The 60948-nt window shown below is 41.6% G+C and overlaps 3 protein-coding genes across 3 annotated transcripts; all 3 read right to left on the bottom strand.

Annotated features, from left to right (window-relative positions):
- Positions 1 to 479: 479 nt before the first annotated feature.
- On the bottom strand, positions 480 to 18979 carry znf292b (zinc finger protein 292b). Its single transcript, XM_070849035.1, has 8 exons — positions 18815 to 18979; positions 12514 to 12668; positions 12204 to 12282; positions 11661 to 11796; positions 9557 to 9759; positions 9015 to 9151; positions 8482 to 8623; positions 480 to 7666 (listed from the first exon to the last, which is right to left on the bottom strand). The coding sequence occupies exons 1-8, from the start codon at positions 18977 to 18979 to the stop codon at positions 890 to 892; spliced, it is 7794 nt and encodes a 2597-aa protein (XP_070705136.1). The 3' UTR covers positions 480 to 889.
- Positions 18980 to 32880: 13901 nt separating this feature from the next.
- Positions 32881 to 34525, bottom strand: LOC139217966 (ankyrin repeat domain-containing protein 9). Its single transcript, XM_070849478.1, has 2 exons — positions 33402 to 34525; positions 32881 to 33371 (listed from the first exon to the last, which is right to left on the bottom strand). The coding sequence occupies exon 1, from the start codon at positions 34370 to 34372 to the stop codon at positions 33482 to 33484; it is 891 nt and encodes a 296-aa protein (XP_070705579.1). The 5' UTR covers positions 34373 to 34525; the 3' UTR covers positions 32881 to 33371; positions 33402 to 33481.
- Positions 34526 to 43465: 8940 nt separating this feature from the next.
- lrfn2b (leucine rich repeat and fibronectin type III domain containing 2b) lies at positions 43466 to 55041 on the bottom strand. Its single transcript, XM_070849513.1, has 2 exons — positions 53657 to 55041; positions 43466 to 44435 (listed from the first exon to the last, which is right to left on the bottom strand). The coding sequence occupies exons 1-2, from the start codon at positions 55030 to 55032 to the stop codon at positions 43466 to 43468; spliced, it is 2346 nt and encodes a 781-aa protein (XP_070705614.1). The 5' UTR covers positions 55033 to 55041.
- Positions 55042 to 60948: the final 5907 nt, after the last annotated feature.

Genomic DNA, 60948 nt, shown 5'->3' with positions numbered 1-60948 from the left:
TTTTTTTTTTTCAAGGAAGTTCAAGAGTTTAGGAAATCGTGCTTCTGACGTCTTTCCCACAATAATTGATAAAAATGTTTTACATTTTCACTGTGGATTAAGCAAATAAAAAGACAATGTGTTGATTATTAGGCTTTAAGTGTGTTGTAAGCATACAGTATGTCGGACACTTCCAGGCTTCATGCTCTTCATGCTTTATGCTAAAGCAGCAAGCAAAGCAAAGAAGCAAATGCGTCATAAACACGACGGACGGATTGGGAAAATCTTAAAATTACTTACAAAATACTGATGAGCTTTTAATACAAACGAAACCAGTTTACTAGTTCTAGATCATTTGTTTTTAATAATTCAAAAACTTCCACAAAATCATTTTCCATTCACTGTGCATGCAGCAGCTCCAAAACGTACACCAGAAAAGGAATCCTTAAACTGCAGTGTAATCTAACAAAATGGCAAAAATGAAAAACAAGTCAAACCGGTTGTAAAAAAGCTGTTTGTTTAATAGTAAGACTGCTGGTGGCAGTGACTGATTCCAAACTATATACACAATGCACAATAATCAACAGCTTCAAATCACAAACTACACACAACGATACAACCCATTTCCAAGTCCATTTGTTTGTGAAGTCCCACAGGGATAATTAAGACACCGAAAGCTGATGTCAAATTTTAAATTTTCAGCAAAATGTTCTTTTTGAAACATGCTATACACTATTCTATAAAAAAGACAAATGTACAGATAATAGTACAGTATAATTCAAAACAACTGTTTCTCAGTAACTGGATGTGTAAAAAAAACATTTAGTTGTAGGGCACACCAGTCTCCAGCAGATTTGACTCATTCTAGTCCTGAGATTCTGCTTTACAAAAACAACAAAAAAAAGACAGGTCAGTCATTTTTTTCCAGTACCACTGTGGGCCGCATGTCCTGCAGCTGTTTCAGCATGCGCTCAGTGACACCTGAAAAGGCCTTGTCTATGATTATTTTCACCTTACTAAGCGATTTCAAATTCTGACCGTTGCTGAACCTGACACAGGTGTCTTTGGTGTTCAGACTGGACGTTCCTTTCCATGTTTCCGGTACATCAACCTTCCTCATCAAGGGATGCTCACTTTTATTTGACTGTTCAAGGAATTTCAAGAAAGACATTTCGAATCCCATTGGTTTAAAAGAGGCCAGCGGAGCGCTCTGCTCAGATGTCTCCTCCTGCATTACCGCGGGGCAAGAGGAGTCCGACTCATCGTCCCTGCTGTAAACTACGTCGAGCTTGGTTGTGCGCGGAATTTTCTTGCGTTTCACAATTTTTGCAATCAGTTTTCGCGGACGTCCTCGCTTGCGTTTGAGCACCATAGAGCCGTCGGAACTCTCATCGTGAGACAACTTGCTGTCGAACAGCGCAGTCGGGATCCCTCCTGTGGTCCTTTTGCGTAGAACAGGCTTTGAATATTCGTATTCCCCTGCTTCTATGTTGGTGTCTGCAGTCAGCTCATTGTCCGACAGGTCAGAGGTGTTGTCTGATTTGGAATCATCACTCCTGATGGAGCGGCACTTCTGCCTGGGGAACTTTTTGCAGAATATGAAATGGCTCCTTTGCGTTTCCAGGTACTTTTCTGATAGTCCATGTCCCATGTAATGTTTTAATATGCTCCGCTCTGATTTCATGACCGACTCACAACCTTTTATCATACAGGGGTATTGTAGAGGAAATTTCCTTGTGCACATTGCAGATGCCTCCACTTTAGATTTCAGGGAAGGCTTTCCATATTTAGTCCAATGATTTTTTGCCTTGCTAACTCTCTTTGTAGCACTTCCCCTCTGGAGGATCTTTTTATTGTTCTCAATGTTTTCCTTCCCATTACTTGTCTTGGTAATTTGGTAATGCAAAGCCTTAGAGTTTTGTTTCATGCCTTCTTTTATCTGTTGATTCTTCAGTTTAGGCTGGTATAGGTCCTGGTGCTTTTTCATGACATGTCTGAGCAGGTTTGACTTTGTGGCATACGAACGGTCACAACCTTCAATTTCACACTTGAACGAGCCATTCAATTGTTCAGGTTTGTCAAGTTTCATATCTTTGTGTTGTTCTTTGACGTGCCCTATATACTTCCAGAAAGCAGTGAAGGACGCTGTGCATCCTTGGTGGCCGCAAGCAAACTTGCCGAGCTTGATGCTGGACAGGAGGTTGCCGACCTTATCAAGACTGAATTCGTGCAGCTGCAGATAATGCTGCAAAAGATTAGGAACTTCTTGGAAAACTCTGGAACAGTCTTTTACTTGGCATCTGAATTCAGAAATTTGGGGGATCTCGGTCTCTGGGTCCTCCTCCTCGTGGTCCATTATCTCTTCCGGTTCCTCACTCTGGTCCTGCTCCTTGTTCACCTCCAATGCTGACAAAGCAGACTGGTGAACGGCCCTATAGTGGAGGATTAAATTGTGCTGGATTGTGAAGGCGGCCACACAGCCTTGATGAACACACCGATATGGTCTGTATGGACTCATGGTGTCATCCGAGTTGGGCTTCTTCTCTTTTGCCTTCTTGGTAATCTCTATGCTTGGCTTAACTATTCCCTGTTTGTTGAGAGTAGGAGTTGTGGCAGACAGAGCCTGGGCAAGAGAAGCTGACACCTTGGGCAGATGGGCTCCAACTTGTTGACCCCTTGCGTACTGAGTAGGCAACTTGGCCAAGTTTCTTTGCTGTCCACTTGACCACTGTTCTGCTGCCATCCCTGCTTGTACTGACTGAAAGGCCGACGTGGAGGTCTGGGCCTGCGCTAGTGAAGTCATTTCTTGGTTGCACATGGGAGCTGTTTGCAAGGGATGAATGACTGAGAAGCGATTGTCATGACATTTCTGATTAGTTATGTCCATGTTAGCATGTGGTACAAATGTCTGTGATGTGCAATCACGCTTTACAGCATCTTGGACTGAATACAGATGTGCTCTGTTCTCCACTGATGAATGAGTAGCCATTGTGGTTTGAGCTGCCAGGGCCTGGTTTGTACCAACAGGCCAGTTCTTTGTGGCAGCAGATGTGGGCTTTCTGCGCTTCATATCAATTTCTGTGATTTCTTTAGCTGATAATTTGTGCACTGTCTGATAGTGAGTGCGAAGGTTTGAGTTACGAGTGAATCTTTTACTACATTTTTCACACTTAAAAGGAGCATACAGGCCATACCTTTTTTTAACCACATTCACCATCTCAACTGTGTAGCTGTGAGTTTTAGAGAGGTGTTTCCAAAGTGCTTCACCTGAAATGGTGCTAAAGGTGCAGTTCTCATTTTCACAAGCAAATGGCTTGACAAAGTTCGACAACAACGAACTGCACAAATCGACCTTAGCAGATCCTATCTGGCTGCCCATAGTATTACCATTTTGTTTCATGGAAGCCGACATCTGATCAGATATTTCTCTGACCAAGTCAAGCCTTTCAAATGCATTTTGAATTTCTGTCATCCACTGTTGCTGGCTTGCAGATAACTGAGTGGGCTCAAGATCGGCGTCATTTGCCACAACGCCTGTGGGGCTTAGTGCCTCCTGCTGCGGGGTGGGAGTCTCTCTGAAACGAGTAAAGCTCTGTGTATGCAGTAAGTGTTCGATTTCTGCAGAGATTCCTAGGTTGATGGCAGAGTTTTCTTGAATGACTTGCCCTTCACTTTCTGAGCCACTCTTTGAATCACTAGACATGTGATGGACACCAGAATTATTGGAAGGACTGCACACTGGGCCAAAAGCCATGGGATTCTTTGAATTGGCATTAGCATCAGTACTGCTTGAATGACACAAGCTGTTTCTGCGTTGAAAGTCTCCTGCCAAAATCTGCTCCCGCAGTCTCTTTTTAATATCTTGCTCAGTTGTCTTCCTTTGTAGCTCAGCCTGCTTGCCACTTGTTGCTGGACCAAGCTGACTATCAGGTAACAGTGTCTGCATCACTGGATCTGAATCAGTATCTGGTGTCTGGATGGTTGTCTCAGAGTGATAGCCTTCATTGTGGTTTTTGGAAACACTTCCAGGAACAGCAGTGGAAGGATTTTCTGTGAGAATTTGAGAAAGTAGTGGGTCAGTGAATTCGCTTTCAGCAAATGTGTCAACACTAGGCTGAGGATATTGGGCTGTACTGTACATGCTGTCCTCTTGCTTCAAGTGGGCGTTTTCTGTATGCCGTATGACTGAGCTCCCTGGTAAACGTTCACTAGATCCATAGGGAATACACAGGTTTTGGAACAATGGCTGGGATGCAGGTGTATTCACAAAAAGATCGGACATGTTGGATTCAGCCATGATTTGTTTAAGAATGTCATCATTTGAGTCACCATTCCCATATTCTGGCAGATTATCTTGTGAATAAGTAGGAGCAGGGTAATCTTTTGCAGCTGTTGAACCATTTGCTACTGACTGATGGGGCTTCTCCTGATAAAGAGGAGCGGGATTATAAGACAACTGTGGCTGAGCAGCGCTTACAGTTTGCTCTGAATTGAGAAGGTCAAGAAATGATGTTGGCAGGTCTGTGTTCAGTTCAGACTCCTCGTATGGCTTACAGATTAGACGCTTGGACAAATGACCACCAAGGGATTTGGGGCTATTAAACTGTCTAAAACACCTGCAACAAACAAACTTTCCATCCTTAAGGATAGCTGGCCATTTAGTCCTTTTGTTCTTCTTGGCTCGCTTTTCCCAATTGTTTTCATAGACAATTGGGCCATTCTGAGGTTGGTTGCTACTGTTATTTTGGCTTGCACTGTCTGGAGAGGGAAAACTGGACTGCATATTTTGCACTGATGTTGTTTTTTCTGGTGCCTTTGAACCAGTGACTAAACTGCTTTGCATCTGTGACGTATATGAAGGAAGGAGGTCTTCTGCTTGACACTCGCTTGACATGTGTTTAGCACTGTCCATGAATGAGGGCAAAACTGACTGGGACCCATTTCCCATATGTGGTCCCAGCAAACACTCCGTCGGTCTGTTCATCGTTGATCCCAGCATCGAGCATGACGGGACATCAAGTGGCAGTGAAGCACTGGTAGAATGGACTTGTGGCATTACTTGCATGTTAGACGAACAGACTTGGGAAGAGCCACCGTTTTGAATTTTTTCACTTCCAGGGGCTGAGTGCCAATTTTGGCTACCTGAAACCTGGGACGGCGCAGTTATTGGATTTGTATCAGTTTCTAGCTGAGAGAGGACAATTGGATTTAAAACATTTTCCATCAGGAGAGAAGCATTCTGGTTGTGAGCAGATGAGGAATGGGAATGTAGAGTAGTATACTTTGCGCTTGTACCCATGTTAGTATAAGGAGGTGATTGGATAACATTCTGCCTCTGAACTCCATGAACTGGTACTCCGTTGCCCTGCTGATTCTGAAGGGAGGCGGCAGAACTGAGGTGTCCAACAGACGATGTGCTCAGTGCTGGAGCATACGTTATCCTGATTTTAGTCCGAGAAACTTTCCATTGTTCATAGAAATCTGGGTGGACCGCTTTCATGTGCTTGGTAACACTTCTGTAGGAGCTGTAATGCCTCGTACATGTTTCAAGTGCGCAGTGGTATCGCTCTCTCTGTCCGGGAGGGGGGCCTGTGTTAGTTGAGGATGTCACGCAGTTCTCTGGTCTGTTCCCGATTAATGGTTGTGGGGTTACTGTTGGAGGAAGTGGTTGTGACATTGCTGGCTCAACGGAGCTCTGGAGCGGAGACACTGCTAACAGATTGCTACTACACATTGGCCCTTGCTGCCCCGTCAATGGTAAGTTGCAGTCAGAGTTGTAATTCATTGATCCGGTATTTACATGAGTGGGGAACATTTGCATTTGGCCTTGTGACACATCTATATTATAGTTATGAGACATGTTACCTAAATTATCTTCAAATGGAGGCACTGTTAGATTCTGCTGGGGTGGTCTCATGTAATCAATAGAATGACCACCTAAACTATCTCTGAGTCTATTAGTATCAGTCAAGTGCGAATTCACAGGCTGAACTACAGCATTATTTAAACCCGGTGTCTGGCTGATTGAGAAAGGTGTATTTTGTGGTTCCTCTTTGATTTGGCCGTGTCCTAAGGTATCCACGGGTACCTTCAGCAAATTCTCAATGGACGCGGGTAGTCTTTCCTGATCTGGATTAACACCACTTTCAGGGGTCCAGTTTTCCTGGAAACTCTCAGGTTGAACAGGAGTGTGATTGGAAAGCATTTGTTGAATGAGTGAAGGACCAGGCTGCATATTTTGAGATATCTGTTCAGAAGATGGGCTTTCCTCTTCTTGAGTGGCGTGTTCCTCCTGGTGCAAATCCAGCTGTTGTTGCGAATGGAATATCTTTCCACAGTCCACAACTTTACACGTGAAAGTTTTATAATGCTGTGTCTCATGGTCATAGAGTTTGAAGGCCTCATTAAAAATCTTTCCACAGTTTGGAAACATGCACCTAGCCTTAAAAACAGAATGTGTTTTCCTGTGTATAAGGAGCTCGGCGTTGGACAGGAAACTTGCCTTGCAGTTCAACTGTATACAGATGTATGGCTTCACACCACAGTGGACCTGTAAATGATCATTTAGATGGGTGACATTAACAAAGTGGCGGCGGCAGTACTGGCAAATGACCTTTTTGCTACGCATTTCGAGGAAAGTCTTAGCTTCCTCGTTGTCCCCATGAGCTTTAACGTGTGCAACCAGATTTTTGAAAAATTTGAAGCTCCTTCTGCATTTTCCAACCGGGCACACATTATCCTCGCTACTCTCAGCGTTACATACAGCCACTCTGCCCTGAAGATTGTGAATCAATCCCCCATTTTGCCCTAGGAAATCGGGACTTTCATTAAGTTCATTTTCTGTCTTTGCCTTTAACGCTGCAATAACAGGGGCAGCTGTTTTAGGATCAGACAATTTCTTGTTTGTTTTCATTGCAGTCAGCCTTTCCTTGCATGATTGTTTCACATGTGATGTTACATGAGGAATCAATGTGTCTTTTGAGGCAAAGGTTTGGGCACATATTGGGCAGCTGTATACTCCACCACTCAAGTGAGTCTGTGCATGACGTACAATCCGGTGGCCAAGAAACTCCTTATCACACAGCACGCAGTACTGCATATATGCTTGCCAGTTTCTGAATCTGGCAGATATGAAACCTTTTTCTCTTAGTTTCTTCATTTCTCTGTTTTTCTGTCTCTTGTCAGTTATATCTTTTAATTCATATGTGCCACTGACTAAGTGGTCTGGGATATTCCTTAACCCCTCCTGACTAACGAGTTCTTCCTCTTCGTCCGGGACCTCGGTATCGTTCAGCAGGTCGATGGATGACACTATAGAGGCTTCTTCACCCATTAGAGCTAGACAATGGCGCTTCAGTGTTTTCCAATCCCAGAACTCCGGGTCAAAAGGCCACTGAGTTTTAAAAACCAGCAGGAGCTCGCAGCGGAGTGAATTGGGCACAGGCATATTCTCCTCCTCTAGCTTTTGATCTGGTTCATTGTAAAGAGTCTCCACAGCATAGTATGAATCCACCGTGGGCTCCACGAGGAACTCTGTCAGCTGGCAGGCTCGCTTGACTTCCAGGTCAGTGGGAAGCAAACAGGAAATGGTTTTACACACAGTGGCCTTGGTGTTTCCATCATCTGATTCCATCCGAAGAGCTCTTATGCACATTTCGATGCACACTGGCAGTCCAACGCTGTCAATCTATGAGAAAGAGAAAGCAGAATAATTCAAAGCTGCCAAACACATTGAACACAATTGTTCTGAAACTCACCTGGAACTTTCACAATTAATAAAGCAACTTCATTCACAGGAAACACTTTTAACTAATCTCCTGTTTGACCATGAAAAGTTACCAGCAACAACAAATGGCCGCTGGTGATGTTAATTTCTCCCATCAATAATAAAGTTAATCATCACTGAATCATTAATCATAACATTATCACTTTATGCATTATACACAAAAAGCAAGACAACACATTTTGAGGACATTAAAGGAATACTCCAACCAGAATCTCTTCAGTATCAAAAGCTCAGCCACTGTAGACCTAAAAGGTGGCTTTGAAAAAAGTACACTGTATTCCTTTACAGAGCAGAACTGTTTGAGCCACCTTACACAAGTGCCAAAACACAGCTTAATACACCTCCATTTGTCTTCCATGCTTTGGGCTTTTAAGGTTTGTTGCTTACAGCTAATGCCAACCACATGATTTTGTCAAACCCTAATGATCAAACAAAAGGACAGTGAAAATTCAGTTATGCTGCAGAGAGAGGTTAAGAAAATTTTCTATTCATCTGTTGGCACTTTTTTCACTCTGAAACAAGCTTGCATACAGTTAAGCATTTGATTAAAAAAAGACATCTTAAAACTTGAAGGCAAACACAGGCTAAAATAAATGTATTGAGACACTATGTGGGAAAGCATATTACACAATAGTTGTGAGTTAAAGGGTGATGACCGCTTCCGTTTTTCAGTGGGCACACCTTAACAGGACCATGACAGCAGACTGTTTACTGACCTCTGATTGGATAACCTTGATGAGGAACAGGATGTGGTACACGGTTTTGGAAAGTAAGGACATCTGGCGGCATCTGTCGAGGAAGGCCTGCTCTGATGGCTCTAATCGTTTCAGCAGCTTGCTCCAAAACAGAGTGAGCTCCCTGATTTGAAGAAAAGAATTCATGGCCCATGAATTGTCAGTTCAGTATCTGTTCATTTTTCTATGACCACAAGCCTCTCGATACTGCTACCACAACACGCTGACACAAACACGTCCTAGAACAGCTTAGCGTTAAAAACACTACATACTGATTTTATGCAAGTGATTCATTATATGCTGCTATTTCGTTTGGACTGAACGAGCATATGCAGACAAATTCTATATTCAATTTTAACACTAGTATTTGTCGTAAACATAGCCTTACTCATTTCATTTTAAGACAGATGTAAATTCCAGGACTGACAGAATCCCCATCTGTTCTTCCCTCCATAACACACAGCTTATAAATAAAGCCTATACTGAGGACCGTCAAATCGCTTGTGTTTTCTTACCAAGCACAGTAGGCATCTCTGTGGAGAAGCTGCCGGGTCAGGAACGCTGAACATAAGCTGAAAGCTGCCCTCTCGTCTCCATCTGACTCCAGGTTGCAGATCATCTCTAATGCATCGCGGCAGTCCTCCTTTGAAAGCTGTACAGATGGATTCCAAGTATAAGGTGAGCTTCACTGGTAACCAATAAACATACACTTAAGGAAACACTTATGAGCTTCGTCAGTCAATATTTCTAGTGACAGAAGTCGTATAAGGTTGGCAGCAAGGTGCATTGAACAGAATTATTTTCTTCCTTGAGGGCAATCTCAAGACACTTTCCTAAGTCCATATATAATGTAAACAGTTAAAAATAAAAAGTAAAATGTGTAACATAATGGGGCAATATTGTACTGTAACAGTGGTCTGCTTGATTCAACTAATATAATGCTAAATTCTGCCTGGTGTGATTGAATCCTTAAAGCACCAGACACTTTACCAAACTCTTGCGTGTTCAGTCACATGCAGATGCAAGTTTGTGAACCTAACTATGTAGCCACACTTACCTCATCCATCAGCTGATCCTGTTCTGAGGTAGCACAGAGGCAGACAAGGTACATCTGTTTGAAAGGCCCTTTCCCTTGGAAGGCAGGACACCCTAAGCACGTCTTTGCCAGCAGTGCAGCTTTTCCCAGCTGACTCTCCTTCATCAGCTGCTTAACTCTCATCTCCAACAGGACCAGCCCCTCCTGTACCAGGAACTCATTGACTGAAAACCAGTGACAACATTGTTAGTGACATTTTAGTCAGATTTTATTAATTGTGTTTTACTTGTGCAACAAGAGTGCATCCTTCACACAGCAAATACGGAAAATGCTTAACTTCATCACATCTGTTATCATACATACTTAAACATAATGTCATATCACTGCAACAATCAAACAAAACAATGAAAACAGGCCCATTATTAATGACATGGTTGAAGCAGTTAATCAGCATGTATGCCATCAGACCTCCAGATTACAGTTATGTTTTTTTAATCACCTCCAGACCATCCTGTTTAATCTAAAGCTTGTTCTAAACTCCAAAAATACAAATTGTGTGTGTTTCACAAGAGTGCAAACCAGTGGTTGTACTGCAAAACACATGTTGAACATCTTGCTCAAACATTAAAAATCAAATTGGGCTCTTACACCAAAACAGAGCTCACTTCTCCTTTGAAAACAGAGGACGCATCATAAAATCCACCGTTGGATTATGGAGATCCTGTATGCTGCTGCTGTTACTACCTTAAACCACTGAAATGCACCTCATTTGGTAAGCGGCTGTGGCTCAGCGGTAAAACAATCAGAAGATTGGCAGTCAAGTGTCCCGAATGATAACTTTCCATTGGCAGGTTGCAATCAATGTGTGAATGATGTGTGAATGTGAAAGTGGTGTTAAAGTGCTTTGAGCGGTCGGAGTGAGTGGAAAGGCGCCAAGCAAGAGCAGTCCCTTTCCCATTTACTCCAATTAACTGCAATACACATACAAGCTAGTAAACCTTTTAAAAGGTTTACTAGCTTATATTTTTAACAATATTTGACTGCTGTTATTAGTATGATGGTTATTCTGAGTGACTACATTTTCTTGTCGTGATTCTCAGGACTCTTGCACAAGGCATCTTGATCTCAATGAGATTTTCTGAATTTTATTTCTAGTAACAGCTGTAAGACTAAACAGAAATCAGGTTATACCACACCATTTTCTTAGGATCAACAATTATAGAAATGTAATTATTCTTATGAAGAGCAATATAATGTAATTAATTTCATATATTTATATCAAATATGCAATAAAATAGATATCTACAATTATGACAAGCTTCTTAGGCAGATGGTGGCACAGCTTAAACCTGTTCTTGAAATTCAACAGTATTAATAAAGTAATTCTTAAAGTAATTCCTTAGTTTCTGACTCTTAAGTTTCTACTTTTCTGATGTTTTTCAAACCTTAATTCATTAGTCAGCATGTGATGTACAGTGGTTGAAGTGAAATTAATACAGGCTCCATCTGTCATCACCTATTTTGCTTCATACATTACAGTCTCTATCTTCACAAACCCGCCATGGCTTGATGATGCTGCCAACACCATGCTGCATGGTTGTTATGATGTGTTTCTTTTAAAGTGTCACACTAGACTCATGCCAATGAATACCGGAAGTTAATACTACACTGAACAAGTACAGCACAGGGTTTAGTGGTTTGAAGTTACTGAGTCTCTTCACAAGGAAATTATTGAAGAAAAAACATGCAACTTTCTACAATTTCGCTAAAATATTTATGTAAAAATAAATGACACATTAGCAAATCAAAAAAAGGGTGTTGCGAGAAAGAAATCAAGTAATGAATAATCATTATATAATTATAATGATCTAATCATAATTGTCACTGATATTGTCATGTCAGCATGATTGTTTATAATGACATTATGTTACATTACACGGACGGTTATATATGGAGGGTTACTTTAACCATTACTTTCATTACACACAACAAAATTCCAGGAATTCTCCAAAACTTACTAACTAACTCCATGACCTTTTCAGACTAGGACAACACAATTTTGAAATTCCACAGCATTGCAAGGTTTTCTGAGCACAGAACTCTGAAAAGGCTCTCAGGAACTCACCTTGTTCAGTCTGTAGGTTTTCATTTGACAGAATGCCTTGGAGGACCCTGTTGGTCCAAACGCCATCATACTGGCCCAAAGCAGACAGCAGGGACAGCTGAGTGATTCCATTCTCCTGAAGCATACTATAAGCAAACTGTACACAACAGGAAAACTCAATTATTAAAAAGCACAATGCAGAAGGTGTGTGACTGACTGTGGTTTGAACCCATTTACCAATTAGATTTTGATGGAGTCTGAATTGCAAATACTGAAATAAAGTAAATTTAGATCTTAGTCCTAATTCCTCACTTGAATTTGAAGATCTAACAGTGTTTAGCACAGGTTGTGGAAAGCTGAGATATTTCAAAACTAAATGTACAAAAGTGGAATCTTTAAATGATGTTAATCACTTACATACTGACAAACAACAAAGGAAGTTAAACAAGTTGAGGGGTGGTGGCGTTTAGTTTTGCGGCACATAACCTTAGGCTTAGTTCTGGTCTAAAAGTTTTAAAATTAAATTCAAATGTCTTTTTTTAAAATAAGAATCCTCATCTTTACCTGCACAGATGACCTAAATTGTTTCCATAAGCCATCTGGAATGTCCCTCTTCAGCGAGAGCAAAAGCTCCACAAAACTCCTGCAGAACGAATGGGCAATCAACAGAGACATATTGATAGCCGCCTGCATTTTAAACATGTTAAGCACCGTTAGCATTTAAACATTAGCATGAAACTTTGACAGAATTAACTAGAAAGCTATCATTTAACTTCTGTGACAGGGTTGCATTCAATAGAGTGCTTATCAATTATAGGGGTAAACTAAATATTATCTGCAGTTCAATCAAATCAATTAATCTAATGGTACTTACAGTGACAACCTCTCAACCACAAGAGGAACATTTTCACACTGCAGAGAGAGGTAAGTAGAGGCCTGGGCATAGCTCAACAGGGCAACTATGTACACTTCCACCAGTGGCAAAGGCTCTTCCTCTATCCTCCAACGGCCCACATACTCCAGCAGCGTCTATAGTGAGGAAACCACAGGAATTCACAAATTAAAATTTTGTACCGATAACTTCAACAGTTTGAAAATAAAAACAGAAGGTTGGGTATATAGCACGAGCAAGAACAACTATCAAGGCTGAAAAGACAGAAAAGTGAGTGCCACTGAATCAAAAGCTTCAACAGAAAAGCTCTCAGAAGACTGTACACTGTTCGACTGGCCCAAGATGTTGATAATATCTCCAGCTGACGTCTTCTGGCCAGTTGGTCGACATGCTGTTGCTGGACCAAATACACATTGACCGGAGAAGCGCTGGTGTTACCGTCATGAGGACAAATGCCTTCTTAATACATCTGTGTTCTGTGTATTTATTACGCCACAATACTGTTATTCACCACTAATGGGGGACCGCTGCTGGACTGAAGATAGTGATAGTGGAGAGAGGGCAGCTAAGAAATAAAAAATAAAATTAACATAAACATCCCAGCCATTAAGCCTGTGGTGCTGTATCCTGTGGGAACTTTAACCTGCCATGTATACTGGTGACTTGTTTAAATCTGATTGTTTGACCACTTCGGAAACAAGGGGCAATGCTACTGAAAACAAAACCCAAATTTTTATAAAAACAGGGGGAAAAAAAGCTAGGCTGTGACGTGGACCATTCCTAACCAAGAGCTATTCAGTTCTCAGATTGGTTTGACTAAGTTGAATGCATTCATAGCTTGCACAATGCATAAATATAATTGAGGCATTGTGTTGGGCTCATGGTTAAATACAAAACAAACTTAGATTTGAAAAAAATACATACATACATACATACATACATACACACACACACACACACATACATACATACATACATACATACATACATACATACATACATACATACATACATACATACATACATACATACATACATACATACATACATACATACATACATACATACATACATACATACATACATACATACATACATACATACATACATACATACACACACACACACACACACACACATACATACACACACACACACACACACATACATACATACATACACACATACATACATACACACATACATACATACATACATACATACATACATACATACATACAGCTTGTTAAAGAAAAAAATCCTCCACAGGCTTGGGATGTTTATGTTTTTCTTCAGAAATATGAATGCATAGTGGTTGAATATGCAGTCCTTCATCATGATTGATTCATCATTGACATTAATGCTGACTTGGTCAGAAAATGAAATGCAGTCTTGCCAGGCTGGATACCTGCAGGGCAGTGTAGGAAGGAGAACCAAGCCAAGTGCAAACACAGCTCCATCTACAGAGCATGTTCTTTGCTTCTCAGATGGCTCAACTTCAGCCTTCACACTAACCCTCCACCCACAGCAGCTCCCTCTGGGCTCTTGACTGTTAACATTCAAGAAAGAAAAAAAATGGAAATATTAGAACAAACTCCAATTAGATGTAAATATCTCCATCCTATAAAAACAAGCAATCTAGCAATTTAACAATCTCCTGCCCTAGTTATCATAGCCCAGTACTGTGAAGTAGAGCATCTCTGAATGCACAACACGTGGAACCTTGATGTGGAGGGCTACAGCAGCAGGAAACCACAGCACTCCTGTCCACTAAGAACAGGAATTTGAGGCTGCTGGCTCATCAAAGTTGGACAGTTGAAAACTGGAAGAAAATAAAAATCACCTTGTCTGACAAATCTTGGTTTCTGCTGCCACATATAGACAGTAGGGTCAGGATGGTGTACACAACATTATCCATGGATCCATCCTGCCATATGTCAACTGTTCGGGATGCTTGGTGGTTTAATGGGGTGGAAGATATTTTCTTGGTGCACTTTAGGTCCTCTAATACTAGAGCATGGTTTAAATAGCACAGCATACCTAAGTACTGTTCTGACCACGTGTCTGAGGGGTCTGAGATTCCATATACTATGGTGTAAGTGTCGAATTCATTGTTGGTGCACCTTAGATGATTTTCTTTTACCCTTGTGTGCCATCTTTTAAAACTATGTATAATAAACAGTGTAAAAAAAAAAAAAAAAGTCCAACAAGTCTGTCAATTTCTTGTCAAAAGATGACAAATGACAAAAACAGAGAATATCCACAAGACATTTGAATGCTGTTCAAAATCAGTAATAGATACAGTGGAAGATTTTTCATTCTTCTCCATTGAAACGCTATGTGATAAAAGATGTATCCCTTGACCAGTGTCCTGGTCAAGGTTAAAAACTGCCACCCTGCTTCTTGTGTGCACATTAGGAATGTGCATCTCCATTACTGAGGCCGAGGCGACACCCCTTGCATTCAAGATACATGTCTTACTATTGCTGGGGCTGCTTCAGAGTTTCATGAAATGTCATTAAGTTGTAATTACACGACTCTGCGATGCTGTCTGTGGCACTGAACTCAAAGGAAGAGTCGCCTGTAGTGGAACAGGACATCTATCACTTGTGAAATCATGACAACCAAGTAAACAACAGTGTGAGTTCAGCATTTTCTCCTTAGGCAGAGTCATCAAAAGGCAGAGGATAGGATTAGGTAGACTTAGCTAGTTTACCTTGAGATGGTATATATATATCTCAATGTATTCTCCATTGATATTCATGGCCAACTAATCATTATTAACACTAATAATATGTGAAATAATGTTCCAGCTAACGTTAGGTTACGTAACAAACTCAGTGAATCACAATAGGACGTTGGTAACCTGTTGTACAGTCAAGTCTCGTTTTATTTCAGCTTTTTAAATGACCTACTGGTATTCATGCTGATGCCAGCGCCCATGCATGCGCCATCCAGGTACAACACAACCCTTTCCCCCTGCTGCTAAGGAAACATTGGGGGGGATAAGGTCAGTAAATTCAAGTAAAATACACTCTTCGCTTATCCTATGCTAATGTGCTGCATGCAACACAAGGCGTAACTTCTAGGGGTAATGGTTCACATCAAGATTCATATCTCCTACAATTCTGAATTGATTCACAAATGTCAAAAATAGATTTTCTAAATGTTTGTTGAAGGAAGAAAATATGGCTGTTCTCCACAGATGGAGATTTAACATTAATAACACACTGTATGATGCTTTCAATGAATTCATTCATTAATTAATGCTGTAAACTTTTTTTAAATGAAGAAGCTGTGGATCATTGTCATAACTGCTAATTGTGTATTTCAGTGGACGAAGGAAATTGGTACATGGTTTGCCACACAGTATATTGGAGCAGGTGACTGAATAACTTTTCAATTAATTCAATCAAGAATTGAGTCAATCCAACCAGACACCTAAAAATCAGAATTGATTTCTAAATCACAGTAGGTGCCCTGGCAATTCTAGTCCCATGCAATTGGGGCTATGGTCAGTTCAGTGTGCACTTATGTTTGTGTGATTTGTTACAATACTGTTACTGAGATCTGGATTGATACTGTTGCAAGGACTGTACTACAAAGCAAGTTCTATCGAGCCAGGGTTTCTTAGCATGAGCTGCCTCAACAAAACCTTAAACTCACAACCAGAGATGATGGTCATCATGAAGGTGGCTATCAGCTGTCACTTAGCTCAGGCTTTCTGCTTCCCACTCCTCTGTGCACATTCACACAAAAGGGGTGTTTGATAAACCACTTAAGACTTCTTGCAAAAAATTCCTGAATGTTTTCTCAAATAAAAGAAGAACAGTAATTGATCGCATGCCACCTACTTCAGTAAAGAGGAATGGGTTATTATAATGGAGAAATATGAAGAATATAATAACCAGGCTTTGTTATCAATGTTTAGTGGCAGAACCACAGTCAGGTGTTGAGATTTGTTCTTTTTTATTTCTGCACTTTGGTTTGGGTGATTTGTTACTGTAATTAACTACAGATCAGTAAGATTCATATCTTTTTTCTTATAATGAATGTTTACACGGGGCCTGTTTTGCAGTGATTTGTGCTTTTTTCAGGAAAAAGTCCTTATATTCTGTATTAATAACTATACATGAGCATAATTTTGTTAGTATAACTCATACAACATGGGAACAGTCGACGTAAAAACTGTTTTACTGTGGGCAAGGCCTATGTGCTATGATGAAATTTTATGAATTGATGCATGGGAGCATTCATGCGCAACGTAAGCGTAGTGACACCATCTTAAAATACAATTCCAATGCAACGTCAATGTTGTACCATGTAATAGTCAGACCTCGACGGTTGCAGGGAAGCCAAAGCAAAAAAGTGGAGCAATGTCCTCCCAACAAACTCTCAAGTCAGAGTTAGCTAGAATAGCATGTAGTGATGTGTGTCCACAGACAATAACTCTGAGGCTGTAGTTAATGGTGGACAGGACATAATGCCTAAAAAAAGGAGGCAGACGGTGAGGAACTCTGTGAGCTACTGACCAACATTGGACTAGGATACTGCATCCCCTCCTGAGGTACAATTACTGGCTACGGCAAGAAGCAGTACAACAAAAAGAAAGACAAACTTAGGGTGCAGTTACTTTCAGGTGCTGGGGTGAGTGGCCAGCACTGGCTTCCAGCTGTCTCTCAAACTCTCACAAGAGCTTTGCAGTTTCTGAAAAAGTAGCATTCGGTCTAGCCATGACCCCCCAAAACAATATGAACAAAGATGAACAGCGTGCACTAATTTGTCAAATAATCTCATGTTGGCTCACTGTCTGCCTGATTGAAATATCCATGAACTAGTGGTTTTGTGACTTCCTGAACCAGTTGTGACGTCAGTAGGTCATAAATATGTTGTATGTAGAGTATTTTTCTGCACTCACCACTTACTCCTGACTGCACATAGATATGTTCATTTCTTACGATGTAAACCGCTCGGATTTCCTTTTATGGATCACTTTATTTAAAAAAATAATAATAATTGAGTTGGGTTTGGTCTAGCTTAGTCTGGAAATCGCACTAATTGCGCGCCATCTGACAGCGTTTTGTTTGGAGGCACCATTTGTTGGATAAGGACAGAAGGACGAGAGCCTCACTGTTTTATCATTCTCTTTAAAGAAATTGTTTTTGCTTTCGTGAATTTATGTTTCACATTAATAATGTGCTGCTTTTTTTTAAATAAAACTTGAACTGAAAAAGACATGCCTAAATGTATCTTATTCATGATTAATCTCTTACTGATTACTAACGTGGTCAACTGTTAATTGAAAGGAAAATGCATCACACTGCAGCCCTGAAGGACACATTTCATGTCACCAAGAAGTACACAACAAAAGACCCTCTCTCCTCTTATTTTTCTGCCCTGTACAGATGGCTTACTTATTGACAACGTGCGGGACTCAGGGGAGACTGGGCTGGTTTGTGTCCTACTGTTTTTTTTTAGCTTGAAACTGTGGTGCAAACGCGTCCGCTCGATTCGGCACGTACACACACACGCACGAAATTCATCGCGAAAAATATTTTTTTTTAAAAAACCCTCACAAACCGAGCCGTTCTCTTCTGAAGTCTTTTTGCTTTCACAGGTAGTTAACTTAAACTGGCCACGTTGTTGACAGCTGGCTTTAGGTGGTTGACTACAACAAACCCGACAAAGGAGCAGCCCCACTTCATCTTGCTAGCCCCGGGGGTTATATTTACGCCACGGACAAGCAGCGACGTTAACGTATTCTCACGTGCACGCGCGTGTTGCCAAACATACATGGCTTGAAGCTAACGTGAGGCTTCAAGTACAATTGTTTCGGCTGACATACAACAGAGTAACTAGGAGCTGCTCCCACGCTGAACCAAACACAGAAACAGGGTGGTATTGGTGTGTCGCAACCATTTTACGACACGTTATTAGATACATTCCTCGAGGAATGGTAACGTCAATAACATTATGGTTAAACACTTCCTGCAGACACAGCAATCAGCTAGCGTGTGTGTGCGCTAGTAACTAGGTGAGCGAGCCATGTCAGCGGTGGGATTCGCCAATTGGCCGAAGTTTAGCAGCAACCACTGCACATGCTTTCATTGTATAAGTGAGCAAACGCTAACTGGAGCTTCCCTGTACATTCAAGCATAGTTTGGCTTTGAAATCAAACCTTTCATTGGATCATCCAAGAGCCAGAACGTACACTAGCGTTACCGTTATCACTGACGCTAGCTTGGTAGCTTGTTGGCTAAATATGTGAGGGAAAATAACCCACCCTGCAAAACTCTTGGCAATACTCGGAAGATGATTGGGCCGGAGAGTCGCCGCTTCCTCTAACGACGACTTCTTGTAATTCTTGCAATCGTTGTTTGAGTTCCCAAATCGTTTCACCGATGCTGTTCCCAGGACTATGGTCCTGCTCGGCCTCCTCGTCCGCCATCTTCACACCCAGCTCCGGCGCGTACCACTACGTAGCTACGTATGCAGTAACGTGACGTTTACGTAGTGATGTGAGTGCCGCAACCGTGAAGTGCAGTAATGACAGCACAGGTCAGAGGTCCCACCTAGAGGACTGGTGTTTGTAATGACTGAAATGACTCTCCTCTCCTCTTTGCCGCACATATAACTTCTTTTAAACTGAATGTAAACGGTTCCCTTCACTCCGCTTTTATTTGCTGTGTATTGTATCTTTGCAATTTCATCTTTGTTTTAATTAGGATTTTTTCATATTTCACTTATTCAGTCAACTGCAGGATTATATTTTCTCTGAATCTACCAGAATGGACGCCTAATTGCAGTTTAAAGACTTAATCCATCCAGGCTACTGGAATACTCAGTTGTACATCACTTCAGTGTCTCCAACACCCTGCAAAGATGCAGCTAACAGTCATTCCATTTCAATCATCATACTTCAGATCAGGTAGGTTATTTGCATAAATTGAATGAATAGAAAAGAATAACAAAAAATCACCAGAACACAATTCCTTCATTTCCTGGCACGACTGTTATATGTCATACTAATGACTTTTTCTATCCTATGGACTAATGCAATGCCTCGCTTCTTTTTCTATACACTGTATTGTCAATTCACGTGTGAGCTGTAAGTCCATTGAAAAACACATGGACATCATATTGTAAAATTGTTCTCTATTCTGTCATATTTACATTTAGTAAAACAAAACCAAAAATATCATTTTTGAGAGCAAATTTTTCTTGTCATCTAATTATTAGGCTCTAACTGTATGTGTAAGTTTTTATACTTTTCAAAAGATATTCTTGTTTGTGCTGTGTTGTGAATTCATGTATCTAAGTACGCCTGTGTGTGTGCCTGTTTTGTTACATGTTTATGCTTTCCTTAAAGCAGCATTAATTCAGCAGCATTGGCCACTTGGGGGCAGCAGAACAAGCTGAACACACACGGGACATTATTGCCTGACAGAGCTGGTAGTAATATGGCCAGCGCACTAACAAACAGATGTCTTCCACACATTCAGCAGACACACAGCAACAAGAGAATAATGATATCACACGATGATGTCACATGAATTGACATGACATACTGCTGTATGTCTGTTCAGTGTCAGCAGATGCTCTGATGCACTGACCTCAACATTGACTTTTGGCTTCACGGAGGACACAAACATTGGTGTCTACTGGGTGAAAGTCCTGTGTTGACCCATTCATCCACCCGGCCTCCTCCCAACATGGATGTTGTGGCTCTTTATATTATGTCACCTGACCCAGTAAGGCTTATGAGACAAAGCCGAAAGCCCTCAAGGCGAATTTCTCCCGTGTCTGTCCAGCACTATTAGCGCATGTAAATCATGACATAACCGTTTGCTTACCTACACAGTGTACCTTCAAAGAAGTCATTCACTGACATGCAAGTCAGTTTAAAAGTCATGCAGAGCACTATCTAAGATCCCAAGTCAGAATATCTCAGCCTCTGCTGCTTTCAAAATCTGTCTCTCGCAAGTCCCCCATCTTTTTAGGAGTACAAACTAAAATAGTACTCTAATATTGACAACAAACCATGTTTCATATGACATACTGTTCAGGGATAATAGTCATAACTTCAATAAAATTGAAATTTTCCACTTTTATTAGGACACAGTCAAGGTAGGAAACGTGGTTAACACAGATAGAAAGCTAGTACAAACTGCCCGAACATGAAATAGAATACATACAAAAACAGTACATCTGACAATTACATCTGACAAGTTAAAGGCATACTCTTTGATTTTAGTACAGCAGCCAATAGCACCCCCGAAACCCCAATTTTTCTCAAAAACTGGGAGTGGTGGGGGTGTCAGGCTGCTACCACAAAATGTATACATTTATTTAAAACTTCCAACAAATTTAAAGTAGATAAATTCAACGTGCTGTATAGATTAAGTATACCCTTCTAAAAACAGACAGATAAATTATGACAATGTTCTCAGAAGTCAATCAGAGAAAAATATTCAGGCCCCTAAAAAACACATGAATTAATATTTTAAATGTATCTAAAACCCACTGTTTTAACAAACCTCTTCAGCAAAGGAAAAAAGAGAAAGGGGCTAAACCTCAGAATCCTGCTAATCTATAATCCCTTTCTTCATTTCCTCCCCACCATGTATTCCACTTTAGAAATATTGGCCAATCATAGCTGGGCTCTAGGCTGTTGTCACAGCGGCACTTGGATCCAACTGGGTGTCATCTCCTGTCATCAGAGGGCTTCCTGGCCTATAGGAGAGCAAGAAAGGAGGGAAGGAGGGGGAAAGGAGTTTTAGTGCGTGAGTGGATTATATAGGGTAGCAGGCTGAGGAGTTCACCTAACCTCAGGGGCGGAGGTGGGGATAGGAGCAATAATCCAATCTGGATTAGACAAAATGCTTTCTCTAGAAGCATGCGGTGAGCTGGTAACATACAACCAGAGACTGTGGCTGTTTGATAAAAACAGTGACAAAATCTCAAGTGTTAACACATTTACATATCTACATACTGTAGAGTATCATTCTGTATACACATATCACTCAAACTCAAAAGTATATAAAATGCAACACTCAACTTTGTTAATATAATATGCGACTGTAATTATCTCTATTGTCCTATCATCATACTATCATCATCATAGTATGTTTTATACATACATTGCCTTGAGGCCTTTGTGATATTACTTACCTATAGGTTGTGGCAATAGGCCCACTCCCCCTGGCCTGACCAGGAGCTGAGCTGCCATCTTTGAAAAACTCTGATTGAGAAGTCAGTGTAGGCCTCTGTTCTGATTGGGTCCGACGAGTAGAACTGTCTATTCCTCTTATGGTTTTCCTACCTCGGGGAACAACAGAACTTTCAGAGATGCAGGTCTGAGAGTTTTGTGACTCTCTTTGACAAAAGACTGAACGGGCATCGTGAAAGGACACAGATGGAATGATCTCTTCAGTGGGGTTATCTGTGGCACGTGTCACCATTCTTGGAGAACCTGGTCGAGATGAAGGTCTCGAGGTTTGAGGTCTGGTCACAGGAGGGCTTGGAAATCTGTGGCGCACAGTGGGACATGATTGTGGTAGACGGACTCTAGAGACAGGCGGTGCTATAACAGGCATGCTGCAAGAGGACGTCTCATTCCCATAAAAGTCATTGCTTTCACATTTCTGGCCCATTGTGACTTGACGGGCTAAAGGTCCTCTGACACTGCATTCAGCAATATTCCTCTTGTCAAGAGATTCTGCTGCATTGGCCAGGTGAATGATCTTACGCGCCTGTTGGTAGAGACAGTTAGCCTTCTCTATTTCTGGATTTAGATTATTTTCGGGTTGCCATTCGACATCTTGTGCCCCCGTAACAGCACCTTGCCTGACAGGGTGGGCAGGCAAGATACTAATCGATCTTGGCTTCACAGTGACTCGGTCTGGTAGTACTTCCACATTCTGCACAGATGCCTTCAGGCGCTGGGACACCCCAGTGATTTGATTTTTTTTTACTGGGAGGCTTCGAACTGAATATTCTTGTGACCTTTCCTCATTTCTTGGTATGCCGTCAGAGCTCTGGAAGGAATTGTCCATCAGAACTTCTGGGGGCGGAGGTGGTAGGTTATCTACATCCAGGTCATCCCTGCTGTCAGGCCAGCTGTTGTTGTTATTGTTTCCATTGATGACTATACTCCCCTCATAACCACTTACTGTGCCAGATAACTGAAGCCTTTCACTTTTCCTGGGCCTCCTGATATGAGGTGGAATATTAGCAAGGCCCTGCCCTGGCCGTCCATCCACCCCTTGGCTAAAGGTATTTATGAGCCTTCTAACAGATTGGTGCTTGGGTGGTTGGGGTGCTAACATCGGTAAGGAACAAGGTGATTGATTTGTTTTGAAGGGACCTTTTTGTGCACCTGCTGATCCACTTAATGAATGTCGTCTTAGTCCACCTCTGTATAGGTTATAATGAGGTCCTGCTAACAATTTGTTTTCTTGGCTTTCAACCATCTTTTTTAATCGCTGATCCAAGTCCCTCTGGCTCTTTTGTAACTCCATTATTATGTTTACATATTTGATAGATGAAGAGTGCGCAGGTTTGGTTGCAGAAATAGCAGTCAGTGGTCGTTTGACTGTAGGTTGGTGATCCTGCATGTCATTTGCACGCATGCAGAGAAGAGGTTGACTGGGATCTGGCGGCGAAGAGTTAGACCTCTTTCTTTCAGGCCTTTCACTTTCATCATCCGCATACTCTTCATCATCCTCCTCGTCCTCTTCATCATCTTCATTATGGCCTACCAGGCTGGGTAAGTTACTGGGCAGAGTATCAAATGCACCTCGAATGTTGATTCCAGACCCACAACTTCCAGATTCAGCACTCCCTCTATGGTGGCGGTGCCTCTCAGATCCTGTCAGACTCTCGTTTTCTCCCCCAATACCGCTGTCTTCGCTGTGCAGGGCTGTATCCTCTGGGTTAGATTTCCTCAGGGCTGCCCCCTCTACCCGTGCCAGCACTTCGCCTAACCTCCGCTCTGCTACCTGTTTGGTCTGCAGCTTCTCGATGAGCAGTTTAGAAAGGGAAGAGAAATACTCCACTGCCTCCTCAAGTGTGGTGTCACCCAGTGACTGGAACGAGCTCCCCAAGAGCCTCATCCTCTCTGTTGAATGCTGGAGCAATTGGTGCAACAGATCTGGAGATAGATCAGGAGAGCTGCCTGCAGGTTTAGCTTGCATTACAGCTGGGCCCATCATCCCAGATGGCAAGGCCATATAGTCCCCATGTTCCTTCAACATCAGCTCCCCCTCTTCAGCCATGTACTCTAGAGCCTGGTTGATCTCCTCAAAGCGCAACACCAAAGCTGACATCATGGGCTGGAGGGACAACTGTGTCTGGGCGGCCTGGTCCAACAGGCCTAACAGGGTCTCATATTTGGAGATGTTTGGGTTCAGAAAGGCATAGGCTGCCTGGTGAGCCCTCACCATGTGTGGTGGAAAGTCCACCTTTGCCTGGATAATAGAGGACCCCTGCTTGGCAGAAGACCGTCTCTTGCCTTTGTTCTTCTTTTTAATCTCAACTGTTTGCACATGGTCATCTGCTATTTCTTGGGGCTCCACATTTACCTCTGGTTGTTTGTCCTCTGCATGTTGAGCAGCTGTTGTGTTGGAACCTGAATGAGACCAAGCAGTTTCTTTTGTAGGATGTTCTTCAGTGGGTAGTGGATGTTCATTTTCTTTCTGAATAATCTTCAAACATTTGCAGTCCTCATCTACAGGTGTAGAATCACCTCCATCATGTTGTGCTTCAGTTAGCAGACCATTTAGAGGTCCAGTGCCTTCTGGCCTTGACAATAACTTCCCTTTGGAGGGAGAGCAACCCATTTTTGCATTCAAATGGGATTCAAGAAAAGCATAAAAATCCTCTTTAAGTGAAGAAGAAATAGTCAGGAGAAAAAGTTAAAGCCAACGTGTAAATCCATAGGTAAGCGTCTCTGTAGATGGTTAGACAATGACTTGTAGAATCCTCCAACAATGGCTTTCCGTTGGCAGCGTCCACATTCTAGTTTAATTGATTTCTTCAGTCATGTTTTGGTTTCTGCCCAGAATTTTGTGGCCAAACAGCACAGAATAGACACCTGCGAACTGTCGAGTGAACTGACTTCGAACCAGGGCGTGTGATAGTAAGGAGCTGAGAGGATAAGATGGATTGGGGGGGTTTCTTCCTTCTCTCTCCTTCAGCTCACACAGATGGTCATGTTAAGTGCATCAACACACACACACAGGCATTTACATGTAAGACTTTAAGCTCATCAGGTTAATCAGAGCCGAGTTTGTCAGGTGGTGTTTTTAGCCCTATCGACTGTGTTGTTTGTACAGACATGGACAACTGTTGGGTTCACTTCAGAGATAAACAACCAGATTTATTGGGTGTACATAAAATACTTTCATTTATTTACTTTACTGTAAATAAATAAATAAATAGATGAATAAATAGATAAATAAATAAAGTATTTGAAGGACTTGTTGGTGTGGCACCTATTAAGAATGAAATGTGGCCTGGACAGGGTAACACACGAAGGAGAAAAATAAATGCCAAATTGCAATTTGAGTAGTGAATGTCTGATTTTCTATTTGTGGTTTTTCTGAATTATGTTATGTTCCCAACTTAAAGGTCTTAAAGGTCTTGTTTCAAAGCCATCTCAACCCTGCCGGTATCAAAATTCTGGTTCTAGTAGTGAAATACTAAATCCTTATTTATTTAATTATTTAGGCCTAAAAGTGATTTTGATATGTTTTCATTCAGTTTGTATTTAGTCTGATTTTAATATTAAATATTGAAATTCAACCAAATTAATGCTCAAAGTATCTGAACAGGAAATGATGACATATGAAAACTTGGTTAAAACTCCCAAATTTCATAAAGAAATACCAAGACGAGACCCCAAAGTGTATTTAAAAAACGGCATCACAGAGTTCCATGCCTGAGCCCAGCTATCAGCCTGAAAGCATGTCTGTGATCATTTCCACCCTTGCCCAGGTGCATTACAGTAACAGGAGCCGAGCAAGCTGCTGGCTCACAGAGCAGAAGGAGCTTAAGCTGCTGGAGATCTGACATCTGGTTACAGTGTTGTCTGTTGGTTTAGTGAACTTTAGTAAATACAATGTTGTGTTTTAAAGTGTTTTACTTTTTGAGGTACTTTGCTCGAGAATCTATAATATATGCTGTGGTGCACTACAATTCAGAGGGAAAGTACTTGTACATTTAACTTCAGTACATTTATCTGACAAACATATTGGCTAGTCATTTTTATTTTTATTTACGATTTTACATATGATCCGCTGATAAAATCTGATCATCTTAGAAAAATATTAAGTTGTAATAAGTTAATGCATAATAATAATAAGTTATATAATGTATTGGTATAATACAATAATATAATATAATATAATATAATATAATATAATATAATATAATATAATATAATATAATATAATATAATATAATATAATATAATATAATATAATATAATATAATATAATATAATATAATATAATAGCCAGCTTGATATGTTGTCTGATATGTGAATGATAAGGCATGATCGGCAATGATCTGGCGGCTGTGGCTCAGAGGTAGAGTGGGTCGTCCCTCAGTCGGAAGGTCGGTGGTTCGATGCACACAATATTTGCCTCAACATCCACGAGGAAGCTCTGGAAAGCTGCTCCCGAAATACTCACAAAATGACTCTGGGCCTGATGTCAGTATAGTTGCATTTCATATTTACATTACCCGTTGACTGCAAGCATGTGCATGCAGATGAGCCATGTGTCACACATCAAATATCCAAGATGCAGTCCTGGGAGGAAGCCGGCTGCATTTATCCCAATTTTGTGGATTTCAGAAATGACAATAGATCAAAACTGAAAATGACACTGTGACAGTGTAACAAAACATGTAACTGTCTGTGTTTGAGGAAAATAACAAGCTATTTACACATTGTTATATGTGCAGTTTTTGTAATTAGCATCATGGGGTTAACATCAGTATCCACTGTGGAGTGTTAGGCAAGGTCCTTGGTGCTACTAACTTACCTCCGGATGAGTGAAACTGCAGATACAAGAGTCATGCCGGCTCGGGTGACGCCTGGGTCAACAAGGTCCGCATCAGGTGATGGGGAACCTGAGGAGAAATTAGCTGCTGGAACAAGGCAGAGGTGGACAAGGGATGGGAGTGTGGATCTGTTGGAATTCTTCTATAGAAGTAACCACAGTGAGAGGGGCTACATGCAGAGGGTGTGGGATCTATGGATTCTTCGAAGCCCAACATCTAAGCAACAACTATTAGCTCGGTGTTCAAACATCTGCAAATGAGGATTGCTGTCACAACAGAGCAAGGTTGATGAGGATATTGATGAGGTACAACAAACATGCTACGTCAAGGGGAAGCCAGAACGTGCCATCATCACCGTCACACTCTGAGGTTGGGTAGCCTCACCAAGGTCTTAGGAGAGAGATTCCATTAACGCCTGAGTGTGTGTGTGTGTGTGTGTGTGTGTGTGTGCGCGCGTGCTAGATGGAGTGTCTGTGGAGAAGAGGCTTCTGCAAGTAGTTCAAGTGAAGTGCAACTTGACAGAATGCCTTTCTGCTTGATGATGTTCCTAGAAAGCAGTTTACTGCTGGTACCAACAGCTGTCTAAAAGTGATAAGTCTAAATGATATTGAAAGCAATATGCATTAATGTTCACCAGTTTGTATCCCAGTTTGCTTGACTTAATGTATCAGGTTACAAATATTGATTGTATTTTCTATGTATTCAAAAGAAACTGAAACCTTGAAGGAGGATCATGGTGAGCCAGAGGGGCATTAGTGATAAATGTTGAACAATGCTGCCCTCCTCTGGCAGTTTACAGCAAAACATTTTTCTACAAACTGACTACTGTACATTAATGCACTTAAGCACCTCAGTGAGGTGCTTAAGTGCACTGTTCTAGTTTGGTGTTGTCTTTTGACTGTTTGTAGTTTTGGATTGGAAATGTGTTGGAGTGATATTGTGGGTCAACTGTGGATGGTCGTTTGCCCCTTAAGGCTGGCCAAGGGTGGAGCGTAACAGGCCTGTTGTGTGCATGACGTTGTCATTATTTATATACACCAACGTGTGTATGAACTGGAGATGTAGTTGAGAGCAAACTAAACAGATACTCAGTAACCAGCCTGCATGTTCTACATCTTTATGTCATGGTTTTGGGCACAAAGAGTTCTTCAACAAGAGATGAGCTGAAAATATCAGCTGTGAAAAAACAAATGTAAATCCCCTCCAGCATCTTTTGGCTATTAAAACATTTCTGACCATCTGCTCACAGCATCTCATCTGATATTTGGCCTTTGTGATACACAAGACATTTTGCATAGTACAACCCTCCCCTACATGTCTCTGCCATGATGTTGTTTCTGTTTTCCCTCTTCCTCCTTCTTGGTAATCGCCTTGCCCTCTGACCAAATTACTTTTATAGTCTTATATTTTCCCTTCTGCGTGAGAGGCCTGTTATCTCTGCTTGGTATCTGCCTCGGCCATATCCCGTAAAAGTGGTGCATGAGATAACTGAGGGGTAAATCTGGTCAATTGTAGTAAAAATTCAGAATGGTTTACTAATTATTTTACAGGTTTTGATGTTTGCTAACACATATTTCTCTATTCACACAGTTTTCTTCATAGACATGCAGCTCAGCACAACAGTTCATCTCACATTAAAAATGCAATAGGCTTTTTTTTTTTTGCCATTTTTGCAGAGTAATTCCACAAAATAAAACAAATGTGATTCGATTAATACAACACAAAACTCATGCAATCACTATATGTGCTTGTACAGGAGAGTTACAGATAGAGAAATACAACAGTGCTCATCAAATCTTATGGGGGAGGACCCCCGGACGCCTGCTTGATTTGTGTTCTCCTGGGCATGAGGCCACTGGTAAGGTGGCTTTTTTTCAGTGTTTGAAAAAAGTGCTTGTGTCCAGTATAATACAATTATTTAAAATTATTTTTATTATTCTTATTATTTAATTAACTATTACTATTTCCTCCAGAGGAGAAGCTCAGCCAAAGGGGGCAAATGGGCTGTTCACCTGGCCTTGTGAATGTCTTTTGTCCTGTTGTCCTATTGTAATCCACCAGGGAGAGGATCTCCGTGCGTGCCTGATCCATCCCTGGCAATCTTCTGTCCAGACTTCCAGCATTTGTTGTGTCCAAAAACAACATCTGCTCATCCGATCCTGCGCATGGTAGTCATAAGCCTTCCTCCTTCATGAGGAAAGTAATTCCTCTATGGGGTTGTGGAATGAAGAGTATTGTTGAGGGGAAAGTGGCACCTTCCTGGGCCGGGCTGTAAACTGCTGATGAAGCTGATTTGAAAGTTATCTGCCTATGAAATGACCAGGATCAGCTTCCATCAGGAGCACAGATATAACACAGGATGACTATTATTGTTAACATGATGATGGAGGTCTATCAACATTACGCCTGTCGCTTATAATATTACATGATATAAACCCTCTGGCCTACTGGCTGCTGCAGTGGGCCCCATCTGAAGCAGTAGCAACAACTGATGATGCTCCATTTAATGGACTGATGACATCTGAAGTGGGCAAGTATGTGCACACATACAAGAATCTGACTACTGTTTTTTGTTGCTCTCATTGTACATCTATTTATACAGAAATTGTGCTAAAGTCAATATTTTACAATATAAGTTGGTTAAATAAGTTAAAGTACACATAATAAGGTTAAAAACATGCATTTTATTTACATTGATCCTTAGTGTGTGCCACACTGCCATCTGCAGTACTGGCCAACGGTAATTCAGCTGTCAGACAGACACAATATTCAATTGAGCAGACTTATTGGGGCAGCCTGATAATAAGGAGTTACAATAGTCCAACCTGGAAGTGACAAATGCATGGACTGATTTTTCTGCATCATCTATAGACAGGATGGGCCTGATTTTAGCAATATTACACAGATGGAATAAGGCAGTTCTAGAAATCTGTTTAATGTGGGAGTTAAAGGACAAATCTTGGTCAAATAAGACTCCCAGATTCCTCACAGTGAAGCTGGAGGCCAGAGTAATGCCATCCAGAGCAGTTATGTTGTTAGAAAATGTGTCTCTACGGTGTTTAGGGCCGAGCAGAATAATTTCACTTCTGTCTGAATTTAGCTGCAGAACATTGCTGCTCATCCAGGACTTTATGTCCTTAAGGCGGACTTGGAGTTAAGCTAACTGATTGGATTCATCTGGCTTCTGGATTCAATCATTTATCAGGGAGCTGCAGCCAAAAGGATAAACTGTTATAACCAGCATTCGCACCCTGTGTTAGAAAGGATCACAGGAGGGACTGGAGTTTTTAAACTATTGCAAACACAGACAGAAAGCACATCAATAAGATCAATAAAACAGGGTGAAATACTCCTTTATTTGTCTCCTTTATGTGAGAAACAGATGAATGGCCCAGCACAGTTAGCCAACGCTGGACCAGTTTCTGCACAGAGCTGTATGAGCTGTACAGGATCCAGTGAATCCAATTTGTGTTACAGGATTTGTACGAGGGTCTAGAGGCTTCGATTTAACTTAGTTGTAGCTACTCATAGCGGAGTGACGCTGACATCTGACACACAGGCAATCTGTCGTGGCGTGGAGTGTCACAGACACTCAGGGCAGCCGTCTGTCTGTGTGCTGATAACGCAGTGTGACTGTGGCTGCGCAGTCAAGACTGACACATTATCTGTTCCAGAGTGGCGTTTCAATGTGTGAGCGAGAAAATGGATGTGGGGCATGAGAGTGAGCTTCAGGGTCAGTGTGTGAGAGTTGGTGGCCCTGTGACCTTGAGCTGTCTTTGTTGTAATGAATTAAAGTTAAATAATGTGATGGTTTGCAATTTTCAGTGTGAATCAGAAACAGGACTTTAACATGGAGCTGGCAGTTCTTCTCATTGATAATTCAGTGACCAGTTACCTTTTCTTTGCTGAGTGAGATACACGTACAGTTGTGGTCAAAAGTTTACATACACTTGTAAAGAACATAATGTCTTGGCTCTCTTGAGTTTCCAGTTATTTCTACAACTCTGATTTTTCTCTGATAGAGTGATTGGAACAGATACTTCTTTGTCACAAAAAGCATTCATGAAGTTTGGTTCTTTTCTGACTTTATTATGGGTTAACAGATAAAGTGACCAAATCTGCTGGGTCAAAAATATACATACAGCAACATGAATTAGCAATTTTGGCGACTTAGAAAGTTGTGTCAATGAAATGAGCTTCATAGCATGGCCTCTTAACTTCTTGTGAGTGATTATGAGTGACTACAGCTGGTGACTTCTCTGAGGCCATTTAAATAGGACTCATTGGATACAAACGCCCACAAACGCTACAATGGGAAAGTCAAAGGAGCTCAGAACGGATCTTAAAAAGCGAATCATTGACTTGAACAAGTCAGGAAAGTCACTTGGAGCCAAGGAGGCTATTGAGAACATGTGGACAATGCTGAAGAAACAAGTCCATGTCAGAAAGCCAACAAATTTAACTGAACTGCACCAATTCTGTCAAGAGGAGTGGTCAAAGATTCAACCAGAAGCATGTGGATGGCTACCAAAAGCGTCTAATTGAAGTGAAAATGGCCAAGGGACATGTAACCAAATATTAGCAATGCTGTATGTATATTTTTGACCCAGCAGATTTGGTCACTTTATCTGTTAACCCATAATAAAGTCATAAAAGAACCAAACTTCATGAGTGTTTTTTGTGACAAAGAAGTATCTGTTCCAATCACTCTATCGGAGAAAAATCTGAGTTGTAGAAATAACTGGAAACTCAAGAGAGCCATGACATTATGTTCTTTACAAGTGTATGTAAACTTTTGACCACAACTGTACGTAGTCGCTGTGAAATGAAAGATCACTGTAGTGTACTTGATTGGAGATGTTTCTGAAAAAAAATATGCCAACTCCAAATTTTACACCTTTGCTTCACCTGCCATGACACCGTCTTTGGAATGTCCCGTTACTGCTTCGTGGGCACAAGTTGCTGGTTGTTAAATCAGCGGGTCTAATTGTGAACTTCATCAATCTGTGGGAATTTAGGTTGACCTAAACTGACCTCATTGTTGCTATGTTTGTACGATGCTTCACAACTTTTTATTTTTGTCATCCCCCACCATTCCTCAAGCGCCGTAGAAACGTCCTATACACACCTCATTCTGCTCGCCAAGGTCGTTATCCAAGGATTTGCAGATAGGTTTCCCTTATTTTCACCTCAGGATGCGTGCTTGTCGTCTATTCAACTCTCCATGCATGTTTACCCTCGCTACTCATTTCCGCAAGGGCAGTTGACCCACACAAACATTGTCCTCCACCTTGTGTGTGTGTGTGTGTGTGTATAGGCACAGTACCAGTCACAAGTTTTTACACATCCTCTCATTCAATGGTTTTTCTCTATTTTCAGTAAGACGTCAAACCTATGAAGGAACATGTGCAGTAATATTTAGTATGGAGTAAACACAACTGTCATTAAAGCAAAAGTTGGCTACTTTGATGAATGGATCAAAAGCAGTATGAATGAGAGGTTAGTTACACAGTTTGACACAGACACATTTCAGTCACAAACAAATGAGTTCTTTTTTATCATCATTTATCATCATTATTATTGTAAACCTACAATTTCCATGAAATGGCTGTGGGCGTAGCCTTGCATTTATTCTGGCACCGTATGACTGATTTACCAGTTCCTCGGCGTGATGGCCTGTGGGTAGAAACTGTTCTTGGTATGTCCCTGGCGTGTTTGGTGGTTAAACCAGATCGTGATGCATGTGCAGAGAACGGACTGGATTATTGCAGAGTAGAAGTAGAAATGAAATTGAAACTGAATTATCAGCTGAGCAAGAAAGAAACTGCCCAGGGCTCATACTTACAGATACGCACAATTCAATATTCGGCATATGGAGAATACAGTTTCTAATAATTAAAAATTACAAAGAACATTTACTTGGATTTAAATGGAGCAGTTCAATGAAATTCCCCAAAAGATGAACTACTGTTTTTCAACTTAATACTATTAACTCAGTCTAATAACTCACAGAAATGTGTTTTATTTCTGGTGTGCCAAAGTTATAATTAAGTTATTAGGATACGATGGACAACGGGGTTAGAATAAAACCCTCTGGAGATTCTATTGTATTCGCTTCCTCAGTGGTTGTGAGACTGTGGGTGGGGTTGAAATGTCTAGAAAAATCTGGACCAAGATGTCAAGCATAAACAATTATACACAACAGTGTGTCCCGGGTTTGGTTTCATTTACTGTGGAGAAACTGTAGTAATAATTCACTGAATCAGGAAAGACAGAATGAGATCATCATCTTGGATCCTTATTTATTTTAAAAATAATCAGTCATCCAAAGAGTTTTCAAGTCAACTGACTTCTTTTCCAGTGATCTATGAGATCGCTTTCTTACTGTTAAATACAACAACAGCCCAAATAAATTAAAATCAAACAATAATACAGTTCGTGTAGACTGTCATCACTGCTGGTCTACGTCTCTGATATGATACAGTGGCTTCAATAGCAGTAGTATTAGTAAGTAACACTTTAGAATGAGGTTAGACAAACAAACAGGTTATTAATGCCTTGAATGTGGGCAAAAAGTTCAAGATTATGGCTGTTTATTCTCTAATCTTCTCACTGCCGGATGCCCTGCAAAATGCCTCCAGTCCACCTCCAGCTGTCAGCTGTTAATTCAATCAGTGGAATAAAAGACACATCTTTTGATAAGCTTCATTCATTTGGATCCCTGACTGTGGTGTTTATTTGTTCAGCCCTGTAATTTAGTGTTACCATAGAGGCTCTTCAAACTCACACACACACACACACACACACACACACACACACACACACACACACACCATGCTAAAATGTAACGGTTTGCATACAGTGGGCCATCCCTCATGTCACACTAATGCTGTATCACCCTCTGCCTGTCCCGCTGGGTCATGGGCAGACCCGGCGGTTTGAGAGAGGAGGGGATGGGCAACTCGTGCAGGCTATCCGGGAAGGTGGCAGGGCTCAGCTGCCTCAGGATAGTCTGCATGGCAGTGAGAACCAGCGGCGCCGGGCTCCTTCCCGTCAGGTACCCGTACATCTCCTCTCCCAGCACCGGCCCCCAGCGCTCCGGCTCTCTGCTCAAAACTCCCTTCATTTTAAAGTGAACCTTTGGCATGAACATGAGCAGGTTGTCGAGACACTGCCTCCTCTCCCCGCCGGTCACCTCCTTGGTGTCCCTGAGCTTCTCCAGAATCACATCCAGCGGGGTCAAGCCGTCGTGGTCCTGGGCGTGCGGGGACGCACCGTTCCCCAGCAGCATGATGACCGTCTCGGGCCGCAGCAGCTCACAGGCCAGATGTAAAGGGGTCCTCCCGTCCTCCATGTGAAAACACCCGGCTCGGTCCGCGTAGGGGGGCGTGCTGGGTACCCGGTGGGTCTCCTGCAAGATGAGGCCGAGAATGTAGCGCCTGTCGTAGCGGACGGACATGGCCAGGTGCGGGGCAGAGGACGGGCAGCAGCAGAAGCGTTCCCCGGGCTTCGCTAGTGCTTCGTCGGTGTACCGGCTGAGCAGATACTCGGCATACGCCTGGTGGTCGTGAACGATAGCGTAGAGCAGCGCCTCCGACGGGGTGTAAATTCTCTGGCTGGCGTCCCCCTCCTGGTAAAAAGCCTCCATCGTCCGCATGTCCTCCAGCATCCACACCGGCTTCAGGTCCCGCACAGCCCGGTAGAAGAGCAGCGACAAGGACTTCCGATGCTTGTCTATACTCCGAGCCACCGAAGTGACGGTATAAGAGGCCATAGCGACAAGCGACCGGAGCAAGTTATGTCCTCAGCGGGTTAAACGGAGTCCTTTCCGCTCTGCAGCCATTACTTCCAAAGCTGTGAAGATATAAGGAGAGAACACCGAGTTCTCTAGTGTTTACCGCCGACACACCGACCTGTGACCCGTCTGTCACCGTCCTATATGGACGCACTCACATTCCTGCACCGTGCTGTCAGCTCGGGGAGTCCTCTGCAGTGCAGACGTACTGCGCATGCGTACACTGTAATGTCAAAAGATTGTAGGAAACTTTATTGACAACATTGAAATTAAAATGGCTTCTGAGGAGTTAATATATAGAACAGGGGACTTCACTAACATCACAGCAACAGTGTGTATTATCTGGAGATAATATCAATGCTGATTACTTGGTTATTGAGGAAACCAGATCATGAATGGTATCGCCTGAATGAGTTTTATATAACAAGCAAATCAGGTTTAGTTTAGGTGGAGTTTTGGGTGTGGAGGAACACCCACATAAGTGCCAAAACTTATTAAGATGAGGTTTGATTAACATTACAGAACATTCACTATGGGTTGAAATTAACAAATTATAAACCATTAATAAATCATTAACACACATAAAGAAAACATTATTAAAGAGCGATCACAGTTCAAAACCGTTTCAAACAGTTACATATTCTTCCTAAGTAGGCCTTCTTTAAGTATCAGAATTTAATCTGCAGTAATGGTAATAGTAAAACAAAAGGCTAAACGCTTCGATTGATCATAATATTATGAACTATACTATCAATTAATATCTATTAATACTCAATGCAAATAACTAGAGACAAGGTTAAACACAAAACAATATTTGAATGGCATTTTAAAATTTGCATTCTGATGTAAATAGGCTACATATTATTACAGGGATTTCCTGTCTGTTAGTGATATGATAAAATAATACATCCTAGACTGAAGCATTTTACATTTTTACAAATTTGGAGTGACTATGGTGAACCTGTAGATTGAATATAGGTTGATTTCCCAGAGGCCTCTCCTATCTGTGATCACTAGAGGGCACTATGGTCCCATGGTATTTGATCTATTTCATTACTGGTACTGTGTGACTGGGTCATTTATTCCCATAATATATCTTAAAACAAAGGAAAAGCAGTGAAAGTCACAAAAGCGTGTCTGATATTTATGAGGCTCTGGATCTGCCCCATGTCAACAGCTGGAGAAGAGAGAGAGGTGCTGGGAGGAGGGGGGGGGGGGGGGGGGGGGGCTGGTGTGTGTCTGTGAGTGTGTGTGTGTTGCTGACACTATTCGCAGTTGAGCTAAATAAGTCAGTTCTACGAAGTGGAGAGCGTGAAAAGTGAAAATGTCCCTTTAATGTTTGAGACTCATCAAGTGTTAACATTAGTGCACGGTTTGCAATTGTTTTTAAGGAGTCACTTTTGTTGAATATAAATCTCTTATACACTGTTGCCCATAAAGTTGGAATAATTGTTCAACACCCCCAGTTTAGTTAAATACACTGAATACACAGTCTGCAAAGGTTCATTGTGGTTTAAGTTTCACTGTGATATGTTTGGAAGAGTTTGATCAATAAAGTTGAGAAGATATACACTTTATTTATCAAGAATAAATCACATTGTCACAATCATTTCATGAGAAGAGGTGAAAAACATTTTATTCCAACTTGATGGGCAATAATACATAATAATACAAGTGATTTTACTTTTGATACTTAACATTTTGAACAGAGGATACTTGTGCTGTGACATTTTTTTATATTGTGGCCACTGCTTTTGGAGCTGTTGGTAATGAAATTCCAAATCCACAAGAAATGCAATTCTAAAGAAATGCACACATGGACATGAACAAAAATACTGTTTTAAGTAAGTAAAGTCTATTTAGTATAGTACTTTTCACAGAACAAAGTCACAAAGTGATCTACATATAAAAAATAAAGACAAATAACATTGTTTTCATGAGGCAATTTGTCTGTTTAATTAGTGTACAACTACAGTATGCTCCCTCCACAGTGCGTGGATTGTATCTATGAGGCTTTAGCTTGTGTAGTAATTATCTCTGGTCACACCGAAGCAGTAATGATCCACTGAATGTAGATTTACAGCCGAACCAGAATCTAACAATGTAGCAGCTTAATTAGTCTGCTGCGGTTTTAGTCATCACAACATATCTGCATGTTTTTGGGACACAGAACGGTAAAGACAGAATAATGTAAGGTATCAAAAAAGACAACAGATGTGTTGTAAGACCTCCTTGCGTGGCTTTTATCACCTCAGGCTCTCACCACCGCTCAGACGTACTTAGACTTTTCTTTTATACTGAAGATAAATCTTATTTGACATACAAAGACGGATTAAGATCCTGCAACATTTTAGAAAATAAGGTTAAATGGGACAAAACTTGGGAGAGGCAACTCAAACAGGGAAATAACTAAACATGAACGACAGGAGATAAAACGACTATAGATTAAAAAGTCCGGTCATAAGTTTATAAAATTAATAATGAAAGTTCAAATGATTTGTGTTCTCTGTGAAAGTGAGATGAGAAGATTGTTATCAATCTCATATCTCTCCAGTACTTCACTACTGGCACTACTACTATTAAAGCTGGATATTTCAAGAACTGACAAGCACATTTTCATCAGCAGACACATTTTTAAAAAAATCATATAAAAAAGACTAGGCCGAACATATTTTGAGTGCCTGTGTAGGATAAAATAGGGTTTAATTATGATGACGGTACTGAAAGAATGTCAAGTGCCATTCATATATAAAGCTATGGCTGTTGCAGTTTGGATAGGTTTAGGCACTAAAACGACTGAAAAGATGATGGTTTGGGTGAAACAAGAATGTTATATGAATGGGACTCCCCATCATCAACAGATCTTTATTGCTGTCATACTCTGCATTGCCCTTTAGCGTCTCACACAGATACAGAAAGGCCGTCTCATACAGATGCCGAAGGACGCCTTGTGTGTCCGTATCAGATGTGAAAAGGCGCGACAAAGCAGCGGTCGTTGACGCCCCGGGAATGAGGATGGGAACAGGCTGTCTGTTCACATGTAATCTGCAGCTCTGCTGAGTCACACTTCTTTATGCAACGGACATTTGCCTTATTTTCTTCAGCTCTCCATGCTTGATTTATTTGTTTCGCCCCTGGATCTCACACTAAAGCAGGACACGGTGTGAGTGTTTCATATTTCAATGTGGCTGATAAAATTGCCATGACTATCAAGATTTCTTTGATTAGAGCTGCAGCGTCTCATCACCTCTGGCTAATCCTTTGATTTAATTTGCATTTGGTGAGTGGTCAGCGATGTGTTTCAGCTTTGACCTCATCCCTTTTATCTCCAGTAATTACACTCTTCCACTCTGACCAATTGAATTAGTTATCAGAATGAGCTGGCTCAACTTTGAAGCACCCTTTCTTTGCTTTAACTCCCACATAAAACAACGTTTGAGGCTTCTTTACGACTGGCTAAGCAACATTGCATAGATCAGACACACCCTGTCTCATAATGATACATAAAAACTGATCCACACAATTGTCACCACCTTGCTGGATTATTGCAATTGCATATTATCAGACTGCCTCAACAAGTTTTCCACAGACTCCCCGGCTGGACCAGAATTCTGCTGCACATGATGAGAAAAATAGTAGTCTTTCTGCACTGGCTCCCTGTAAAATCTAGAATATAATTAAAAATCTTTCTCCTCCATTAATTCATGCACAAATTCACTCTCCTCACAATTTACTGATAAGGCGTCTTCTGAATAAGGTGGAGATGGTTTGCCATTTAAAAAAAAAAAAAGGCAGAGCTTTCAGGTTTCTTTTTCTCCTGTGGAACCTTCTTCCAGTTTAGGAGACAGACATCCTCTTAAGAGTAGGCTTGCAACTTTCCTTTCTGAGAAAGTAATATAGTTATAGATTAGCTATAACTTATAATTATAGCTCATAGTTAGGGCTGCCTCAGGCTTTGGACTAACCCAAAGCTTAGCTGCTACAAATGCTGCTATATGTGGCAGGGGGACTCCTTCTCCCCCTCGAAATCCGTACACATCATGTCCCTTTAACGCATGTTGGTAACTTGGTGTATTCCTTGAGGCTTTTGTGCTTTCTCCTCTCACAAGTTGCATGTTGATCGTACTTTGGTTATTGGGATTTAATGGATCGTTGCTGTGGACTGCCTGCCACCATGCGCCTTTGTGACTCCCACTGTTTCTATTACTATTATTGGTCATTTTGAATAATTCGTCATTATTTATTATGATTCATATCGCTCACTAAAAGTTATATTATTTATCATTTATTATCATTTATCAAATTAGTCCACGCATTTGTCACTTCCAGGTTCGACTATTGCAACTCCTTATTATCAGGCTGCCCCAATAAGTCCTTAAAGACTCTCCAGCTGGTCCAGAACGCTGCCACAAAAAAACCAGAACAAAATAGAGTTTAAAATCCTTCTCCTCACCTACAAACCTCTTAATGGTCAGACTCCATCATATCTTAGCCTAGTTATGCTGCTATAGGCTTAGACTGCAGAGGGACTCCCCATGATGCACTGGGCTCCTCTCTCCTCCTCTTCCTCTCCATCCTGATGCTTCATGTCTCTTTATGTCTGTTACTAACTTGGTATCTTCCCCGGAGCCTTTCTGTGCTTTTCTTATCTCTCTGGTTCCTGTGGGTCCTGGTCCTGGTCCTGCTGCTGTGGTTCTCGGGTTCCTGTGGATCCTGGTCCTGGTCCTGCTGCTGTGGTTCTCTGGTTCCTGTGGATCCTGGTCCTGCTACTGTGGTTCTCTGGTTCCTGTGGATCCTGGTCCTGGTTCGCCTGCTGTGGTTCTCAAGTTCTTGTGGATCCTGGTCCTGGTTCTCCTGCTGTGGTTCTCTGGTTCCTGTGGATCCTGGTCCTGGTTCTCCTGCTGTGGTTCTCAGGTTCCTGTGGATCCTGGTCCTGGTTCTCCTGCTGTGGTTCTCTGGTTCCTGTGGATCCTGGTCCTGGTTCTCCTGCTGTGGTTCTCAAATTCCTGTGGATCCTGGTCCTGGTTCTCCTGCTGTGGTTCTCTGGCTTCATGAATCACTGCTGCGGATCGTCAGACACTTTTTACTGATATGAGTCGTGTTATCATTATTCATATATTAACTACATAACTACAACTACAGCAACTACATAGTTGCTCTCTCTCTCTCTCGTACCCAGACAGAAAGCACCCCCCACCTCTGAGCCTGGTTCTGCTCGAGGTTTCTTCCCGTTAAAGAGGAGTTTTTTTTTTTAGTGTAATTACGTTTGGGTGTTTGAAATTTGAAATGTTTTTTTCTTTAGTTGTTACTGACCTGAGAGTTCACTGAGGAGTTTTCACCATTAGCTGACACCCCACCCAGTTGTTGCCTATACCCACATGATACCTGAGGTCAACAGTTGGTCTCATGTGTGCAGCCCCTTATGATGCTGAATAATAAGCCTTTAAACATGCTCAGAGGCCAAGGTTCAAAGGTTAATATTACACAGTAAGAGCCATATAGAGTCTTTACCTTTCTAACAATGTACTTGGTTTAGTTCTATGTCTAAAGCTTTAATTTCCTCATTTGGTGGCCACAAAACATCCCAGGGCCTAGTTTCAGAGAGCAGTTTGAAGACCCACTTTATAAAATGAAATAAGTAAAGTGGACCTAATATTGAAATTAAATTGAATATTTCGAATGTATTTGCAGAGTGGAATAGTAGGCCGATAGTTAAGAAACTAAGAAAGATATATTGACTGTACAAAGGATGGATGAATTGTACTGTGGATAAGCTCAAAAAACGTTTGAGTGGTTTGCTGTTTTAAGAAAGTTAATTTAATCTTAAAAATCCTCATAAATCCTATAAAAATTAAATGAGCTACTTCAGATGTTAGTCATAGGCTATAAAAAGCCTCTTCTCAAAAGATACAAGGGTGTTTGGATTAGGGTTACAGCCAACTGGCAGCAATTTGAAACAGAACGAGGCCAACTGACGACGGAGAGCCCGAACCAACTGTTGGGTCTTGTTTGTTAAAGTTGGTTCATGTGTTTTGTATTTCCCGTTTTATTGTGGCGTTCGACTTTTCCCTCCTGTTTCAGGCTCCTTGACTTCCTGCCTTTGTGTGTTTCCCACTCCTGGGATTGTCTGATTGTTTCCACCTGTGCCCCCCTCCCTGGTGTACAGTATATATTGTCTGTGTTTTCCCGTCGTGTGGCAGATTTTCTTGTGCCCTTGCCCTTCCAGCATCCTAGTCGGTGTTACTATCTCTGTATTTGTCAATAAGTATTTTTTGCCTATTGTCTGTCTTGCGTTGAGCATCTGAGTCCGTCTTCTTGTGTGTGCTTCTGGTTCTAACAACAGTCGAACGCGCCCACAACAGTGTACTTTTTTTTTTAACTATACAGCTATCTATTATGTCAAATATCTAGCACAGCCAAACTAGTATTAGCACTGGATTTATGATTTAATTCAGTAATGGAAACAATGTACTAGAATCATAGCAATAATCATGCTTACCTCCTTTTGGATGATTGGCTCCAGCATTTGTAATCATCTGGTGGTCACACAGTTTTGATATTGATCTGTTCGTCATTAGGTGACAATTTGTGTCCGCTTTAGGACATTAAGACGCTATAACGTCAACATCTATGCTGCTTAAACTGTGATGACAGAGTCTGGGGGTCAGGATATGTGAATCCTACATTTCGAAGAGATTTGAAGCTTTTGGTCATTTAATTGGAACCGAGTGATTTGCTTTTGGTACCTGGTACTTTACATTGATCTGGTCTGCTTTTGTCAACAGCACAAACTACACTATTGTGTGCAATGTTAGCTCCTTCGAAGAAAAGAGCGCGGTCATTAATTTGATGTGATTTGTGTGTTTTTCAGTCCCCATATACCCCAACAGTCATAGAGGAAATGCTCTGACACCACATGGCTGTTTCAGAGATTTTTAGTTTTATCTCAGTAGCAAAAACAACAAATTTGATCACACAAAGATTTTTTCACAGATCCTGGTAAGAAATGTGCTCAGTTGCAGTGTAACGACACAGTTAAGCTGCTTCTCCTCCCCTACTAGTTCAAATGCCACACATATTCTAACTGCAGCATGGTACAAATAAAATCCAATATACAGAGACACTGTACACACAGTCATATCAGAAATACCACAAAAAAGCATTTAAACAACATATGAAACGTGACAGCATGAGTGTATACACTGGACTGAAGAGATAAGACTCTTTAGTCCGGCGTCCGTTCGGCAGAAACATGCAACACCTGACAAGAAAAGCAAACAACTTCATGTTGTTTAATAAAAATGTATGGACTATGAACTTCCATTAAATAGGCTAATTATTACTTTTTCTTATTAAATCCTTATTAAACCCATATCTTTTTCAGATGGTTTAACTGGTCGTTTGTAGGTATCCTATGAACACTGAGGAGAACACTGAGGAATTTATTTTCCAAAATATGATGCTTACAAAAAAAAAGGTGTGCTGGTACAAAACTTTCTGAAAGATGTGACTAACTCACAACCTTGGCGGACAAAATGACAGACTTATTAACTGGACCTGTATATTTTTTAAGATACAGAATAACAGATCTTAGCTGCTTCCCCTAAAATGAATATAGTGTGCAAAGAAAAAATTCTGGTTTTATACAACTTGGGTCTGAGACAGAAAGAAGGGGGCTTACGTTGAGGTCGCTGACACCTCCGGTCCTACAGTTTGCACCTTACAGTAATCCACAAGAATGGCCAACTTTGGTCTGTATTTCATTTTGATGACTTACTAAGTTAAAACAATACAGATAAACATCTCAACACTCGGGTGTCCTCACATAGATTCAGTGTCCTACTGAATGCTTTTGGTGATCATGGACTAGTTACCTCATATATAGATGACCTGATGTGGTGTACTGTTGTTGGAGGAGTTCAAAGTAATTAAAATAGCTAACCATGATAGACTATAAACTGAGCTTTTTCTTGCTTAAGCATATGGTTTCCTTTTCTTTTTAGCACTAATCCTAAGAGGTTGGGAACTTTTGGTTTAAATAAACAGTTTCCAGATCTATGCAATGACTTTGGTAAGTAGAGTGTTATTATTGCTTATAGAAATGATGGCTACAACTACAAAAGCAAGACTCAAGTGGTAATAAACCAGAATGATCCTATAGACATATAAATCCTGACTTTGACGTAGCATCCGGTATCGCCCTGAATGTGTAGTTAGTTTCAGTCAACTTGTAAAAATGTTTGGTTTGGTGGCATTATTAGGTGCTACCAATAAAATCTGATGTACACAAACTAGGCCTAATTGTCCTGTAACATCCTACCCAGCTTTCCACCTCAATAATTTGGCATTTTTACAACAGTTTACTGAGTCCTCACCTACAGTACAGCCACAGTTTAGGAGATGATGGTTTTTGCAGTCTACTCAGTCACACTCAGTTTGATATGAATAGCGTACAGTATCATTGAGTCACCTCTCAAATACATACTCTGTATAAAAATTAAATATATTCACATACAACTTTGTCAATAAATCTTTTTTTCATAATCTTAATGATTAAATCTTATTTTAATGAATCGAAGCATCATATCTATGTATATATATATATACTGCATCATTAAATCAAAGAAAACTGCATCAGTAGGTAACTGAAATAAGAATCAATTTACAGTAGAGGATTTTCTGGTCACGCCTTGCTTTTGTGCAGAGACCAGTAATGGATCATTTGTATTTGACCAGCAAAATAAAAAATATAAAACTTTTATTTCATTCTTTCTACTTTAGATTAATACAGTATATCAGCAGTCCATAGGCATGAGCACTGATGCATTTCACTTCAGCTGACCAGCCATCCATCTCTGAACAACGTGTGAGGCAAAATGATCTAAATGTCTTATTTCTAAAGTTTGCATTTGGCTCTGACTGAAAACCCTTCGTCCTGTCTCGCTGGAGTCTGACTGTTGGGGTGGAAGGTATAAGGATCAGAATGTGCTTCATGCAGGACAAAGGCTCTTAGACCAACAGGCCTGTCTTGGCATGGTTGTTGGCCGTCTATTTGGGCAGTGTAAATCTTTTCTATACAGTACTCTCCATCACCCAGTCCGCACTGTCTATTGTCCCCTTACTCCCTCCCGTGTCCCCCTCCTCGTTGCACTGCAGCAGCATGCCATTTACAGACATGCTCCTCTTAGTCCAGATACTACTGATCCTGCGTGGTTTCTTGCACAGCTGAGAGGTCCTGGCGACTGTTACATCTCCCATGTCAAAGGACTGGCTCCTTTTCGGCTTGGAGTCCAGGGGTAACATGAGGAGCCTGCTGAGACTCGAGTCCAGTGTCCGGCTTAGCAGCGGCTCCCTGTCTGTGTGGGGTTTTACGCCTGCAAATACGGCGTTGCTGGAGACTCCCGCGTCACAACCATGCACCCCTTGCAGCTCCAGCGAGGTGAAAGCTCCGAGGAGGTGGTCCAGGTTGGGTCCGGATCGGGGCCTTGAGTGAGCTGACCTCCAAATGTTGGCAAGTGTGCTGTTGGGGCTGTACGAACCCCCAACCATGGAGCCTGAGGAAGAGGAGGAAGAGGTGATGCTGCTCTGAAGGGAGCCACACTTGAACTCTACCACCTCGTCCTGCAGGGTCACTTTGGCCTTGACCCTTGGCTCAGGCTGAGACGGGGGCATAAGAAGTCCATTTTGCCCAAGTCGACCCCCGTTTGTCTGACAGTGTGTGTCACTGACACTGATCAGCTTCCCCACCAAGGGTTCAGTATCTGCTGCTTTGTATCGCACCATGAGGATGACAATGAACACGAGCAGAGTGGCCACAATGATGCCTCCCACCACCAGGATCATGGTACCTCCCAACAGCTTGCTGGGCAGGGACTGGCACTGAGGGTAGTCATCCTGGGTGAAGAAATGAGTGCAGCCCACCACATTGGTGGCCGTGAGTGTGGTAGCGGTGTCATCCCAGGCAGCCAGCACACACAGATCATAGCGGGTCCCAGACACCAGATTTGTCACCAAGAAAGCTTTGCTGGAGGCCGGGATCATCCTTAACAAAGAAAGGAAAAACAGTTAGGACCTGCAGGCTAATTGCTGTATTAGAGATAGCTGTAAAAAAGGAGTCATGGATGATTTAGTCATCAGCATTTTAACATGTGTAATTTCAGCACATGGAGACTTAACTGACTGCTGTGGTAGATAATGCGAGTTCTATTCACCATGCAGTTTTCATTAAAGGAGAACCAGGATTTCCATTTGCATTCCCGGGGTTCTCTCCACTGAGCTAAGGTTGCTGCTTTAACAGACAGCCAACAGTAATTGGCATTATCACCCATAGCCATCTGTCTTGCTGCAGTGAGCAGCAGGTCCATTTAATATTGGAGCTCTGGAGCAGTGATACATGTATAAGTAGAAAACCCAGAAAAAGGCAAAATAAGACGGGAGAATGAAGCACATTTTGTATGGGCCGATCCATGACAGATTTGGATCTGTGGGAACTGTCTGGAGTCCTTTTGACAGGAACACAAACACAAGGGAGTGTGTCAGGTGTTGTGGTATTAAGCTCCGGAGAACTGTTAATGCTGTAATGTTCCTTCCTGCTTCAACGATCACCAGCAAGATGTCAAGGTGCTCTAGTGAAAGACAGCCTCCGAATGCCCAAAGCAAGCTGCTCAGCAGCCAGCCAGTCTGAAAGGACAGGATGTTGCACTGGTGCAGTTACACTCACACCTGCTGTTTAGATCATTTAAATAATTATGAATTTCTTTCCACACCCACAGTTTCCCCTGCAGTCATGACATCAGTCATGAATCTGATAATCCAGATTTAAGGCTGACTCTGAGTAAAACCATATGGTGGAGCTAAAAGTAATTTGCCACTAAATAACATGAACAGTATGTTATCTTATTATCATCAGTATTATCACAATAGAAACGCTTGATCATGTTAGGTTGAGCAAATCATGCCAGCTTTGTCTATTCTCTGCACTACAGCTACAACTCTACCTTGATAGCACTCTGTATGTTTCCTATTGACTTATAACAGAGCTTATTATTTCCATGTTTCCCTGCAATTTTTTTGAAAACTAGGGCATGGCCGGATTAACCCATTTAGAGATCCTGGGGTAAAAAGAAAAAAAAAAAAATCAACCTCTATCAAACCTGAAATACCCATTAGTATGGCAGCTTCATTACATTGTGTTTTGAGCCCAAAAAAACACAAAAAACAGTATTCCCATACGGTCTATTTTCGGTGTGTGTATTAGTTAATGGAGATTTATTCAAGCATAGTATACAGCCAGTGTAGCTCACACCACTCACAGCTAAGCTTGACCATCTACATTTCAAATGCTTTGGCTGCCTTGTGCCAACAAGTCAGTCTAAAGTCTGAAATATTTCTAGGTAGTTAAAAGGTGTGGATTCAGGGATATTACAACTATGACTAAGAAAGGTGTGGTATAATATATCTTAAATAGTCACTGTAAACCAGAATTCAGCTGATCAAGGCTCTCTTCGGTCAAGCTAATTTCTCTAAATCTGCCTGGTTGACTGACCCGCTACGCTTGATTTCTGATACTGATTCACACTGACAATAAATGATATCTTAAAAAAAAAATCAAACTAAGACCCAAATCATACCCCACATGATCATGCATGCCGCTTTGAGCAACGCTAAGTTGAGGAAGAACTAGAATTACTGTCATGTGGATGTGGTTTTAGGTCTCCGCCAACCACTCAAGTTGCAGTTTGCACCCTTGTCTATCCAGACCCAAGACTAAAGTCTAAAGTCACCAATTCAGTATCCAATCAAACATGAAAACTGGTCACATGTCCTCTAGTGACTGTGTAAGTTATGACTAATGTCTGTCTTTCTCTGACCAAATCATTTTGTCTGCCTAACCCAGACAAAAATAGAAAACACTAATGTCAATCATTTTTGTAATAGTGATTCGGAAAGCACTAACAAAAGATGCCATCCTGCCGCTTAGAGCATCACTTTAGAAACATTTTGGTTAAGATGTAAGATTTGTCACATGATCCTGCCTTTACCTCTCCCCTTTTGCTATTGTCGTCTGTAGAGGAGGGAAGCGACATTGTTGTCATAGAAATGTTTGTGTTTCTAAGTTTACTTACTAGATTATGTTAGTGCGTCTTATTGTGTAGCACGCCAACATACGCCTGTGTCATTCATGTTGGTGCTCAAGTTATATGAGCTGGTACAATTGACCTATTGTACCTATTGTGTATGTGTTGTGGGAATGGTTTCGGTTTTAATGTTTTGATTGCAACCTGATCTGCTTCAGCCCTTTTGCTATTGTACTCCACAGGGGAGGAGCTCACGTTACGTGATCATAATTGTCTGGAGGATTTTCTAATTTGCTTCTTTTGTCAGTATAAACAGTCCACAAAGATATCCTGATCTGGGTCTCTTCAACAGAACACAGTGCAAGCAGTGCTAGACACCACTGGTTACACAACAAAATTCATAAATGAGTCCAGAACCAAAACATAACCTTAGTTTTTTGTTTTTTTTGGCCTTATTCTAATTAGACACAACAGCTCCTTGTGCTACAGTTCATTATACCATTATAATTGGCTGCCGGGAACTGGGAGCAACATTCTTTAGCCTATTGAAGTATTTGCTGTGCACAGCATGCTTCTTTGCCTGGGTCTTATCAATTTCAGGTTGTCTGCATAGACTGGCTTTTAATTCATGGGAATAAAGCCAATGTCCAGAGAAACTTATGCCCATTGTTATCATTGGGGCTGCAAAAAGCAATTTGTCAAGTGGTCTGCTTAGCTCCTGATGATGGTGTGAGTCCATGGCATTAATCAGAGAGAAAGCGGGGAAGAGGGAAAAGAAGCGAGGGGGAGGAGACGGAGAAGGAGATGGGGTCTTGGCTTCGGCTTCTTTGAGCTTTGTGAGAGATTTGCCAGTTACAGTTTTAACATTATATATATTTTCTCAGTTCAAAGAAGAGCTAAATTCTCTGCAGAGCTGAGGGAAAGTGCAGAATTGGTGATAATTCTCCTTAGGTTTGTCACCATGAGCAACATAGATGATATTACAATATCAATTAGTACAGCTTTGAGATTTTAAATTATTAACTTTAATAGGACTGAGGAAATACTTTACCCTTTTCTGAAACGTAATCAGTACAACAAATGAGTCATAAACTACTAAAGTTGGTAATAAATGCATTTTAAACCAGCAGAAACTTGACATGTTTAAGAGAGGCAGGTATATTAACTGAGTAACCATAGCACCTGGGACGCAGCAAGAGCCTCTGACACTAACAAGCTAGCATTAACACCAGTGAGTGTAATGCCAGTCCTTCAAGTCCTCCATCTCTAAACACCACAGGATGGAAACACACAAGTACACTGTCCTTCCAAACTGAGAGTTTGGATCATATCATTATTCTCTCATCGCATTTATACATCAATGATCGCTGCTTATGGGAGCAAGCCTGTGATTGATCACTGCCGGCCATGTCACCGTCCCCAGATCAAATTAAGATGTTCACATGTGAGTCTGGTACTCAACAGGTTTGTGTTTGTACCGTAAAACCTCTGAGGAAACCCCGATGCTCCTTCCCAAGGGTCAGTACAATCTTGGCTGAGGCGTATTTCGGTACTCTTTGATCGAGCGGCTTTGGGTAAATGCTGAACCACTGAGGGGAGGTTACTAATTGACTCCTGGATCTCAGAGTCACCGAAGACGAGCCTTGGATTGTAGGACTAACGTTAAGGTGTCTTCCTGACCCACTTGATCATTCTTGACATTTGTTGAAGGGCATGAACAAGAACTGCGTGTGGTACAAAACAGCAGAACTTGCCACTCAAACACCTCCACTGGTTCTTCCCATTGAATATTTTGCCATATGAATTGGAGGTGTGGTCTCTGTGCAGCCAGCAACATGACCTGGTGACACATGGCTTGGATATCACCAGAAATCATCACTATTGAGATGAGCTAGCGCCAACATGTCTTGTTTAGAACTTGTGTTGTCTTGTCTTTACTTGTCTTGTCTGTTGGTGCAGCGATTTTCTCACTTTGTTAAGCCTGTACATCAGCTTTCCTCAGCCTCTGTGCAACACAGCTTCTGGAGGAAACTTGGATCCACTTTCTGATCCCATCCGTTGATAACTGCTAAAAATCTGAACAGATATATATATAAGAAGTGTCAGAGTCACCAAAAAAGGTGTGTGTGTGACCATAAAATGTAGCAGACTTTGTTTTGAGGATGACATGAATTACAAGTAGCCACTGAATTGCTGTACTTTATGTAACTGGACTTCATCGGTTTTCACTCCACTATGATTCATTTACAGTTTCCACACATTTGTGTGGCCATAGCTTCACATTCTGCTTCCACTTCTAACCAATTAGAGATCTATCTATGTATGTATGCCTGGTTACTGATTACAGGCCTCTGTTTAAGCATAAAGGCATTAAATATGTAAGAATTCTTTGGTGCACTAAATTGTTTCTGATGACTAACTTCTATGTGAGTACTTGTTAATATAAATGAACAGTATATTTACATAAATATATGTACATTTTTGGCTTCTCTACTTTTACCTCTGATTATATCCAGTCACAAACTTTAGAACATCTCACAATAGTGCACTTTAGGATTTGCAGAAAAAGTTAAAAAGTTAAAAAAAAAAGTCTGCTCTGTTTTGACTAATGATTCTCTGGGCCCTCAGGCCTTCATATTCACCCATCCTCCAGTATATAAAGGATCACATTAAGCCTTTAATTCAAGTAACAATGTGCCAACCATAGAAACTGGAGCGGTGATAACATTGTCCTCCAGCTCCAGTGTTTGAGGAGGAAACAGCTAACAACTCTTACCTCATGTGCATGACACAGCTGAAATGATTAAGCTGTATGAACCCCGCACATTCCAGCAGCTGCAGGGCTTTTTGCTTCCAGTCTTATTTACAGAGAGTTGTCTCAACTCAACTTTCCTGAATTCAGCTGTGAAACATTTCTGGCTGCTTTCAGCTAAACGTACAGCACAGAGACTGACCTTAATGAAATAGAAAACCATATTCACATGGCAGCATGACATTTTTTTTTTTTTTAAAATGCCTCTCTGTCCTGTAAAGTCCTCAGTTGGCATTAAGGACCTGTTTCTTCAGCTCTTATCTGTCTTGGTAGGGGTCTGCAAAGTTCGATGGTTGAGGTCCTGTCACAGTCTGTTCTGCTGCTCTCCTGCCTGCTGTGAGATTCCCTCTCATCACCTTGCCACACCCCGTCATCTACTGATCAGTTCCACCTGTTGCTCCCAGCTGTGTCTCATCTCTGCACGTCACCCAGCCAGTATTTAAGCAGCTCCGGTCCGCTCACTCATTGCTAGATTGTCTTCGTGCTATGCCTAACTCTCCAGCACTCATTCTTGGACTGATCTCCTGGTTTTGACTCTGTTTGCCCCTGACTATCCCTCCTCATCTCTGCCCCGGTAATCGCTACAGCCTTCTGTCCCTGACCACGAGTTTTGTCTGTGTGTTTCCTGATTCTCGTCTGCCTTCTCGTCCGGCTTCCTCGAGTGAGATTAAGAGACATTACCACTTTTCCTCTGTGGTTGTGCTGCGTCCTACCACACACCCTGACAGGTCCCTGTGTTCACTTCTATGGCTCCCAACTAGTCACATCATCCCTACTGAAAAAGCTTATTTCTCTCTTCTACTCATAATATTCAGCTGCAACTAAGCTGGAATCCGAACCCTCAGAGAGCTGCTGGTTCTATAAGTGTTATCCCCTTTCTGCATTTGCACTGAATTTTTCTTTTCTTTTTTTGATTTGCCATTTTCATGTTTAGGGTTCGGTTAGGTTTGAGGTATCAGTATGCATACAACAAAGTGCATATACTGTTTGATATACATTTGATATAAGCAAAAATGAGTAGTATCATCTTTCTACATTTTTATGTTCAATATTTTATGCACAAACACAGAAAATCTGAATGCTGACAGGAATTAATAATATTGCTATTTGCTAGAATTGTATTAAAAAAATTAAAACCATTCTTCCTACAAAGTTATCAGGGGGAAACAGGAGAGAAAATGTGCAATGGGAAATATTGCATATGTAAGGGTGGTCATAGCCCTGAGGATACTTCACTAATTGCCATGCTTTCCACAGTTTTAAAGAGGGAGTGACTGATTTAATTGCATAAAGTATTTCTGGCTGATTTCACACTTGTTTTACAAACTGTGGTGGTAGAATACAATACAAAACTCATGTAATGCAGTTTTATTCCCGTGAGGTGCTGTAGGATTGACAGAAACCCGCCTCTCAAGCATTGAAATCCCCCTGGTTCTGGACTGCTGAATATAATCAGACCCAGAACAGCTGAGCATTGTGCTTGAAGAGGGAGACATCATTTGCTGAAAAGATATTAGGAGTATATTAAGAGTTCTTTGTGCTATTGATAAACATGTTGATGGGCGATACAGACACTGGATGATAATTGCCAACATCAATGTATAATATTACAGAATATTTGTAGGATATACAGTACTGTGCAAAAGTCTTCAGCAGGTGTGAAGAAATGCTGTAAAGTAAAAATGCTTTCAAAAATTTAAAATAAAAATTTTATCTTTTTACAAAATTCAAAGTGAGCAAACAGAAGAAAAATGTAAATCAAATCAATATCTGGTGTGACCACCCTCTGCCTTCAAAACAGCATAGATTCTTCAAGGTACACTTGAACAGCCAAACTCTGCTACCAAGGTGAGGCTATGGAAGACGGTTTCATGTCACAGGTCATCATGTTCAGACTGAGCACAGCAGCAAGACACAAGGTGGTTATACTGCATCAGCAAGGTCTCTCCCAGGCAAAGATTTCAGAGCAGACTGGGGTTTCAGGATGTGCTGTTCAAGCTCTTTTGAAGAAACACAAAGACATGAGCAATGTTGAGGACTGTAGACACAGTGGTCGGCCAAGGAAACTTAGTGCAGCAGAAGAAATACACATTATGTAGACTTCCCTTTGAAATCAGAAGATGTGGGAACATGGCCAAGCGACTCAACTATGCACAAAAACATAGGTCCTGGGGTGCTGAAAAATGGCAGCAGGTGCTCTGGACTGATGAGTCAAAATTTGAAATATTTGGCTGTAGAAGAAGGCAGTTTGTTCACAGAGGGGCTGGAGAGCGGCACAGTAATGAGTGTCTGCAGGCAACAGTGAAGCATGATGGAGGTTCCTTGCAAGTTGGGGCCGCATTTCTGCAAGTGGAGTTGGGGATTTGGTCAGAGTTAATGGTGTCCTCAGTGCTGAGAAATACAGGCAGATCCATCATGCAATACCATGAGGGATTGGCCTCAAGTTTATTCTGCAGCAGGAGAACGACCCCGTCAATGTCATTAGGAACTATCTTCAGCATAAAGAAGTCTGCCTGGGATTACATGAAGGATTTAAGGCAGCCTACATCCACAGATCTATGGATCTGCAAAAACTGTGCAAGTGCTCCTAAAAGAAGATGCTTTTTTGAAGGCAAAGGGTGATCACACCAAATATTGATTTGATTTAGATATTTCTTCTGTTCACCCACTTTGCATTTTGTAAACTGCTGAAAATTAACAGTTAAGTTTTATATTTTTGAAGGCATTCTTACTTTATAGCATTTCTTCACACCTGCCTAAGGCTTTTGCACGGTACTGATTTTCATTTAAGATCAGATGCTTCTCCAAAACACAACAGATGTGTTTCAGGGACGAGCCCGCAACTATTTGTCTGCATTTGAATCTGTGCAGAATTTATTCATGGGGAAATATTTAAAAGATAAAAATCACAAAAGCACATTGGTATAATCAGGGGCGGCTGTGGAGGTAGAGTGGGTCGTTCATCAATTGGAAGGTAGGCGGTTCGATCCCTGGCTCCTCTAAGTCAGCATGTCGAAGTGTCCTTGGGCAAGGAACTGAACTTCAACTGAACTCCAACAAGCAGAGTGTGAAAGAATAGTCTTCTCCAATAGACTCTTCCTGTATGAATGATGTGTGATTGGGGGAATGAGGATGAAATGTAAATGTGCTTTGAGTAGTCGAAATTACTAGGAAGGCGCCATACAAATACAGACCATTTACTCCTCTGAACAGGCCAGCAGCATGTTAACCTGTATAGCCACTTAAATTGCCCAAAGACAGCCAGAAACAACCACTGTTGTCGACGTCTCCCACAAGACCAAATTATAGTTCATTCACAAAACCTGTGACGCACGTGCACAATGCCAACACTATACTCACGTTACGGTCTCTGCTTAACAAGGCTTTACAGACAGCAGAAGCAACCGTGCTACACAAATTTAAACCAGGTCAAGCAAAAACAAACAAGCTCCCATTCGGCAGATCAAACCGGGTCGAGCGGACGAGTTGGACGAGCCCCCATTTGTCACAGCCCGGCTCAGGTGCTGCAACAAAGCAGGAGACAGGACGAGCAGCAAATGCAATCAAGTGGTTTTATTTAAGGATAAAAGTGTCATGTGCAAGAATTTAACAAAAAACAAGAAAACATATCAACTGGGGAAAAGAGGGCCCAAAGTAGGGAGTGAGACAGAGAGCGAGAGAGACACAGAGACAAAAAGACAGCAACTAATTGGGAACTGTTTTCCCAAGGGTAGAGCACCAGGCCCAAGTGCAGGTCAGCCAATGGCAACCCTCCAGCTCAGCACCTGCCCAAGGCAAAAACACCATCTACCATCTTATCAGCTAGCATGGTACTTTGCTTGAAAACCTGAAGGGAAAAGACATGCCTCAGACCATTTGAGGTGATGCATCTGCCACATCCCAACGTTGAACAGAGAATATTGGATTTCAACAGCTCAATGAAATACAGTTATATTTAGATTTTGATAAAATGCCAGTATTTCAGTTTTGCAATGTCCATGATAAACCACAGTTGACAACATTTGCACACTTCAGAATGTCAGAACACTGCACAATAAGGAAGCACTGCTTGACATTGCATCTTAAAAGACTAGGTGTCATGGTGACAACTTCATCAAAGTTTTTGAAACTTTTCTGCCATTTTTCCAGGTCTGCCAGTTATAACAGGCTTAGTCATTTGTAACTTCATTATTACAAATTAACCATTTCACTTTGCACATTTCTGTCATTGATAATATACAAATTATTTAATACAGTTTTACACAGACCCTATCATCTATCAGCCAAATTACCTGTTTTATTTTTGGACATGTCACATGCCCACAAAACTGTGCTTACACTGAAATATTCCTAAAAGAATATGCAAGTGTTTACCTGTAGATCAGAACCTCATCATCCGAGCAGTTGTACTGGAGTTGGTACATCTTCACCTTGGGAGCCGACTTGCTTACAGTCCACTTGATCAGCGCTGAAACGGCTGTCACCTCGGAGACAGACACAATCTTCTCCGGTTGGCTGTTGGGAGCCCCTTTGCTGATCCTGGTGGTCCCTGTGATATCAGAGAGGCGTGACTTTGGGGGTGCTGGCTGCCTGGTGCCATTGCTGAGGTGGGGGAGCTGGACAATGGACACTTCCACAGAGGCAGTAGACTCCCCAGCCACATTAGCAGCAATGCAGGTGAAGGTGCCGTAGTCCTTGGAAGTGGTGATGATGATGCTCAGAGTTCCATTGCTGTACACTGCGGTTCGGGAGGAATTGACAAGCAGCCGATCATCAGGGGAGATCCAGTGGATGGTAGGAGAAGGATCTCCCATTGCTTCACATCTTAAGCTGGCTGTCTGGCCCTCCAAGACCAGCATTCTGTGGGTGTGCTGGGTAATGAGAGGTGGCTGACACACAAACTCCTCCTCCCTCACATTCCAAAAGTAACGACCTTTTAGGGCAGTAGGGGAAGCACAAGTCTCTAGGTCATCATCTCTCTCAAGCCTTCGCAGCCACAGCATCTCACAGTTGCAGTGCAGTGGGTTCCCGCCCAAGCTCAGGGACAGCTGGGGAGCATAAGGTGTTGTTAGGATAATTGAGTCCTGGGCGTGGGCGAAGATGGGGTCTGGAGGTAGCTTCTGCAAACGATTGGAAGTCAGGTCCAATCTCACCAGCCTTTCTAGGTCAGTAAAAGTGCCCTCTGGAATAAAGTCCAACAGATTATGGTCCAGACTAAGCTGGTGTAGGTTAATCATCTGGCGGACTGAGTCCCAAGGTAGAGACATCAAGTTGTTGTAGGAAAGATCCAGATCCTCCAAGGCAGGTGCCAGGTCCTCAAATGCTTTGTCATGGATGCGCCCCAGCTGGTTATTGTTAAAGATAAGGTGCTGCAGGTTGACCATGCCTCGCAGGTCATCAGGGCCTAGCTCCATCAAGCGGTTGTTGTCCAGATGAAGCGAGCGCAGTGTTTCCAAGTCACCAAAAGAGAAGGGCTGAATGTAGCCAATGGTGTTCCTGGAGAGGGTCAGGTCCACCAGGTCGGTCATATTGGCAAAGTCCTGCTGTGTAATGCGGAGTATGTAGTTGCCTCCTAAGCGGAGCTCGACTGTGCTCCGGTCGATGTCTGGAGGCACGAAAAGAAGGCCTTTGGAGGGACACAATGTCCCCAGGGACTCAGAGAGATTCTGACATACGCAGTATTTGGGGCATGCATGGGTGATCATCACTGTGGCTCCCAGGACCAGCAGGTAGCAGATGATGTGGTCCATGGTAGAGTCATACAAAGGAACCTGTGTGGGAAACAGACACATAAAGACAGCAGAATTAAAGGTAACATTCATGAATGTTTATATGTTTCAAACTATGGCCCATCTTTCAGACCACACACAGCACTCATGCCTCTCCTGCTTGTGCCTCTCCCCATCAAGCTTTTTGGGACGACCCACTCCACCTTGGTAGCTCACACCCACACATACATGGACACATATACATCAGTACAGTCTATATATACACTCACAGATGGCTGTACACACCCACACTCACATGTCATAACACCCAAGCAAAGACCTTTGCATTGCCAAATATTGTCTGTGATGAATCATCTATCTATCTCTGCACTGAATTGAACTATCTCAATTCCTATGAACTTCAACTGAACACGTTCTTTTCTGCCACACAAAGCATCACCTACTTCATATGATAGAGCCTATGGTTGTAATGAGGATGGTGAGTGGTTCAGTCTAACAGCTGGAGGGATGGATAAGGAGAGGTTCAGGCCCACGGCTGACTATGTGCGCTAACAAATAATGACACTTGAATGAAGCTCTGTGTCCATTTTGGCACAAAGAACTGCTTCACTTTTCCACAAAGCATAGTACATTGTCCATTTCAGCACCAACACATTGATGCAACATAAAACATGTTAATTGACTTAAGTATAAAACTTCACATTCAACATGTTTTCCACTAAGGAAACTGCATCTGTAGAACTGAAGAGGCAACTTTATGACTGACTTCTGACTGACTGGCAGCTTGTTTTCTTTGTGTGTGTGAAGTGCTTTTCTTTTATTCTCCTTTTGTGAAGTTATGTCTGATTTCTCATTAGATTCTGCTGTGATATTACAAAACTGAAAAAAGGAGAAAGAAAATTAAGGTTTCGAAAACATATTAATTGTCTTGTCTGTCTGTTCTGCTGCTCTCCTACCTGCTGTGAGATTCACTCTCACCTGCGTCTCTCTCACCACCTTGCCACACCCCCTCATCTACTGATCAGTTCCACCTGTTGCTCCCAGCTGTGTCTCATCTCAGCTCATCACCCAGCCAGTATTTAAGCAGCTCCGGTCCACTAACTCTTTTTACCTCTCTCTCCTTTTACCTTACCTCTGATACATAGCAGAAATATGGCACTGATTATTATTGCACACAGGAACCCAAAGTTCCTGAAACTACAATGAATATACATCATGTGCTCTTTATTAGTTATTTTGCCCTGAACTCCAGCCTGGGATACGATATTTTGCAAATGACCTGCTAAGTCCTTTAGCAATGTGCTCACAGGGGAACACAGATAAAAACTTTTCATCAGAGATAGCAGAGTAGCACATTGTAAATCATCGGATCAAAGTAGAGGACGCTAGGTTGAGAATAGATGGTGTAGAGGTCAGGGAGTTAGCAAAATGGGATCTCTCCTGACAAGTCAAGCATGGTGGCCCATGCAGGCGGCTCTTTCATATGTTGGGCAGAGCCAGGACAGCAGCAATAGGGGAAGGCCTTGATGTGAACACTCACCACAGTTCCTGGCAGACATTGCTGTGCTCAGTGAGCTCCAGCCTTCATGCCCTGCCTGGCCTAGAGATGGACAAGGGGGTTACTGGCTGCAGAATCATTATAAATGGTCTGTATTTGTATAGTGCCTTTCTAGTCATTTCAACTACGCAAAGCACTTTTACATTACATCCTCATTCACTCATTCACACATCAGGAGGAATCTAAGTTGGAGGACACACACACGTTCAGTTGGGGTTCAGTGTCTTGCCCAAGGACACTTCAACATGCTGACTTAGAGGAGCTGGGGATCAAGCCGACCTTCTGATTCCGGGTCTCAGTGTTGTGTTGTGAATTTCAATACTACTTAACTTCACTTAACAGTGTGAAGTCAATACTGAATTTCTTTAACATTCACAGCTTTCACTCACTTAATTTCATGTAAGCTCCAGAGGATATAGAGTCTGCACAGACAGCACCTGATTCTTAATTTTACAGACGAGAATGCAAAACACATCTGAAAAAAAGGCAAATGGGAACAGCATTAGTGAACCTCACATAACTGGATCCCAGTAGGCTACACCTACAGCGCTGGCTGATTAAACCGCTATCAGCAGACAAGGACGATCACTAAAACTACATGTCCCCTATGCAGGGGAGTTGCAGAAGATAACCTTTTGTCTCTAACTGGTTCCACTGGCTGCTGTAGTATCATGACAGGAGAGCAATTTCAGATATTAAACTTTGCAGGGCTCCAGTCTAACTTTTTCATTTAGTAGTCTGAAAAACATTTTTGGAAAACAAAATTTAGGAGCAGCACTTAAATCGCAGACTGGCTCCAGGGACGTGGAACATCACCTCTCTCTGCAATACACACACATCTTTTTTTTTCATTTGAACTGCATTTCTGATAAAGGCCTTGGTAATAAATACATAATACAGAAATAAGAATGCAATGTGAAGTGAAGCACTGTTTCAAGGAGAGAAAATCATCAAGTAGTGATTTTTTTTAAACAAATACAAAAACCTAGTATGTACTTCATTTTTCCTTCTACTCTGTTTTTCTGGGGACCAAAAGATTGTATGCACTGAAATTGCTCTAAATTTCTTTTCATAAGCAATTGAGACAATTACATGTGACCAAACAGAGCAGATATTTGATCCAGTCACATGGTGATTCACTACTTCTTATCACCTGCTCTATCAACAGCCAACATCCTCTCATCAGTGCATCAGATCACTGGAGAAAACCAGCTGCTTAGAAGTAATATGTTGCATGTAACATATGCAAGTACTGGACATGATGAGTTAATGGCACAACTTGCCTTGGGCATGGTGGTTCCCCTTACCCAGCCACTATCTTACTCTGTTCTACCCTAATGATATACAGTATGTATCTTTACACTACCACTGACTAGGGGGAGTTGAAGTGTCACGATTAATCCTGTTTCGGGGGCTTTCCCATACTAATGGTGGTTAAAACACTGCACCTTATGGAGTTATAAGAATTTTTAAACTTTAAATACTGAACTTGATATGTGCTATCTGCTCATATTCAGTAGTTCAAGAATATAAAAGCTACTGTACTAAAGAGGTTATATGACCCTTTTATATACTATTCTTGTGAGTCTTTTCTTCACACTCTGCTGGAATGAGGGTTAGGGCTGAAGATCATTCGGCTCAGACAGTCAAACTTATCACATCCACAGACACGAGATTTGGGCGAAAGTCTGCGTGCTGAAACGTTTGTCTGCAGGAAAGCAGCTACAGAAGCAGGATCAGGGCCATGATATTTAATCTGATCTACGAGACATGGCAGACTAGCTCCTATTAGTATTCTACCGCTGCTGGGCTTTGTGAGCAGCTTTTTGTAGCTTTTGGGCAGAAATCCGCCAATCATCTTCAGGAGTCTGCACGATGTTACACTGAGTTTGCACTTCACCTGATGAATTCAGAGTGCAGAGCTTAATAGAGACAGTTAAAGTGTTAGTCTGAGAAGGTGTGACCTGTGGAGAAGAGCTGCAGTTTAGTTGGCTGCAGACTGAGGTTTAAATAAGGGACTAGATAAGGAAAGAACAGATCTGCTAGGTTTGTTGGACACCTTTGTTCTGTGCGGATAACTGCTGGGTAACGTGCTTTAAGCATTGAAAAAAAAATGCATGTATCCTGTTGGATAGCAAGAACCGGGTTTAATTATCTCCACAATATATAGAATAAATACAAAACGGCTACAAAATTCAAAAATAACAGCATAAATACAAAACAGTGAAGCTATGCCTTTATGCCACCCAGATGGACATAAAACTCTTGACTAAATCGTAAGTACAAACATTTATGTTGTCTATATTCTAGTGAGAAACATGTAATCCCAGGACTTGTAATTTAGCCATTAAAGGTGCAGTGTGTAAGATATTGGGTAGATAAAGGGAGGGATACCCCGAGGGGTATTCTGCTCATTGATATTCTATGCCAATGTTAGATGAAGATGAATAGGGATTCCTAAGGTTGGGCATACTTCCTAGGGAACTGTAATGAGCTAAGCTAAAAATTACTCTCTTTGCTCGAGAAAGCTAAGACTTTGGTCTTTGTGTTCCATTGGTCCATTGGTACCATATTTTCCTAGCGTGTCACCAAAGGGGCTAAATAACATTCCATCAGGCAAAATTTTGGCAAAGGTAAAACTAACAGCCTTTTTCCAAGGGGTCTGTTGACAATGTTGACCATCAGCAAAACTGCCAACGTAGCAATGCACTAGGGAATCATTTCTGTTCTATCTGTCACACTCATAAAAATGAGCAAAGCCCAAAAGCTAAAAAATGCAAATAGTTCAAATAATTTTGGAGTTTTGTATTTTTTTTTTTCAACAAATGGCACAATTTCAATACTTTTATCAATTATTATGGTTTGTTGACTTATCTTTTATCTTATCTTATCTTTTAGCTGAGGCTCTACAGATTTTAGGAATATAAAGCATTTGAAGATATGAGATGATGTATAATAAGCAAAAACTGCAGCTGCTAAAGCTAAAAACTAAAGCTGAAGCCGTAGCCCTTACCAGGGCTTATATACAGCCATAGCTAATAATATTGTTGACGACAGGAATCATCGCCAGGCAGCAGAGCCAAAGCTCAGTGTTATATTTTAATATTTTCTACATTTTATATTCTCCACAGTTTCTTATTTATATCAATGTTACATCTTAAGATTCTGAAGAAACCAATTCAATAAATATTGTTTATCTTTGCACAATTCTGTGCTGGATAGGTCAGCTTAGTCTTAGGCTGACAGATGAAGCAAAGCACTGGGATGTGACCGTGTGGCAATGGCAAATGGTTTGCATGGTTCATAGGTCAGGTAGAAGGGGCCTTCAGCAGAATTCAATTTAGGGCCCCAGGGAGATCAGCACACCACTGGTCGCCACTGGCACACCAAGAGAATTGAGCCCAGAACCCCTCCGCACAACAAAAGCCAAGTAAACCCATGGATATTACATATGCCAGCTCCATTTCAAATTCAAATTCATTTTTCTATCTTATTTATCAAAGGTGACGGGGAGGTGTGAAGATCAGTTTATTCAGCTAATTAAGCAGAAAAAAAAACCACACTGGTAGCCATTCCACAGCCCCTCACTCTCTGGTTGATAACCCCACAGCTACTTCAGTGGCGGCTCATTGTCAATGCCTAGCTCTGTCACTCTCTCTCTGCCTCTCACTCTCTCTCTCAGGTCTGAACCCTGCTTCCAGAAGGCTCTATTCAAAAGATTAATAATTTCACTTGGAAGAAGAAGTGACATCATGAAATTGCTTTCCTATTGTCTGCTTAATTAACCTTCTTGCTCAGTGCTCTGAACAGCCTCTCAGATTCTTTTCACTTCCAAACAACAGACTCCAGCATTTCAACTGACACTTTCTCCTCGACTAGATGGCAGGGCTGCAGGCTGCCCTTTTGGGTGGAAACTATTCCCAGATATAAAATTAAAAACGGTGCTTAACAATGGCATTTTACATTTTAAATATTATGCTGACAATCGCAATAAGAAACTTCAATGAGTACAGTTGTGACGGAAACTTTAAAGCCTGAACTGCAGCATCAATAGTGTGTTATGAGCAAAAATGAGTGTTTAGAACAAAGACCGTTGAAAACTATTGACATAGCGCCATTGTAAAGGGATGTTTTCAAGCTTGGATTCAGGTTTGAGTAAAAGTAGAAGTTTGATAAGAATAGGAACTCACCAAAGTAATTACTGAGCTCTCAGTGTGTGTCAAGTGTGACAGTAAAAATATGTTGCCTGCCGGACAGGTTGTAAACAGACCTCCAGGTTATTCAAACCTATTTGAAGTGTGAATAGGGTTGGAACATGAAAGAAGCCACTGCTTCAAAAAGTATTTAGCTTCCACAGTAAATTTCTTTAAAAAAAAAAA

The sequence above is a fragment of the Pempheris klunzingeri genome, chromosome 18, assembly GCF_042242105.1.
Source record: "Pempheris klunzingeri isolate RE-2024b chromosome 18, fPemKlu1.hap1, whole genome shotgun sequence".
Taxonomy (NCBI): Eukaryota; Metazoa; Chordata; class Actinopteri; order Acropomatiformes; family Pempheridae; genus Pempheris; species Pempheris klunzingeri.
This window is presented reverse-complemented; position numbering and strand designations above follow the sequence as displayed.

Bases quoted from the DNA above. Each gene is read 5' to 3' on its own strand.
- znf292b (XM_070849035.1), bottom strand. From the start codon at position 18,979: ATGGCGGACGAGGAGGCCGAGCAGGACCATAGTCCTGGGAACAGCATC. The intron at 9,152-9,556 runs GTAAGTGTGGCT...CCATCTGTACAG, and splicing joins AGGATCAGCTGATGGATGAG to CTTTCAAAGGAGGACTGCCG. The intron at 8,624-9,014 runs GTAAGAAAACAC...TCTTCAAATCAG, and splicing joins AGAGATGCCTACTGTGCTTG to GGAGCTCACTCTGTTTTGGA.
- LOC139217966 (XM_070849478.1), bottom strand. From the start codon at position 34,372: ATGGCCTCTTATACCGTCACTTCGGTGGCTCGGAGTATAGACAAGCAT.
- lrfn2b (XM_070849513.1), bottom strand. From the start codon at position 55,032: ATGGACCACATCATCTGCTACCTGCTGGTCCTGGGAGCCACAGTGATG. The intron at 44,436-53,656 runs GTAAACACTTGC...TTCTTTGTTAAG, and splicing joins GATGAGGTTCTGATCTACAG to GATGATCCCGGCCTCCAGCA.